The sequence below is a fragment of the Vigna radiata genome, unplaced genomic scaffold (genome assembly GCF_000741045.1).
Source record: "Vigna radiata var. radiata cultivar VC1973A unplaced genomic scaffold, Vradiata_ver6 scaffold_161, whole genome shotgun sequence".
Classification (NCBI taxonomy): domain Eukaryota; kingdom Viridiplantae; phylum Streptophyta; class Magnoliopsida; order Fabales; family Fabaceae; genus Vigna; species Vigna radiata.
The window spans coordinates 758,970-831,058 of record NW_014542362.1 but is presented as its reverse complement, the minus strand read 5'-3'; the positions used below and the strand labels follow the sequence as shown (position 1 = coordinate 831,058).

Sequence of the window (72,089 nt, the reverse complement as noted above, 5' to 3'; positions counted from 1 at the left end):
AAAAGAGAAGAAAAAGTAGAAAAAGGCTAAGAATGTGCATGGTTTACAGTCTACTTGTTTTGAAAGTAAATAAAGAAAGAATAGTCGGTTTTCCTTTATTTTGATCATAAATGAAGCATTACTGCGGAGGAATCCTAAAACAGAAAAACATTAAATATGAAGTGTGAATACTAGCAAAGCAAGCTGCAAAAAGTACAAGGCAAGCATATGGTACTACGGAAAATCAAATCTGTCAATTATTTTCTTTTGGAACGTGGATGGATGGAGCACATGCAAATTTTCTACTCCACACAGTGTTCAAAACCTGTTTCTGAAATTTTCAGCGTCAACATGGTTGGATCTCAGAACAGCTGGCTACTGTAAATCCTTCACTGTCGTATTCGGCCCATAACGTTGTGCTGTGTGATAAACAAAACATGGAGCGTATGAAATGAAACCGGTTGAATCGATGCAAGGTTCAATTTCGATAAAATTAACGTGATAATAAATTCGATTAATACTTAGCTGTGTAATTTATTGCTTTTTAACATTGAATTAGTGATAGAAAACTTATAATCAAATGTGTAAACATGAACTTAAATATCAAAGGGTGTTGTTAAGTCCCGAAAAGTCAAGATAAAAGAATCAGAAGAAATTAGTTAAAGATAATTCAAAAATCGAGTAACATGACGAGTGATGGTTTACCAACCACATTATTCAAGTCTTATGATTATGATAGAGGTTCAATTCTCTAATATTTTTTCTTGTTCTTATCCGAGTATTTGTTCCTTGTAACTAACCTCTATATCAAGCTACATACGTAGCTAGTGGACAGGAAGTAGAAGTTAGGTTCCTAATCTGCAATTTTCTAGTTGCAACCAAGTCCGATATCTGTAGGTTGAAGTTTTGAAAATTCATTTTTTAACGTGTTTAGATGAACCTTTTCGACATCAATAACAAAATCTTTTTTCCCTAGCTAGAGTTAACGTATATATAAACTAATTTATGGAAGATGTCTTAATAACTGTTCAACAAAAAATAATTTGACCTGATTATGTCAAATTTCCCTACCTACTCCATGGTTAATAGCGCGTCTCAGATTACATTAAAAACATTTTCCATGGGGTGGGAAAAGGTACATGCATGCTACTCTAACAGATGATGCCCCTTTCATCAAAGTCCATATATTATACACAATGTAGCAATAATCCTTTAATACGTTTTAAGTTATCCCACCAGTTTTGAGTTTGCACATTTCAGAGACAATATCCAAATTAAAGCAAATCAAGATTGAAAATTTTATACATACATATATATATATATATATATATATATATATATATATATATATATATATGGAATGTTACAAAATTCAGGCAATTTTCAATCACTGAGTTGTACACATGTATTGCAACCTAAAGAGAAAAAGGGAATCCTATCAAACTGGTAAGTTTTGCACTCTCAAGTGCTTATACTTTTGTTCCTTGTTGAATCTTTTTGCACTCTCTGCAAAACCTTTAGATAAAAGGAGCTTCAAGGCATCAACTCCCTCTTGCAAAGCCTCGTCAATCTGTTCAACGAGAAAAGCCAGATACATTGAGATGAAGATTTTTGTAACTAGGCCAGTTTTAATACGGTGCATATACTACGATGTGAAAAATATGCAAAAGCAATTTCCACAAGAAATTTGCTTTAGTATAGAAATGGGGTAATGTCACCCAGGGTAGTGCTCTACTGCCTCCACGTATCACATGGTTTTAACAACTATGGCTCTTATAAAAAATTTGGCCTAAAACTTTCAGGATCAGTACATTCATTTTTATCAAGCCACCCAATGGAAACTATGAGCACATTTTTATGACATTGCACTAATGTGGCAAGCGACTGAACTGCTGTCGTATTTGAAATTTCTCACACCCCGCAGTGCAACAAGGCTATCACCTCTTGGAATCACATTACAATATCAAATCATTATTTACCCGTTCTATTTGAACTGCCATTGACATTTATAATTGGATTCAAGTTACGTACTTCATAGAAAACATGAGAAGCACCATTGCAATTTGAACCATGAGAACCAAGAGTGCATTTAGCAGTTAACGAAGAACTTACTCGTTGTCTAGCTGTCAAATTAAACTTTTGTAGCAAAAATGCTTTAGGATCCATTTGCCCAGGAGGACTTCCAATCCCTATCGACAAAGCAAATTGAAAATAAAAGACAGCCATAAACTGAACTAGGGAAACAATAAAGGATTTACAAGAAAAACACCAACCTATTCTCAGCCTAGGAAATTCTCTATTTCCTCTGAAGTGATAGATCACACTCTTCAGCCTGTCGGTAAGAAGTGAGGAGGAATTACGGTGAGTAGCATCACTTGAGTTTAGAAGCACTCAACAAGAAAAAATCAGAGCTGAAAAGATTTCATGAACTCAATTTCCATCACCACTCATCCTTTAAACAATATTATTGAATTATAAACACATTCTCTAATCCAGCTTTGCTAAAAAAACTATTTTCCATTTTTCCAAAATCCATGAACCGTTACAGATATGACAACATAGAACCCCTTGACAAGTGAAAATGTAATTAACAATGGTGAAGAAAAACTATGTGATTAGGTTTCCATACAAGTACTAATAGACTGTTCGTTTACGGAAAGTTAGTGAGACACTATTTTAGAGCGGACAGAAGTTTCTTCAAGTAACAAAAGTTCTTGATATAAACTAAACAAAGTTGTATGAAAGAATAAATGAAAAGGATGAACCATTAGAACTATAATATGCATGATATAGGCCCATCATGCAAGAATGTGAGGGGTAAGAAAGTGAATGAAAGGAACATGGACCTGAGAATCAAGGCCTGGGGGCATGTGAGAGGAAAAGAAAAAACATGACATGAGAGAGACTGTGAGGAGAAGAGAGAGGAATAACAAATTGGACAGGTGGCATGTAGGACAGAATGCGGGAAGCCAGAAATCAAACATGGAGAGAGAATGATTGTTTAGTTTGACGTGAAAACAGATAAAGGGATGAGGAAATGAGAAAATTTATGAAGCATCGTGTTGGGTTGTTAGTATGAGCAGAGGAACTTGTCATTTCACACTCACTGGGTGTTAACATTTTTATTTTGCTCTAATTCCTATTTAGCATCTTCTAAGGACTTCACTCCATTCATGAAGACAAATTACATATTTTAAATTGAATTTATTTATTTCAAGCTTGGGCCATACAATCTGTATGTTCCAACTTGAGTAGAAGTGTTAGAGATATTATATTTAGTTTATATTTATCTCTTATCTTTAGTTTGTTTGTTTATATTTTTTATTTGTATTTTGAGCTTAGCCTATATTTCTTCTATTATAAATAGAGAACTCTATGAATATATCCAATAGAGGATCCTATGTGTATATTCAACACAAGGGAGTTTTCACTATATTCAACTAAGATATCCAAATTGTTTTATGAAATTTCACAGCCATTCACAGTAATGTTGATGTACCACAATGTTATGTAATTTGGCTTACTCCATCTAATTTTTCATTATAGCAAAACGTAGAACTGACTTCCAAAGTGATGTGAATTTGATTATGTTGACAATAACAGATACATGTTAATTTCAACATAGATAACTATTGGGTTCGGAAATTAGTGAATTAAATAATCTAGTGATGCGTAATAAACACCATAATATCTCTAGGGCAGTAGGTACTTGGATTAGCAACCAATTTCTTATGGTCAATGTCAAAAAGACTTAAGGATGAAGATAGTATTAATTTTACTTCAGAATTATCATTTAGTATTGTACCCTTTGTGGCTTCCATGACCCCCTTTGTCAAAAAGACGAAGCACCCCACACGGCAAGGTCATGTCATCATGGAACTGCAACCAAAAATAGATGATTAAATAAAGAATAGCACACCAGTCACTGATTAGATACTTAAAAGAAAAGGAGTGGGATACGGAATAACTAACCACAAGCACTTGACTAAGAGGTAGCTTATAATAAGCAGCCAGTGGTCCTGTCTGCAGTAAAATGAGGAGTCATGAATAACATAAATTGATAATAAGAACAAGGTTTCATGTGTAACCTAAACATCAACCTGTTAGGATTATGAGAAAGGGATAGTTAATACAGGTAGGATATTACTGTTTAGGGAGTTAATAAGTTAAATAAATGCATGGATTTATATATGTTCATTTGGAGATTAAATTTTGACACTTTACGAAAGGAGAAATCCTTTGTGAAGGGCAAACCTTGGAGGTGAGAGCGTTATGCTATTTCTTGTTCTTTTCATCCTATTCAATAAAAAAATCTTTCTCTTTTCTTGTTGTAATTCTTACAACTTGCCGTATCTTCAAGGGACAGGCAGTGTTGGAGATGAAGTGCATGTTTGGAAAAGAAGATGGAGCTGCCAGCATCTATAGGGGCAGACCTAATTGGTTGATTGCTAGGGCTGAAAATTTCTGAGGTACAAGAAATTTATTCATTCCATAAGCTGCAATATCCATTCATGGGCATGAAGGGTTTGGCCATGCAATGGTTCGAAATTCTTGGTGCCAAATGAACCCAAATTCAAATTGGGAATCCTTTTCTAAAGATTTGATCAAAAGATACTTATGGTAACCGTGTCTTTGAAAGATTGACTACCTTAAAGCAAGAAGAGAAATGAGATGGAAATCTGCATCAAAGAAATGCAGACTTCCACAGTGTTCTTGAAAGCGAGGACCAACAATTATCTAAGTTCAAGCAAATGGTGCAGCAGTGGGTGAAGAAACAAGAAATCAAGCCAAAACTCAATGAAGAAGCGTAGGTGAAGTGTTTGTGGTGAAGGCAACCAACTTAGGTGAAGTGTAGCATCATTCTTGCAAGCAAAAACAATACAAGATAATGAAGAGTTAAGACAATTCTTGAAGAGAAAAATGTGAAAGATGAATCAGAAAGGGTGAGGGAATAAAAGAGATCAAGATGTGGCTGAAACGGTAGATGCAAAAGCAAGACATCACGCTAGAGGACAGGATCACAAATGAGAAAAATACTCAAGAGGTGATTAATCCCCATTCAACCAAGCATGTCAAGAAATTATGCAAGGGAGTGGTCAAAATATTGCATAATACAGAGGTTCATTCTTGAACAAGAATGGTGTAGTCAGCCCAAACAGGGGGAGATTCAAATGAGGAACACCCTATCTGTTGTTACATTAAGAACTTGAAAAGGTACAATGTAATCAAGTGTTGAATCATGTATTTAGAAACCAATTTTGATAGGTCATGATGTTCCATCCATGGAAAGCCTCATAACTTGATTGCTTCGTGTTCCCATCAGCCAAAATCTTTATGATTTTGCTGAATGATTTGCCAAGGTTGCTACTCATGGTAGGGTAGGTTAAGGCCAAAGTGGTTGCAGATGTCCTTAGTGCTCTTATTGTAAGAGATTGGGCTATAATCAAGAAAATTATTTCTTTTTACATGGTATTAAATATAATAAAACTAGGTATAGGATTAATCTCTCTTGTGTCTAAAACACACATAGGTTAGTATATTTACAATGAAGAATGATACAAGTATATATGGCAACCAAACCTAAATATGGTAAATAGAAGATATTGTTAAAAACAATATCAACAATATGTACCAATATCAAACAATAGCAAAAGTCTATGTTTTCCTAATTAACATAAAACACAATATACAACACATGGTTTCCCTGACAAAACAGCCTTAAGTCATATATGTACAAACAAGTTTACCTATTCTAACAATAAGCTCTATTAAGTCATACCTCTAATCAATGAGACCCAACAGCCTAAGAACTACATCCCAGTGGCTGTCCTCTATGATGCTTAACGCAGTATTTCTGGTCAACCCCTCAGTGGGTAACCTTTTCTAGCCCAAGACCGATCACAAGTAAGGCGGCTTTCCAACCATTAACTTCAATTTACAATTCTTAAATTTAAAATTCTTTTTGATTGCCGTATAATACCAGACAATCAAAGTACTCTCTGTTCCATTCAAAATTTACAAGGTCACAAATGTGAATCTGTCATCAAATAATCATGGTTCACTAAGAGGAACTTTGATTTCAAGATTGCCAGCATGACCGCCAACTTGCTACAACTTTCTAGTTTTCAATATGCTAGGCTCTAACAGTCTAGAAATATTATATGTGCATTTCGATAAGCAGAATAAGTTCTTATTGAAGATTAATATAACATAAGAGCCTATATAATAAGCATACTAAAATAAGAAGAGATTATGTTTATATTCACCTTGAAACTAATTGAAATAAGCTAAAGGGACTCATAAGAAATTCATAAGTCACTTTAAAATTAGCTCAGTATAAGCTCTTCTAAACACCCAATATTCAAATGAGAAGAAACTAAGGAACTAAACACCATCCACTCTGTCAGAGCTTAAACTGCCGAAATACTGTTATTCCTTTAGCAGTCATTGTCAATTTCAAGATTTTCCTATCCCTGTTGTCGTAATATTAAACTTAAATACTTTCAATCTTTTAACTGTTTACAACTATTGATAGTACATATAACTTCACAAAAATGCCAACCAATAAGAGTAAATTTCAATGTGCAGATTAGAGAAGCTACTGTTATTCCTTTAGCAGTCATTGTCAATTTCAAGATTTTCCTATCCCTGTTGTCGTAATATTAAACTTAAATACTTTCAATCTTTTAACTGTTTACAACTATTGATAGTACATATAACTTCACAAAAATGCCAACCAATAAGAGTAAATTTCAATGTGCAGATTAGAAAAGCTACCCTTCAAAGTAGACTATAAGCTTAAGCGATTAAAGGAACTCGTGGTCAATAAATTTTTGTGAGTGGCAAGTGACAAGCTATATATAGACAGCACAACTTGCACAATCTAAAGTTAAATATCCACATGGTTGAGAGAAAAAAAAAAATCAGCACATCCAGTTTCCTTACTGATTCACCACTCAGATTCATGTAAGTCTGAGGCTTTGCAAGGAAGACAGGAACTTCACCAACAAAACCTGCAACAAACCAACTTGCGCAAAAATTCATGAATACAATAAACATAGAGAGAAGAACAGAAAATAGAAATATCTAAGCAAGGCAGCGGGCAAACCTTTTCCGAAAATGGCTTTGGAATGGGCAGTGTTCATAGGAATCCCCTGCGACTCAGCAAATGCATCAATCATCTCAAAGCCCACCTAGACAAAAACGTATTTTGGAAATTCATCAAGAAAATGCTAAATCAGATGTTGATTATGCCACCGTAACACTGCAGAACACTTCTAATGCAATTTAAAGACAGAAGACTAAAACTTGTAACCACCAAAACAAACTCCTAACAGTGTTGTAGAAGCAGAAGCAGAAAAAAGAAAAAACATAAATGGAAAGGAAAAAAGGTACATTGTGGCGAGTTCCTGCGTACTTGTTACCAGGATTGCCCAACCCCACAAAAAGCCATGGGCGTGGCACAAGGGTGCATAAACAACGCTTGCTTAACCAATTAAGCATTTCCTCTGCAGAAAAATACAAAAAATAGAGTTTCACTTTCATCTATCCGAAGCTGTTGTCAACAGAAAAAATCAAAGTTGAATATGCATTAGTAAATTAATGAATTAACTGTCTTAGCTATCACCATTCTCTCTCCATCTTGACAATCACTAATCACTGCAGCAACTCACCCTATGTGTGCCCATGATTCAAAGCCATGCAATCAAGCAATGGGTGTCAGGTTTTACCCGTAATTACTAATGGAATTGTTGAACTTGTACTCTAGTCAAGTCTCTCAAACGGGTCAGTGCCACAACCATAAACCACACTGTAGCCTTTTAGAAAACCTATATGGCTATCAAATGATCATAAACCACACTTCTTGCCCAACATCGATTTCTACACTTTACACAAGGACATAAAATCTCATTTCCTTGAGGTCTTCCCCTAGTATATGAAAAATCCAAAAAAGATTCGACACCATTGATGTACTCTGCACTAAACCTTGGAAGTTTAGTCCACTCTTTGTCCATGCCCCTTAATATAATAAATGATAGAATTGTGTTATATAATGTAAGTTATTCAATAATTTATTCCAAAACTAATATTCCAATTATGGCAAGATTTAGAATAAGTTTCTGAAATCTTGTTTTCTAATCAGAATATAAGTTTAATTTCAGATATGAAATTAAACTACATGCCATGTGAGCAACACAATGACAATAAATAACAAATTTCCTTGCTTAATTTTATCCAGTGAAAAAATTCTGTTGATTATTTTCTAAATCTATGGAATTAGATTAATATAGGATACTCTTTGTATTTTTTATTATAACAATATTAAAGAAGAATCTATTTTCAAACTGGAGAGAAATAATATATCAGGTAATTATTGCTATCAAGAAATCAAATTTTAAAGACATTTTGTGGAACTTGATAATTGCTTTATTTTCTAAAAAACATGTAACAAGTATAAACTCAATCATGTTAACATCTTGTTGTAATTAGAGGAAATATCTATAGAATCTTCTCAATTAGAGAAAATATCTATAGAATCTTTCTAAGTAGAGAAAACATGTGTATGATCTTCTAGATTATTTTGTTTCTATATTTCCCTTTCTAGAAGATTAGATTGCTACAAATAGAGATAAGGAGAATGTAATTAGCATGAATGAAAATAGTAAAATCATTCTCTTTTTCAACTCATCTCACAAATAATGCTAAAAAGAAAAAATATATAAAATAAGAATTAATCAAAAACAGATGAAGAACAGTGATCACTAACCTGCTTGTCTGCTCTCTTAGTTCTAAGTTCCTCTACAACCTCTAGAGCTCAAATCTTAGAGATCTGTCTTCTTCCGAGATCTGTAAATTCAAAGTGTCTTAGACAAAAATCACAAACCTCAACAATAAGTAAGTTCAGCTAAATGGATCAAATGACATTACATTGTATATTACCAAAGCAGACAAAAAAAAAAACAGTTTTTCAAAATTTTAGAAATGCTTCATACCAGCTCTCAAACAATTAGAAAATTCCACAAGTGCATACATACAATTTGCAAGCAAGAACAAAATTCTGATTAGAGACGTGAATTCAACCTAAGAAGCTATAACTCTAGGAAGAAAAGTATCATTTAGTTTATACCAATAACAGATCCAAGTACCAAATTATCCCCACTGGCAATCTATACTTTTCTACAATCAAAGACACAAAAATGTCTATCTATTTAAAAGCAAACATGTCCAACCTGTAACAACCAAGTGAAGCCAAATGTTGTTTCAATATACCAGGGACGGTGAAAAAGAAAAACTGAAAAAGAAAATGAAAAATTCTTGGTTTTAAAAATGGAGGGACAAAGACAGTGATGAAGTTTAGTGCAGAAGAGAGAGTGTAAAGAATCTAACAAGAGAGAAGTGATGAGAGTATGTCCGGATGAAAAGATTAATAAACAGGGGTTAAAAAATGCATCAAACAAACCTTCAAATTAAAATGAGAGAGTGGAAAAAACAGATAAAGATAGAACTTTTTTGAAAATAAACCTCTGACAGGACATCATGAAGAACTGCATTAGAGGACAAAAAGGTGGTCACAGAAAGTTAGCAGCAGTAAAGGAAAGTTAGAAAAGGCTAAAACGAAAAACATTAAAATAGTTGCTAAAAACCTTAAAACCTCACCCTTTAGACAAGTATTACAGACAAAGCACAATGGTGAAATCCTATGAAAAAAGTGACAATAATCATACGGAAAAGCCTCCAAGACCCGAGACAACACCTTATCTGATCTTATTCAAAAAAGACAGCTGAATTCTCTTCCCTTTACACCCCACTCACTCCTACAACTCTCACTTTGTTGATCTCTCTCTAACTTTGTGGAGCAACATGTTGTACATATGAAGATACCCACAGACAACAATCCTGTGAGCTTGGTTCAAAGGGGGCATCGAGTCCCCTTCCCACCCATTCACTATCTTGCTTTATTTGAGAGAAAAAACTGGACTATGAGTTAAGTTCTGCAACTGAATAACACCACTTTTTTAAGGCTATAATAAAAACTATCATTGATAGTACACTGTTTTTTAAAATTTCATCATTAAATTTTTTATTATTTTAGTAAACAAACACTTCTCAGTGCATGGCTTAAAGTCAATCAGCACACATGCTTAAAGGCAAGCAAGGAAAATGAATAAATATTTTATTTTATGACAACCAGGGGCATATAACAACCTACAAATCTTATGCTAAAAGACAATGCTTTGATGGAAAAATAGAAGTTAAATTCAAGAGATCATTCTCATCAATTGTGGGACAACCTAATTACACTACACATTTCTCAAATCATGATCCCATAATAATTCCATTTCACAAAACCAAGTCACTCTTCAACTTAACCAGAAGCTTCAGGAGCATTAAATTGCACATTACTTCAAAATAGCATGGGAAAGAAAACAGGGCAACTAAAATCATTACCCATGTCCAAGCTTCAGATTAAATATTGGTTCTAAAATCGATTAGCAGAATCAAAGTTTAAGGGTTTAAAGATTAGTTCTATGATCGGTTCATAGGATCAAAGTTTGTAGAAAAGTCGTGAAACTGAGATGTTATAGTCTCTAAATAGTAATTGGAGTAGTCAAGGTATTTAAAAATGTCAAATTATAATGTATATGTACTATGATCAAATGAAAGTTTAAGAGAAATTATTATAACCTCTATTCACAGTGGAAAACTAGGTCCAAATATACGATTCAATATCAGAACATTTTTCATTCTTCCAGATATAAAGAAACGTAAAAGTAAAAAATTCATGCATAAAGAAGAAAAATTAGCAAACACATGTTTAATATAACTTTTTTTTCATTATGAACACAAATCAATTACATTTCCAACACTGTTGATGGTACATAAACATCAAAGCACAAGCATATAATGGCTATTTCACACTTTATTCCTTACATATGTGTATATAAATAAATACAATCAGGCTCTTCCTCTACTGCATGTTTCTTCAATCCTAAGTAACATTTTAGTGGAACAAGGCAAAGAATGACAAGACTAGGGCACCAACCAAGGATCCGACAACAGTGACTGAGGCACCACTGCCAGGGCCAGGAGCAGGTGAGGAACCTCTGTGGCAGCCAATGCTGCACTCAGGAGGCAGCAACTTAACAAATATTTCAATTATGACCACAAAATCACACAGGAAAATGGGAAAGAAAACAGGGCAAAAAGAAGTTTCAGAATTTTCTTACTCGGATAACAAGATAAAACCCAAACTGGAAAACCCTAAAATCAAATCAGCAAAACTATCTATCATCTACCAGCTGAAGATCGTGAACATACTGTGTTGACTTTATCACAACAAAGAATCTTCATTATTTTGGCATACAAGTATAAACCTAGCCTGTGACCGTCCACACACACCTTTTAATCTAATTTCGTCAAAGCAGAACAACAAATGAGCATGACAAACGGACCAAATATCTACCAGTGAGTTAGATGCAATAAATCTACCACAGTAGAAACCACACACATAGGCAGAGAAGAAACCTACTTGTATAGCAATTAGGGAGAAAAATAAAACACAGATCGTAAATTCAAACCAATTAATCAAAACAGCTGCAAAACCCTAAATTATATTGGAAAATACATTATTGAATCATGTGAACCGAACAGACAACACGCACATGAGGAGAGGGAAACACAATGTGAATGCGAGGTCTGAGATGGAAGGAGATGGAGATGAGTATTTTGAGGGAGATGCGCACGCACGAAAGATGTTAAGATGAAAATGAGCTCAGAGCATAGAGACGCGATGAGGGGAATGTAAAATCATAATTCCAAAATGCGCTTTTCAAAATAAGCCTCAATATTGGCTTCTAAAATTGTTTACTCTCCAAAGTTTTTGAATTTCTCATGAAATCTACGTTTGCTGGAATATGAAAAAAAAAATGCTTGTGGATACAACAGTCCATACTATATTCCTTTTTTCCCACAACATTATGGAATGCAGAACCACATCTTCCGGAAGCAACAATCCAGAAGCCAATGCTTCTTGCCAAAACAAAAATCCAGAATACGTGTTCGAAAGCCTATTTTCCAAACACTGAATTCTGTCAACCAAATTTGCATCATTACTACAAAACTAAACAAAAAGAAACATATTCCTTCGTACCTTCTCTACATAAGTTACATTACTTCAAAACACCGCCAGCACCACCCATTGTCCAACTTCTTTTCCTTCCAAGCCCCAACGAAAAAATCACCAGTGGATGAACGTTCTGGCAAAGGAGAATATCATTCCAAATGTAACTTTGAGAGGGTATAAAATAGTACAATACTACAATGGTTTTAGCTTGAAAGACAAAAAAAAAGTCTTATATTCTTATTATTGGAATTGAAAATTAATATCTAAATTTACTTTAATAACAATATAAAATAATTTTACATTTTTATTTAATCATTTTGTACGACTTTTAAGGTAATTATTGTAAAAATTAATAGATTTAACCTACATTACATACATTTAAAAAAAAAAAAAAACACAAAGAAACTAACCTTTCGAAACGAACGAGAACCACCGCGCCGCACCGCCGGACCACCACCCTCCGCACCGCCGTACACATCGGCTGCAAAGCAGCAAACACCGCCGCACCGCCCAACACACCCGCAAACGAAACCAACGAAAAACCACCGCTCCGCACCGCCGCACACTCACCGCACCGCCACCGCTACAAGGAGGAAACAAAAAAAGCACCACGCCGCTGCAAACACGTCGCTGCAAAACACCACCGAGTTTTTGGAAAATGAAACTTTTTTTGAAAATGAAACTTTCGTGGTGGGAATACGAAGGAGGTGAGAATCTGAGTGTCTGAGCGTTTCACTGAAGCAGAGAGTAAAAAAGGTAGGTTAGGTTTTAGTAAATAGGATTAAAAAGAAACTTATATTTGAGTTATTGTATTATATATTTGAGTTAGCCTTTGAAAAAGAAACTTATATTAGTATAATACATAAGCATGTCAACATTGTAGAAACATTGTTGAGTAAAATAGAATATAGTTTTGTTTATTAAAAAGAAGAGTGTGTGTTGTAATGTAAAAGAAAATGATAATACACTTGTATCCCTCTGATGTAAAAAGGTTTATCAATAATAAGTACTTTTTGCAAAAAAGTGAATGGAACTTTAATAGAAAATGGAATAAAATATCATGCACTTTAATTTCTCGTGGAAAGGAAAAGGTGATGTAATATTAGGAAGAAATAAAAGCCTAATAATGTATTCTGAATTTTATTTAAAAGAAAAATATACGACCCGAAATAAAGGGGGAAAAAATTAGTGACCCAAAACTTCAATTATTACACAAAGCAATAATTGTGATTCGCCATATCTTCCAATAAATTATGTCTATCAAGGTTGCAAAGTGCAAGATGAGACTACAACTATTATGCTTCTCTACATTTTCGTCTTGTTTTTATCTTTTATTGTAATTTCTCTTATAACATTAAAATAATAATCATTGAAGTCGGTAAGGAACAAAATTTACCTGTAGTATTCATTTTAAATAAATGAGTTTACCTTAAGTAATCATATAATTAAAGTTTAAAACTCTTGAATATAGGGAAAATTATATTTGGGATTAATCTTTCTTGTATTATAATAGAAGAAATATGGGCTAAGCGCAAAATACAAATAAGAAATAATTACAAACTAACTAAAGATAAAAGATAAAGATAAAAGATAAATATAAAATAAAGATAATATATTTAAAACTCCTCCTCAAGCTGGTGCATATAAACTTGTTACTAAAATAATTCATAAAGACTTAGTGAAAATATCTGCTTCTGCACTCGAGAGACACCAAATTGTTAATGATTTGTAAGATGACATAGAAGACAAAATACCAACACAAAAGACTCCTCCTCAGCAACAAATTTAGGAGGTTGTTCCATGTAAATCTCTTCTTGCAAATCACCCTTGAGGAATGTCACCAGTGGATAAAGAGGTAATTGTTTGAGAGCCACCACGACTATAAATAAACTAACAACAAACCATCTTTTTCCTAGGAAAAAACATATATGGACGGATCAAACGCAATGGTGATAAAAGAGAGAACAAAAGAAACAACAACGGAAGAAGTCATGGATGAACAGGAGAGAGAAACTATAAAAATAAAAATTCTCCAATCAAGGCACCTGAAAAAGGGAAAAGAGCAAAAAAGAAAAAAGAGCAACCTCAATGCTCTAAATAACTACCAAACATGCCACAATGCATGACGAAAAAGGGAGCAAATCCATAACTTTAAAAGGAACTCCGATGAAGGCGTCGTTATGGCATGGTAGTCATCTGGCCGAGGCAATCAAAACTCTGTGATCGTCAATCGAAACTTAAACTCCAGTAATGGCAGCAATAGACACCAGTGGTAGACGACGGCGTCGCCAACAGCGGTAGATACCATGTTGAATATGGTGAAAATTATATTTGGGATTAATCTCCCTTGTGTTATAATAGAAGAAATATGGGTTAAGCCCAAAATACAAATAAAAAATAATAAAAAATTAACTAAAGATAAAAAGATAAAGATAAAAGATAAATATAAAAAAAAGACAATATATCTAAAAATAAATAAAACATTAAATTATGTCATAATGATAAATAAACATATTTAAATACGTAAAAAGATATAGGTTCACCCATACATGCACCACACATGCACACACAATAAATGTTTATTGTGTTAAGTATTATAATGTTATTTTAAAAGTTTATTTTAATTGTTTCATTTAATGATTTATGGGTGGCTAACCAAATTTAAATGGTCATCATATATTTGTTTTCATGTATTAACTTTTTAAACAAATGGAATGATGAATAGAAGATTCGTTTAAATCAGCATATTTAAGATGATTTGTCGGATAAGTTTTGTAATTTGTAAGAGGGTGTTAATAGGTGAAGAAATGGGAGGGGAAAGCCAACTCATTGTTGTCATTTTATGGAATTGTCCATTTATTTTTTACATTTCCATATCATTTTTTCATTGTTCTAAATATGAGTTAAATTATTTTTATTAAATAAAAATAAAAACCACACTAAAGAAATAATGATACTATCAAATTATTCAACATTAAAAAAACATATTATTTTCTTTACAAAGTTAGATATTAAGAAAAATATTATAGTTATATAAATATCTAATGATATATTTTTTTTATACTATTCAAAATTTACAATATATCAAAACACGTAAATAAAAATATTAAATTAATAATAATTCAAACTTAAATATGGATTCTTCATATTTCAAACTTGAAGTAAATTAAGGGTTTATGCAAATAAACACTTAAAATTGATAGTCAGCCATTATCATAAAATAAAAATAAACCATAAATAAATATATTATAAAAAAGTAAAGATAACAAAACGTGTGACTGATAACGTTAATTTGTATCATTATTTGAGATTTATTTCAGTGGCAAAATCAGTTCCCCTTAATCTTTTTACTTGCTTGAATCCTCACTTTCATCTCGTTTTTATGTATATCTATGTTTTGGGCTACCTTACGTAAATAATACTTTAATCCCTATTTGTGTATCTATTTTGGTGCTAGGAAGACCCTTCGTCATATCGAAGAACCTCGGTGACCTAGAAAAGCAAGAAGATCAACATAAAGGGGAGAGCTAAAAGTTTAGTTGTTAGGCGCATCATCCTCTTGCTAGGCGAGCTAGCGTTGAGCGACCCTTAACCACCTACCTTTCCAGAGAGCTTCCATGAAGGTTGACACTAAGCACTAGAGACCTACCGCTAAGCGGTGGATTTGCGATGTGTCAAAATTGCCTATTTATTCAAGCTTTCTCGAAGCATTTGGGGTCTTTGGTGGTTTGGAAACGCAACTTCACTGCTTGGAGCTCTTGGAGGCTGCGTGGAACATATGTAAACATCCTCTCCTCCCTCCTTGGGTCTCCTTCTTCTTCCATTTTCCATTGTTATAAGCTTTGAAGCTCTCCATAAAAATGGAGAGCCAAACTCATCTTGTTAGTGATATTTTGTAGCTTTTGAACTCTCTTGTACTCTGTAGATGATTTGATTATATAAATGTTTATATAAATGTTTATTCCATTAAATGTTAATTATTGTTTCTACTCTTAATGTTTGCTTGAAATGGGGATGTGGGTAGCTTGATTTGTGTTTTGGTGAGTTTTAGGAAGAATCTAGTAAACCCTGGACTTGAAACAAGAAATATAGTGGGAATTAATGTATAGGAATGAAACTTGACTCATTAGTTGTCTAAAATCCTAGGTCTTCATGCAGGTTGGATTTTCAAGTGATTAAGGGATTGGCACTTAGCTAGAAAACCTAAGCTCTTCCACCTAAGAGATTAGGGCTATAGTGTTTTAGTGGGTTGACAATAGTATTTGGTGGCGAGGAGAGGATTTCGTGTGTGCAAGAGAGTGAATTCAGTGAAATCTACCCCTAGCATTGTCATTCCTTACTATTTTTTACCTTTATCCGCTCTTCCAGATGCCAAATACCACATTTATTTTTTGTTAATTTATTTTGTTGCACATATTCTTATATTCGTTAGTCTAGATGAGTTACTAATCGTGTAATTAACTAGTATTACACGAATCTCTTAAGAAAACAACACCTGGTCTTCCTGTGGTTTTATCACTTAAACGATTTGGTACGCATGTCGAAGTGTTAATAGTGGCCCAAATTTAATTCATTAGAATTGAAAATATTCATTAAGCATAACACAAAGGAAAAATAATATGTAATTAAGATTGTGATAAAAGGGAAAGTCCTTAACGATTGAGGGTTTATGCAATTGAACACTTGAAATTGAGCATCAAACATTCTCATGAAGCAAAAATTTTCAATAAATAGAAACATTACAATGGAGTAAAGATAATCAAATGTGTGACCCAAATATTTTTTAATAAAATAAAATTTAGAACACCTATTTAAGCATAACCACACACAAAATGAAAAAATGTTTAATAAGGTTATATGAAGAAGGAAAAGTACCTTAAGATCTTATTAAACCTTGAAAACAAGCCAAACAAAGACCGTGTATAACCAAAAAAATAAAAAGATGAAATACAAAACTAAGAACCAAAGTAACGATAAATAAATAAATAAGTATATATATATATATATATATATATATATATATAGTTATATATATAGTTATATAGTTATATATATATAGTTATATAGTTATCTAATAATATATAAGTATTAATTTAAACGATGATGGGAATAAGATGGGAATGAGTATTTTGGTGGGTTAGGGATACGATGGATATGTACATACTTATCCTCGTCAGCATATGTAGTTGAAAACATAAAGCACTATCCATACCTGTACCCAGTCAATGCGGGGATTCTTCATCAAAATCAAGATAGGTTTAGATAATATTCACGGGAAGTGGTTTATTTGTCATTCCTACATTTACATCTAACATGTACTCAAAAAACGTAAATTAATGTTTGTCCTTTAAGAATGAAATGTAAAAACCTTATTTTACCTCTGTCCTTTGTGGGTCAAATGTAAATTTGTTTAAAGAAACTATTATTGTCCATTTCCCCCTCACTTTTTCTCCCTAAGCGAATTCTTTCTTGACACTGCCTACACTTTCTTGCGAGTTAGGGCTTTCATTGGTGATCGAAAGTCACATTTTTGCCATTATTATGTGTGATTCATTGGAAAACTCTTTCCTTTTAATCATTTTTTCCACATTGAGGTTAGTTTCCTATACTTCCTGTCAGTCTATGTGCATTACTATTTTTAAGAGAACTTAGTCATACTTATGCACGAATGACTTCCTTATTTATCTTAAAAGTGAATTTTATGAGTTTGGACAATGACAACATTGTTTTGGTCAACAAAGACAATGAAAGATGGTGAAAGGAAGATGTGAAGGTTAAGTTGGGGATATGTGTTTTTGGCACGTGAAATTTGGGAAATGACAATGATTAATGCGACTTTAAAATTATTAGAGAACTTAATGACTATAATGGAATTACTTAAACCTGTCTTGAACGAAAATCATATGTGTGAATTTTGGCATAATTAGTATTAAAAAAGTTCTAATTTGTTGTATCTTTAACATGTATAAATCTACATCTTCTATAACAAACCTAAAAGAAATTAATATATCAAACTTAATTTTGTGTGTTATTATTACTATCAATATTAATTACAACTATTAATTTTCATTTAAAAACTAATTAACCACATTTTATTTTAAATTAACTTTAACTAATTATATTTTATTTCATATTAATTTTAATTATAATAACAAAATTGTAAAATATTTTTATTTGTTAGATCGATCCATTTATTCAAAAACTTTTACAAAATTGTTCTTTGAATATTTTTATTTCACTTCTATACCTCTTAAAAGAAACAACACTAATTTTCGTTCTATATTCTCTTAATTCATTCATTTATTCTTCTTTAAATATTTTTCAAAAACATAACTTTTAAAACTTATGAATTATATTTAGATTTATAATGAATAGTCAAACACTTGTTTTTATGGAAATAGTCTATCAATATTCTAAATTTTTGTCTACTAAAGTTTGCTTGATTCAATTGGAATAATGTTAACACTTTAACCGTGAATTGTGTGTGTGGGTGTGTGTGGGTGGGTGTGTGTGGGTGGGCGTGTGTGCGTGTTTAATTGCTTATTTTGTTCGTAGTTTGGTTAAAATGTGTCAAATTTGTCCCCTTTTTAGAAAAATGTCAATTTCATCCCCATATAGAAAAATTTTGTGTCAATCAAGTCATCTCCGTTAAATAAAAACTAACGGTGTTAACTGCATTATTTTCGCTTAGGCTAAACTTTCTCGCCTGAGCGAGATTTGCAGAAAACCAAAACACAAGTTTTGATGATATTTTCGCTTAAGCTAAACAATTTTCGCTTGAACTAGATATTTTCGCTTGAGCTAAAAATGTCCTACAACTAAAGTTGAGCCACTGAAACTCTTTCGCGTGAGCGAAACTTACTTCGTCTGGGGCTAAAACTTGGGGTGTTCACTGGACATAAGTTTAGTGGCTTCATGGGCCATGGCTGGGGATAAAGTGCAATGGTGATGGAAAGGTTGAAAAGATTATTTTGAATAACTTTAACCTTAGTGGTACTTTATCCAACAAGAGAATCCAATGTTACCTCCATTGCATGGTCTTTAATAATTGAATGATGTATTCGTTACCTCCATCACAGATTATTGTCACTCCACGAATAAACCAAAATCTGAGGGTAACCCAACCCCCCAAGGATAAAAGAGAAAAATAGGAGAGCGACAATCGATGATAGCTAAGAAAATTATAAATGGATGAGGGTTTCGAGTGGAACGAGTACCTTTTCTAAGGGAAATAGGTCATGCCGAATCATTTTCACCAGGAGGCGTGGGAGGAGGTGACGAGGGAGAATAATTTGAAGTAGGAGATTCACCATTGTCTTGGGGAGGTGGATTATTCAATGGGGCCCTATGTGGGATGATCTCAGTATGTGGAAAAACAGGTGCAGGAGGTTGGTGATCAAAACTTGGAATGACAAAGACAGTGGGTCTATTTGACTCGGCCATCATAATAGGAAGGACCTGTTGGATGATAGAAACATCTTGAATAGATGAAGAGAAGTAAGGAGTTTGTTCAAAGAATATGACATTGGTATACATGTAATACTTCTTAGTTTCAGGAGAGTAACACCGATATCCTTTTTTAAGTCGAGAATAACCTATGAAGACACATTTGAGAGCGTGAGCGGAGAGTTTGTCTAGACCTGGAGACATGTCATGAACAAAACATACACAATCAAACACTCGAGGATATGTATGAAAGAGATGATTATTAGGAAACAGAATGGAGAAAGGGACTTTATTATCAAAAGAGGAGGAGGACATCCTATTAATAAGATAAAATGCATTTAAGATGACATCCCCCAATGATGGACATGAATATGGGCACCAAGCAAATGGGTATGAGCAGTTTCAACCAAGTGTCTATTTTTTCGTTATGCTATGCCATTTTGTTGTGGTGTATGAGGACAAGTAGACTGATATAAGATACCATATGAACTCAAGATGGCAGAAAAGGAGGATGAGAAATACTATTTTGCATTATCACTTCTTAATATTTTGATTACTTGAGCAAATTGATTCTTGATTTTATTAAAAAAAGATGTAAAGATATATAACAATTCAGAATGATTTTTCATAAGATAAACCCAAGTACATCTTGAATATTCATCAATAAAGGTAATAAAATATTTAAAACCAAAGAAGGAGATACGACTAGGTCCCTATATATCAGAATGGATGATGGAAAAACTAGAATTACATATTGATTGAGACCTTTTAGGAAAGGAAGATCTAACATGTTTTCCCAATTGACATGATTCACATTCTAAGGTTTGGAGAACACTAAGTCTAAAACACATCTTTTTTAATTTGGACAAATGAGGATGACTAAGTCGATCATGTAGCACTTTAGGATTAAGAGCAGCAACACATGACACCCTTGGACGAATCCATAATGGTATAATCCGCCAACTTCACATCCTTCTCTAATCTGTCTCCCCGAACCACGCTCCTGTATAGCAAAAGATTTATGATCAAAGGTTATTGAACAATTTAATATTTTGGTCAGCTAGCTTAGAGAAATTAAATTAAAAGGACAATTAGGGATAAAGAGGACAGTTAGGGACAAAATGACAGAGTTGAGATTGAGGGAGGGAGACAAGGAAACATGACCGACTCCTTTGGAGGAAGTTTTGGATCCATTTGCAAGGGTTATGAAATGAGGTTTTTCTCGAAAAGAAATATATGAGAACAAAGAGGTATTATAAAAAATGTGATCAAAAGCACCTGAGTCAATTACCCCATGAATTTTGACCTTCCATGGATTGAGAAAATGCAAGTTGTTGATGTATTGAGAGATTGAGATGGTTGTGCGAAACTATTGGACTTTAACCTTAAATACTCTTGATATTCATCCTTGGTGAACTTAGAAGTCGAAGTTTCAGTCTTTGGAGTGGAAGTTTCAATCTTCAAAATATTGGCGGTTTTGGAAGGGAAACCATGTAAGGAATAACAATTCTCTTGAGTGTGACCCATCCTTTTACAGTATGTGCATTGAGGACGTCCTTGACCTCCTCGTCCTCCTCCTCTAGTGTCATGTCCTCCTCTTCCTCGAATGGCAACCATGATAGATGGTTCCACTAATTCATGCGCTTCTTGAGTTTGAGGTACCGAGACACGCAAAAGGCGAGTGGTCAATGTTTCCATGGAGGGGCCTCATGATTGGTCAGAAGTTGATATCTGAGATGATCAAAATCAGGATGTAGGGCACGAAGGATCAACACTATGTAAAATTTGTCTAGTTTCTTTTTGATATCCTCTAATGGGTCCGCTTCCAAAAACATGTCGAGTTCTTCGACGACAGATTAGGCTTCAACCATGAAGGACATCATATCATGGTCTGCCATTTTAAGAATGCAAGCTTGTTCGCAGTGTCATAAAGACGTTGAATATCGTTGGCATAAATGCTTTGAGCTTTCTTCCAAAAGGAGTGACAAGTTTTGAAAGCCCTCAAAGATATAAGAAGTATGGGTTCCACTGATTGCCATAACAAGGCACACAACTGGAAATCTGCTTGTTTCCATTGATCAACTTTTTCAGTAGACACATGGCTTCCATCTCGCTCAAGGTGGTCATCATAAAGCCCTTGGCCAAGGAACCACATTTCAACGACAGCAGACCATGATAGATAATTTTTTTCATTTAGCTTCTCAAAGGTAATTGATGGACTTCCGAAGAAGGAAAGAGTACTATTAAACGCCATCTCTGAAGAAGACAAATCGTACCAGTGAGAAAAATATAACCCTAAGGGTTTAGACGGACGAAACTGTGACGATGGATGGCGGCAAACGACGGTCGGTAACGACAAAAGGTGGCCGGTGGCGGGCAGTGGTGGGTGATGATAGACTATGACACCATACAGATGCTACGAGACAAAAACAAGAGCGGGATCGACCCGCTCTGATACCAACTTGAGAATTAAACGGTAAAATAATTCTAGAGGGCTCGAGTGATCCCTCTCATAATTTTTTATTTATAAGAATAAATTGATACAAGAGTATATGATAATTAAGATAACTCTAAATACAATATAATCATGATAATTAGAATAATCTGATGTATAATATAATTATGATAATTAGAGAGTAATATTAAACACAATACAATCATAATAAATAAAATAAATATCCTAACAACATTAATCAAGTTAAAAGGACCAATCATTATTAAGCCATTTTAAACATAGATATATGTAATAAATTAAATTTAAAAATAGAAGAGCACGTGCTAACGATGATTCATGACCTTGAGAATAATATTATTATAAGTAGTAATAATAATATTAACATCACTAATGTCTTTTGAGAATTGAATTTATGTATATTGTAAAAAATGTGTGATGTTTTTTTTTTCAAAATAATAATCAATATTTATGTATGATATATAAATGGTAGAGTTAACGTCTAACTTTTAAAAAACAAACGCGTAAAATGGCTAGAGTTAGACATTTGGCAAGAGGGAGGGGGTGGGGGTTGGTTTTGATTATCTCATCCCATTCCCTTAAACTTAATTGTATACAATTTTTTTTGTCTCATCTTCATTTTTATTGGATAATAGTTATTCATACCCATACCTATTTTTCAACGATTCTAAATATGAGTTAAAATTATTTTTTAAAATAAAAATAGAATATTTTTCAACAAATTACCTTAAATTAAATATAAATATGATGGAGAAAGTAAAACAAAAATATAAGAGTTAGTTTAACCTTTTTTTTTCTCCATGCGAATCAAGAACATGTATGAAGAAAAGAAAAACCGACTTAATATGCACAAATGTAAATGAGTCTTAAGTTTTTAATTTTTTTTAATTAATATGCACTATAATATTTTTTCGTGTACTAATTTTTTTTATTTACCTAAACTGCTTATTATTTATAATTTTGTTAATGTTTTAATCACAAATCTATCGAATGATATTATTAACTCAATCATTCTTTATTTAAAGTATTATCTGATTTGAATTCTGTTTTATTATAATTTTATTTTTAACATGTGTTTTAAAGAGTAGAGGAAAAAATAAATATTTAAATAAATTGTGTTAAATCTCGAATCCTAAGGCACCTGAAACTATTAAATATAATAAAATTTATGCAACTCAAGCATTTGACAGAATGAAGAAAAAATTAAACTTTTTTAATAATAAATTCTACTAGAAATTTGTCATGTCAATTGATTTTTCTACAGCTCTTTTCTTTTTTTTCTTTGTTGCACCTATTAAAATTTATAACCATCAAGTTATCATAATTTAAATTATAGAAAAAGTTTTTTTAACAATTTTTAAACAACGTATATGTGATAGTATGTGATTGATCCGTTTTAAATAATTTTTTAAATATAAATTTAAATAGATTAATAAAATGATAATACGTGTTCTATTAAGTTATCAAAATATTATCATCCTAAATTATAATAAAAAGAAAAACCTTATTCCATCACCTTACTTTTTTTTTTTTATAACAGATGTTTGTATTTTTTCCTTCCTCCTCCATCGTACACTCTTTCTTTTCTTTTCTCCTCACGGTGGATCTGGCTATAGCAATGGGGATGGAGGTTGTACAAATGGGAAGAAAACGAGATAAAACAATAATTTACTGTATTTATCGGATGCGAAAATAAAAAAAAGTAGGTGCAAAAAGAAATAACTCATAAATAATTATTCAAGTAAAAACCTTCTTCTAACTATTTATTTTAGGGAAGTCTCGATTAATTTTCTCATTCTTTTATATTTATAAAATTGGGAAAAACTAATAAAACTTAAACAAGAATTAAATATTTATTTATATTTTAATTTACTCAATATTTTATCAGTGTTATGGTTGTATTCCTATATTCACGTGGTTAATGTTACTTTCGTTACTTTCCCATTTAAAAATTAATAGCATAAATACTACTAATATTATTTTTAGGGCAAATTCACAAATATTTTGAGGCTTAATTTTCCATGGATTTGTCATTTTTTTTTATATTTAAATTTACAATCTTTAACACTCACCCTCAAATTAATTATTACAAAATAGTTTAGATGTCTCACTTATACCTACAAAATAATAAAATATCATCAATAAAAAAGAATGTACTTATTTTTATAGAGTGGAATATATATCTACAAATACTTCTAAATATACTTTAAATATTTCTAACCTTCAATTTATGAGATACTACTCATTCTTTTTAAGATGAATAGAAGTTGCATACAGAAAACTTTAATGTCTACATTAGTCTAATGTGTTAAAAAATCATAAATATAACTTAGAATTTTTAATTATATATCTCATAAGATACTGTTTGAGTTTTTATGTAGATTAGTTAGGTCTATTGACCAAAATACCTATTAAATTTTGCTTAAATTATGGACCAATACTCAATACTCTTATATAATGCTTTGCGGATGGAATAGAAATAAACTCATTAGGTATCAACTTAAGTAATTCAATATATATTTAACTAAAAATGAATTTTATTATTATTATTATTATATATATATATATAAATATGACAATAAAGATAATTTGAGTTTTTTAACAAATAACAAGTCATTACAAAGAGATTTGTCAGCTCCCTAAAACAAAGGAAAACTATAAAGTTGAATTCATTGTAAAAAAAATCTTAATTTTAAAAGTAAAACCCCAAAATAAAATTAATGGAAACAACTTATTATATTTAAATACAACATACATGTTTATAGTTAATTAACTACTAACTAACAACACAATTATTTCATTTGAAAATTATTTTATTGTTTGATTGAATAATTTATAATATATTAATTATTTATTAAAAATGCAAGTACATACCTCAATGAGTATGCATTTTTATTTTTTATGATAGTAAAAATTAAAATTTAATTAGAAATATAATTAGTATAAAAGATTATTTAGAAAAGTAATTGATATACATAAAATATAATGAAATAGTAAAAAACTGTCAACCAAAAAACACCATAAAATATTACATTAATTAAGTTAAAAAGACCAATCATGGAGCATGTAATAAATTAAATTTAAGCATGAAAAAAAAAAGAAGAAAAAAAAAAGCACAGGCTAATGATGATTCATAAGCTCGAAAACAAAACACAGCTAATAAAAATATGTGGTTGCCCTAATTAGTCCCACTCCTGTGCAGGGTAACCTAACCCTTTCCACACTTATATTATTACCCATAAATAAAACATAACACAATACAGCAAAGTCACCACACCCGCAGCAGTAGTATATATAAAACGACACACAAACTCACACACCCCGAGGGAGAAGAGAGTGGCGACGCAAGTCTCTCATCATCAATCAAAAACCCTAACCGCGCGTGCTTGTCGCCGCTTATCATCTTCATTTTTTTCTCCTCGCCGCCATGGATCCCGGGGTGCAGCAATCGCAGGTGGCCGCCATCCTCGGTGCCGATCCAACGGCTTTCGAGACGTTGATCTCGCACCTGATGTCTTCCTCCAACGAGCAGCGTTCCCACGCGGAGGCGCTCTTCAACCTTTGCAAACAAACTGATCCCGATAACCTCTCCTTGAAGCTCGCGCACCTCCTCCACTCATCGCCTCACCACGAGGGGCGTGCCATGTCCGCAATCCTCCTCCGGAAGCAGCTCACTCGCGATGACTCCTACCTCTGGCCGCGCCTCTCTCCACAGACGCAGTCCTCTCTCAAATCTCTCCTCCTCTCCTCGATTCAAACTGAGAACTCCAAATCAATCTCCAAGAAACTTTGCGACACCATCTCCGAACTCGCCTCTGGAATTCTACCGGATAACGATTGGCCCGAACTTCTTCCTTTCATGTTCCAGTGCGTGTCTTCCGATTCCCCTAAGCTTCAGGAATCTGCGTTCTTAATCTTCGCGCAGCTCTCGCAGTACATCGGCGATTCCCTCACTCCTCACATCAAACACCTCCATGATATCTTTCTACAGTGCCTCACCAATCCCTCCGTTAATCCTGATGTCCGAATTGCTGCTCTTAACGCTGTTATTAATTTCATTCAGTGCCTCTCCGGTTCCGCCGATCGTGACCGGTTCCAGGACCTGCTGCCCGCGATGATGCGCACTTTGACCGAGGCACTTAATTCTGGCCAAGAGGCCACCGCTCAAGAGGCGCTCGAGCTTCTCATCGAGCTCGCGGGCACTGAGCCAAGGTTTTTGCGGCGGCAGCTTGTGGATGTCGTTGGCGCCATGTTGCAGATTGCCGAGGCCGAGTCCTTAGAGGAGGGAACTCGGCATTTGGCGATTGAGTTTGTGATCACTCTCGCCGAGGCAAGGGAGCGTGCCCCTGGGATGATGAGGAAGTTGCCGCAGTTTATTAGTAGGTTGTTTGCAATACTCATGAAGATGCTTCTTGATATCGAGGACGATCCTGCGTGGCACAGTGCCGAGACAGAGGATGAGGATGCTGGTGAAACCAGTAATTACAGTGTGGGGCAAGAGTGCTTGGATAGGCTCTCTATATCTTTGGGTGGAAATACCATTGTTCCGGTTGCATCGGAACAGTTGCCCGCCTACTTAGCCGCTCCGGAATGGCAAAAACGTCATGCTGCACTTATAGCACTTGCTCAGATAGCTGAAGGCTGCTCGAAGGTATGCATTGGAGATGTCTGCTCTGTTGCAATAATTACATCTGTGTTAGTTGTAGTTGATTGTGATGAATTATTTATTATTGTTTAAAAATATTTGTGTTCGGGTGAGTTTGTGCTACTGTGTTTTAATTTTCTTCTTTTGATTGCTACAGGTCATGATAAAAAATTTGGAGCAAGTGGTGGCCATGGTATTAAACTCCTTTCCTGACCAACACCCCCGTGTAAGGTGGGCGGCCATTAATGCCATTGGGCAACTATCTACTGATTTGGGTCCGGATTTGCAAGTTAAATATCATCAAGGAGTGTTGCCAGCATTGGCTGGAGCAATGGATGATTTTCAGAATCCTCGTGTACAGGTACGCTGACCTTATATCTACTTTATTTTCTTTATTATTGCCTATAATTTTTTGCTCAATGTTTTAGAAATGAAAATTTTCTGATTCTTCCAGTGGATATTATTAAGCACTGATTGTTTACAATATACATTGTAAACAACAATTGCAATTTTACTTTATACGAGTTAAGTTTATACGAATATACTGCAATTGTATGAAATGTGTATCATTTGTTTCTCTTGTTCTTTAGTCATTGAATGATTTGTAAGTGGAGTTAATCAAATAAGCTTCCTAGTATTCTCAAAAATATTGTTTACACAGGCACATGCTGCTTCTGCAGTTCTCAACTTCAGTGAGAACTGCACACCTGATATCTTAACGCCATATTTAGATGGAATTGTCAGCAAACTGCTTGTACTTCTTCAGGTATGTTAATGTTATTATGGTCATTTTACTGAATTGTATAATTGGATTTTTCCTTAATTTTGGATATTCTCTATAAACATTTCAGAACGGTAAGCAGATGGTGCAAGAAGGTGCCTTAACTGCTTTGGCATCAGTTGCTGATTCTTCTCAGGTTCTTTGGGATCTTCTTTATTCAATCGACATTTATAATTATTACTTTTCTTTGGATTACTCATTTAATACCATGGTCTTTCTTAGGAACACTTCCAAAAATATTACGATGCTGTAATGCCTTATCTGAAGGCTATATTGATTAATGCAACCGACAAATCTAATCGGATGCTTCGTGCTAAATCCATGGAGTGTATCAGTTTGGTTGGAATGGCTGTTGGGAAGGAGAAGTTTAGGGCAGATGCTAAGCAGGTAGGTGTTTCTTTGTACTTTATTTTTATGCTCAGAAATTATATAAAATTTTGATTTGCAAGAATGTATGGTTGGTTTTGTATATTCACATTTTATACTGCTTATCATTATTTGGAAAAATAGTTGGTCTTGAATTGGAGGGGGGGATAGGAAGTTAGGTGCTTCTGAAACTTTTTTAAACACTTCCTTCTCTACATGTTCAGCTAGATCTCATGATTTTAATATTTATATGCGCTAAAAGGTTATGGAAGTTCTCATGTCCCTTCAAGTATCTCAACTGGAGACCGATGATCCAACAACAAGTTACATGCTACAGGTATGTTTTTTGTTATTATTTATATAGCATATGCATGAATGCCTATTGGTCTATGTTTAGTCTAATGACTTTAATTTGTTACAGGCATGGGCTAGACTCTGCAAATGTCTAGGACAAGATTTTCTTCCTTACATGGAGTTTGTTATGCCCCCATTGCTTAAATCTGCTTCACTTAAGCCCGATGTAACCATTACATCAGCTGATTCAGACAATGATATTGAGGATTCCGACGATGAAAGGTCTCGATTTTAGTCCTTCTCAATTATGAATTTTTGTCTTTCTTTAATAATGTTCGCATCTATTGCACTTCTTGTCATTTTGGTTTTGTGCACCAATAGTTTAAGCCTTAAACGTGAAGGCACATTTATTGCTTTACTCTAGTCTTTTTGATTATGATCACCGTCACCACCAGGACCACAGAAAACTAATATCTACAAAATCCTAATGCACATTCTCTTTTTCCAATAACAATTTTATTCTACTGGAGAATCAGAACTGCAGATCAATACATTTTTTGTATAGGCTGAATGATTCAAACCAACTTTTGTTTATCCATTGTAGTATGGAAACTATTACGCTTGGGGACAAGCGAATTGGGATCAAGACTAGTGTTTTAGAGGAGAAAGCTACAGCGTGTAACATGCTTTGTTGCTATGCTGATGAGCTGAAGGAAGGATTCTTTCCATGGATTGATCAGGTTAGAATGTTACTTTGAATCCCTTTAGGCATTGAGATTTCTTACTGTGTCTTTTTACATATTTTCCCATGTTAATAATTTGAATGATATGCAGGTCGCTGGAATTTTAGTTCCACTCCTTAAATTTTATTTCCATGAGGAGGTCAGGAAGGCAGCTGTTTCAGGTATAAAATAATGATTGTTCCTGTGTATGATTTTTACTCAGTAATTTTTCCTTACACAGTTAAAGGGATTTATAATCATTACCATAACTGTTTAATTATTATAATTTTCATCAACACTACAGCAATGCCGGAGCTACTGCGATCTGCAAAGTTAGCTATAGAGAAGGGTCAATCTCAAGGGCGAGATTTATCCTATTTGAAATTTTTGACTGATAGTGTAATCCCTGCCCTGGTGGAAGCATTGCACAAGGTAAATTGTTATCCGAGTTTTATCCATTCTTAGTTGTGTTATTTTGGAATTTATGTGTGCTTTTTAGAAGTGAATATTTTTTTTTTATTTGATTTGAAATTAAAAAAATGTTCACAGTTTTAAATATTCATGAAAACGTTTTTGAGTAGTTTAAGTGACTCAGTTGTGGCTTGAGTTTGAGGACCAAGGTTTGTGTAGATTATATCTGTGGTGAGCTTTGCCTGACTTATCTATCCCTTGTCGTTTCCTTGCTAAGATTTTCCCATCCCTTTGTTTTGCAGGAACCTGACACAGAGATTTGTGCAAGCATGTTGGATTCATTAAATGAATGCTTACAGGTTTGGATAATGCAACAACATTGTCATATATGTGTGTATAATATATGCGTGTATATATGTGTGTGTGTGTGTGTGTGTAAATATAGTGCTTTTGCCTTTTTTTTTAATGAATTTGTACAAGGCCATGACTATTGAATATATCTTAGCGAAGTTGATGTTATTACATATAATTAAAATTTGATGTTTATCATTATTATTATTTAAAAATAGAAGTCTATGAAGAGCCTCAATGGGTTCGCCTAACCAATGCAATCCCTTCTAGGTTTTGTTGTCAATTGGCAAATAAAAACTAAATTTTATAGTTTGGTTACTTCCTTGTTTATGTTTGGTTTGTAGGGGGGTTTAAATTGGTAGTTGACTTCGTTACAATCTTTTTATTTTGCACTTACAAGTGCCTTATCTCATAAATGTTTCATGATAGGTGCACTTCACATTTTACTCAATATAGTTCTAGATTTGTAATATTTGTTTTATAAAGTGGGATATGCCATATGAAAATTGGCTTCTTTGTGAAGCAAAATTATAATATATGAGTAGGATGAAAACCTCACTTCATAAGCTTGTGAGGTTGAGTTAGGTTTGAAGTCCACTTTCTAATGTAATCTTTTTCAACCACTGCATTTTTGGCTTTTGTTCAATCTTACTAGGAGGCCCTATTAAGGAGAGCTGGTCTAGGTTAGCATTCTGACTAGAGGTTGAGTGAGACTGAACATTTTATGGTTGAAACTATTAAACAATATTGAGGTCTGTGGTTTTTCTATAAACACTAATCACAGTATTAGAATATTTTGGTGTCATTAGATGCAAGTAAACCATGCGTTGTGAGAGAAGGCTAGATTGTTGTTTATTTTCTTCCATTTCATGTGGATTACTTGCCTTTGTTAAGTAGTGGGCATGAATATTACGAGTTGTTTTGTCAGATGCTTGGGTAATTATTGATCCGTTTCTTGTGTCTTTTTTGTTTTTTGCCATTCCTTTCCTATAGTGCATTATAAATCTGCTTTGTATGTGTTCCAATGTTGTTTCTGTTTCCTCCTTTAGATCTCTGGGATGCTTTTGGACGAAAGCCAGGTCAAATCTGTTGTTGACGAGATTAAGCAGGTGATCACAGCTAGTTCAAGCAGAAAACGGGAGAGGGCTGAGAGGACCCAAGCTGAAGATTTTGATGCTGAAGAGGGAGAACTTATTAAAGAGGAAAATGAACAAGAGGAAGAAGTTTTTGACCAAGTTAGTTTTTTTAATCTAATCTAAAATTGTTGCCATCTTTGTGTTTTTAAGTTTTTACAGATCAGTTTGTGGTCTTCTAATTTACGTATACATTACATTGTTGCAGGTGGGTGAGATATTGGGAACTTTGATCAAAACCTTCAAAGCCTCCTTCTTACCTTTCTTTGATGAACTGTCGTCATATTTGACACCTATGTGGGTATGTTCTTTGAGGAAGCTAGTAATTCTATTTTATAGATTTTCTATTTCCATTCATTCATACTGGCCTTCTGGCCTTATCTTCTGTATTTTGTTTTGGTATGAATTATGGAATTGATTTTTGAAGATGTACATGCTACTAATTTTTGAACTTGGCCATTTGAACAGATTGACATTTTGTTTGTCAATATGCTACTGTACTTGATAATCTTGTAAAAAGCATTCCTTATGCCATATTCAAGCATTTATAATATCAATAAATCTTTACTTTATAAAGGAAAGAGTGAGGTGATTACCCTAGTTTTGTTTACAAACAAATGATCGATTTTTCTGAGATTGTGAATTGAGTGGTGATTGGGTGCAACTCCAGGTATAGATCTAGAGATAAACTTGTGGAGCACATAATTCAATCCTATACGTTTATAATCTGAGATCTCTTTGTCTTTGTTCTCTTTTATTACACTTAACCTTATAAAGCTCATGGTTATTTTCCTCCAGTGCAAGCTAGCTTGCATAACACTTTTTTTTTTTTTCCTTTCATGAAATGATAGTCTACCATGATTAAGATCTAAGGTTTAGCCACATTCTTTTATTTGAATGGTCTATTCTTTCATCTCAAGTAGATTTCTTAAAGGCGTTGTGCTATCTTATTAATTTGAAGCCTGATTTTCAAGAAATAAAACATGTATGTCATGGTTTTTGATTTTTTGTTTAATATTTCGGAAACAGGGAAGGGACAAGACTCCTGAAGAGAGAAGGATTGCAATTTGTATTTTTGATGATGTTGCAGAGCAGTGTCGTGAAGCTGCTATCAAGTAGAATCCATTTGTTGTACTAGGTTTCCTTTTTAGCGTGCAGTGATAATTATGAAGACATGTGTTATTAACCTTTTTTATATGCCAATTGAGCAGGTATTATGATACATATCTCCCATTCCTGTTGGAAGCCTGCAATGATGAGACTCCTGATGTCAGACAGGTCAGGATTGGGCCCTCTCTGTTGTTTAGCATTTTAAAACCAATTTATTGTTTAAGCTGTTTGATTGTTGATATGGTATTTCCTTGCATTTTCCCAGGCTGCTGTCTATGGCCTTGGTGTTTGTGCAGAGTTTGGTGGATCTGTGTTCAAACCACTGGTTGGAGGTACGGTTGATATACATTAATAAACTTGTAAAATGCTCTATTTCATACAGTAACGAGTAAGTGTTTTATTGCAGAGGCTCTTTCAAGGTTAAATGCCGTGATCCAGCATCCTAATGCTCTTCATGCAGATAATGTAATGGCATATGACAATGCTGTATCTGCTCTGGGAAAAATTTGCCAATTTCATCGGGACAGTATTGATTCTGCCCAGGTCATTAATTGTTCTTGTGCTTTATAACCCATTTCTAGGGTTTTGGTTCCTGATTATGTCTATCCTTATTACAACCAATTCTGAGCCTGACTTTATTTTTTTTTGGTTGAGATTGTAGTTTTGCTAATTTTCTGTTATGTTTGCAGGTAGTCCCCGCATGGCTAAACTGTTTGCCAATAAAAGGTGATTTGATTGAAGCCAAAGTTGTTCACGATCAACTTTGTTTAATGGCTGAGAGGTTGGGCCATGACTCCTCTTTTCAATTTTCTGGTTTGCTCATGCTTATTTTTCTGGTGTTCTAATTGTTGTGTTTATTTGCAGGTCGGACAGGGAGCTGCTGGGCCCAAACAATCAATACCTTCCAAAAATAGTTGGAGTGTTCGCGGAGGTTAATTTTCTCTTGCCACTCCAATTTTCATTTGCTTTCCTGAACTTGAGGGTTTTTAACCTTTTTTTTTTATTGGTTGCAATAACAAAAGCAGAAACATGAGTAGACCTTTTGTTTTTTGTGAAAGGACTTGTATATAAAACAAGTCATAAGGAGAATGTGATAACTTCTGTAGCTTGTCAACTAAGAACGTAGCATACTTTATAAGACATTCATTATTTTAGTTGATGTCATGAAATCATTTCAGTAGTGTTCTCTCATTTGAGGAGCCAGTGCCCTTTTCATACTTACAATGCCATGTATGCATAGCTTCTGACATTTTCGCCTCATGCATTAATCCCACCAATACCGTAGTGTTTATGCAATGATCACCCTTACGTTCCAGTTCAAGGGGCACATGCAGCGAATGTCTTTTTTTTTGGATAATGTGTATGCTTTATATTATATTTATTTGATATTGCCTTTTGTATTTAATGGCCTTTGTGACAGGTTTTATGTGCTGGTAAGGACCTTGCGACAGAACAAACAGCTGGCCGAATGATTAATTTACTGAGACAGCTCCAGCAAACTTTACCACCATCTACTTTTGCTTCTACATGGTCATCTTTGCAGCCACAGCAACAGATTGCATTACAATCCATCCTTTCTTCATAGTTTTCACTGCCTTTACAATCTCCATCATTTCTTCATAGCATCCTGGCTTGGCATTTGGTGTATTGCTCTTCTTGGGAACAAGCGTTTTCCAGTTTGGTGGTCTCTATTTGTTACTCATTCTTTTTGCCATAAGATGGTTTCCATCATTCATTCTTGCATGGTGTTTTATAGCAGCAACATGGTGGCTTCAGTTTTGAGAATGCAGAGTCAATTGTGATTGGAAAGGGAACTTCCTGTAGAATGTGTATATTATGAGTGTTAATAGTCCGATTGAGTCCAAAAGAGCATGTTAGGCAACTGTGGTGTGGGAGCTTCTCGTTCTATTCCTCTTATTGTTTTTTCTTACCATATCGCGTGAGAATATAGGGTTGTCTTTGGGGCAATTCTTGCAGTTTTGGCCTATTATTGTATTTGTTTTATTTCAATATCAGACAGTATTAAGTGTACCATATGAAATTTTAATGCTATTTATTCATTAAGGTTGCAAAACTTGTTTTTCAAATCCATCATTTGTTAAACAATTAAGCTGAGGCTGAAGAATATGATTTGAACGGGTAATGCAATTAAGCTGAGGCTTTCAAAGGTGTAGCTGCTTTTATAAAATTATTGGACTGACCGCGTTTTATCTGTTTGTTTATTAAATTTTAACTAATTGAATGGGTGATCATTAACCCTTAAAATTAGATTTTAACTGGTCAAACTGTGATAAAAAAAAAATATCGATGCTAAAATTTGGCGCGATTTGGTACTGCAGTTATTTTAGAAGTAGTTTACATCTTTAAAGAAAAATATAAATAGGTGGAAACTATGCTATCCATGGTCATTAATTTATCTAAGAAACATAATCTATTTGCTTATATTAATCTACAAATTATTTTAATATTCGTTTTTTTTAACTTTATACTATATTAATGTTATTTTCATTTCTATTTTTTTATTTTAAATTATATTGTTAATAGACATAACTGTATTTCATTTAAATTTAAGTTTGATGACATTTTTGTTTTGAACTTTTGTACGTATTTTTTTTAAGATTTATAAAATAATTTTCTTACTTTTTAAGTTAAAAAGCTATATTATATATTTTTAATATTATGTTATAAATATATTATTCTTTTATTAATACTAATTTAATTATTAAGTTATTAAATTTTATTCTAATGTCTTTAAAGGTACAGTTATAAAGCAGTAAAAGCAGCCAAACCCGTGATGTAGCCATTGATAATATGCAATCATTGAGGGGAAAAGTTCATGCCTCGATAATCGTAAGGCATAAGCATCACTATTGGAGATGGCCATTTAAAAGGGAGCTGAATCGCTCGCAAGTTTTAAGTTTGGTTGCTGAATTATAGGAAGCATCGATCCTAGAATTTCTGAAGTACGAATAAGATTCTTTTAGGTCAAAGATACATCGATTTATTGCAATTCTTATATAGTGTAAAATTGATAAGATGTTTTCCACTTTTAAAAAATTACCTTTTTACTCATTTATGAAAATAAAATAAAATAGTGTAGGTACGGCTGTGTATATTATAATTTCATACCTTCCTTAATAGAATAAAGGTTTGATACATATTTTGATTCCGGGTTTTTGTTCAAAATGATTCCACTTTAGAAAAAAACCACTTTAGTTCTTTATTTCATTAAATGTTCAAAATGGTTCCTATGGCAGACGACGTTAAATTTTTAACGGTGAAATTGTTAGCGTAACAAATGTCTATCCACCTGTACCCAATTTATATGACGTGACTTTTTGAAAACATTTAAGGATAATTAAAAAACCCCAAATTAAAAACAAATTAGAAAATTAGGGTAATTAAAATACCCCAACCCTAATTGTTTTTCAATTCTCACGATTGGAGAGAAGGGTCCGGGTTCATCTCCTTTAACTTCTTCTCCATTGCTTCCAGATCTTCACACTAACAAAACAAGTAACCTCATATTCATAAAAGATCAAAGTTATAGTTTTTCTAACAGAGCGAGCACTTAATCTATATCTGAAAAGATATATGGTTGTCCTGGGGATCTAAGTGTTGAGCATCGGAAGGCAATCTCTGATCTTCTTCCTTGGACTGCACCAAGTGGATACCGACTCCATAGTTGAACAACCATGCACCCTCAAAGTCCAAAGCTTGAGGCCTCTCAGTCTGAACAAATCCCAGCAAGTTTGTGTAGAAATCTATAGATTCCTTCACATTTCTACACAACCTTGAAACGTGGTTCACAGTCATCAATGGAGGTCGGTGAACTTTTGCCTAATGAACAGCAGATGAACTCAGAGTCTTCTCTCTAATCGTGACAATTGAAAAACAATTAGGGTTGGGGTATTTTAATTACCTAATTTTCTAATTTGTTTTTAATTAGGGGTTTTTTAATTACCCTTAAATGTTTTCAAAAAGCCACGTCATATAAATTGGACACAAGTGGATAGACGTTTGCCACGCTAGCAACTTTAAAAATTTAATGTCGTCTGCCATAGAGACTATTTTGAACAACATTTAATAAAATAAGGGACTAAAGTGATTTTTTTCCAAAAATGGGATCATTTTGAACAAAAACCCCAAAAGATGAAACCAAAAGATATATTAAACCTAAAATAAACTTTTACAAAAACTTGATTTTGTTCACAACGTCTTACTGAAAATGATGTTTTATTTTGTTAGTTCATAACTTAAATACGAAAATTAAAAATATTTAAGTAAACAATAAATAAACAAATTCCTCACTGCCATGGATATTCTGAACAACCATCTTACATCATCTGTCTGTACTTGACACCATCAACACCAAAAATTCATGACATAAAGCAGCAACAGCAGCACGGAGCTACCTCATTGCCTCTGCGATAGATTACTCGTGCTACTGCCATACATCCATAATCTCCATATAGAAGCCAAATTTCTGTTCTTTCTCTCGTCCTTTATTCCTACATCACACTCGTCATCTTAGGTAATTTATCTATGATATGTGATTTATTAGTATTTGGTCAGTGGAAAATCATCTATGAATTAATTTCTAGTTTTAATTCGTAAATAAGATCTGTAAATAATTTATTCGTAGATAAAATTTATACATAATATATTCGTAAGTAAAAAATATATTTTTGATTTTTTTTTTGTCGAAAAAGAGTGTAAGTAATTGAAAATGATATGCAGAAATTGGCTTATCGATTTATAAATAAAACTGAAGGTTAATCCACTTATAGATGATTCGTCAAAACTTAATTTAGTCAAAATATAAAAAAAATATGAGTATAAAAGAGTATATGAGATTAAAAGTGTTTATTTTTATGAGAATGTCATATTTATTGATAGGTTTGAATTTTTAAGACAATTAATTGATAATATAATGAGTAATGGTATCCTAATATGTATTTACATTTATTTTTAACATATGTTATAAGAGTAAACAGTTATAAAAAGTGAATTTTTATATTTTCAAAAGATAAAAAATAAAAAATAAGAAAAGATAATGTTAAGTTAATGTATAAAATTTATCAAATAACATTTTTCCTAAAATTACTAATTGATAAATTTTATCTTAGTAATGTCATTATTGATAGATTATGCCTTAGTAATATCATTTATTGAGATATTATATTCTATTTAATTTATTATTTATATATCAATTATTAAATTTAATGAGATTCATGATATATTGTGCTCATAATTGTATTTATTATGGCATAATATTTTGATATACTATAATTGTATTTATTATGAGAATAATATGTACATATTACAAAATATTATAAGAATATTATGCTTATTTAATATTATTTTTCAGTTCCAAGAGAGGGGAAGTACATCTTTTAGATTTTGTTTGCTTTTAGGGATAAATTTGAGTAAATGGAAAAGGATGAATTTGAAAAGAAAGAGGTGAGAATGTTTTGCACAAGAACGAGTGATTAGTTAAAATTATAATTGAATAAGTGATCAATTAAAATAATAATTGAATGAGTGGTTTGTAATGTTTACTATACAGACTAGTATAATGTTGATGTTCCAATGCAATCAACTTTTCAATAAGTATACTAGATAGTTATAGTACAATAAGTGTTCTATCCACATGAATTTGAAAGAATACATAAATGTTTAGAATGTGTTTGATTGGAATAAAACAATGTTTGAGTTGCACAAAACAAAGTAAAATAAATTTCAAATAAAAAGGTTGGTTTCAATATGATAAAAATATGTTGAAGTTAGATTTCACCACTTATCCCTCTCTTGTACTAGTCCCATTTTAATTCATCTAAATGCAATTATTCATGAGTGCTCTTTGAATGTAACTTTAGATCCATTTCTAACATTTATAGCCTAAGATCATTAAACTCCAATATGATTTCTCAGTGACTATTTGAGTGAATTGTTTGCTTTAAGTTTAGGACTTTATAACAAGTTAGAGCCTTAAATCTATTCCTAACATCTAAAAGAAGTAAGAGACTTAGTTAGACCACAACTTGGAACCAATTGCCACTTAATCTCAAGTTAGTGAAATAAAATGAGTGATCAATTCATCCAACAACAAACGCAAACTAATCCACAAACATGTAAATAAGGACATACTCAGATTAAAGGGCTACACTCAACATAAGAGGCTCCTTAAAATAGAGGTGTAACTATATTTTCATATACTACCTAGGATGGTGCTCAACTGCACTCTTGTGGTTCAATAGTAGAGGTTTTCCTTCCAAGTAGGTTTGCTTTGTAGCCCCACCTCATACTCTAATGCTTAACTCCTGAGTTAACTTCACTAGGAAGGAGTCTCCAAAGCTCAACTACAAGTCTAGTGCTTGAAGTTTCCTCTTCATAAGGGTTTGTTTTATGTGGCTCAACACAATTTCTACAACTCAGCCGCATCAACTTATTTAAGTTCAATTTTGCAATATTTTGTGTCACATTTTAATTTCCCCATTATTCTCTCTTTTGGTGCTTAATTATGAAAAATAAACTGAATTGAGGTGAATTAACATAAGATTATAAACAATTAAAGCTAAAAAAGTGTAATCAATCATCTTAATTTTCACTTAAATCGGACATTTATCATTCACAACCATCCTGCATGGGTTCCAAGGGTGCAACATGTGGTGCATTTTAATATCCAATTACTAGGCACAAGAATTTCGTCGTATATTGAAAGTTCTAATATTGGTTCATAAGGTCTTGCATTCTCTAATTAGTCTTGCCAACTTTTATTGTGTGATACACCCAAGATTCTTATCAATGCACGCTTAAATAATGCTAAAGTCCACTTTTAACAAAAGAGAATTGATTCTCGTGACCAACAAAGTTGATTCTCTACAATCCAAAAAGTTGCCAAAATCAATTTTTGACATACAAAATTGATTCTCTCTTATGAAAATTGATTATTTAGCTAATTTATCCATATAGAGTAAATTTTCCTTTCTCCGAAATCAATTCTCCTCCTTCCCTAACTCCTTTCTCCTTCGTCAAAATTTTCATTTTACACAGCATAATGGATTCTCTTCCTCCCCAAAATCACTACCCATTCTTATCTCAGAAACACGTAAGCCACTTCGACAACATGAATGCGGGCAAAGAGAGTTGACTATAAGGAGTTGTTTTCTCCTTTGTCTAAAAGGGATTATCTTTAAGTAATTATAGCATTAATAGTTTAGTTTAATTTTGAGTTACATAAAAGTGATGGGAAAATAAAGTTGCTTAATGGTAGCAAAAAAAGTTTACATGAAACAACCTAAATGATTATTTTCTAGTCATAGTAAGCATTTATTGTGCAAGCTTAATAAGTTCACAAATGGATTAAAACAACACTCCCAACAATATAAAATTTCATGAGATTATCTTCTCATTTGGTTTTGAAGAGAACTTTGTGAATCATTGTATATATTAGAAGGTTAGTGAAAATAAAATTTGTTTTCTTATTTCATACATGAATTATATGTTATCAAGGTACGTTATGTAAGGTGAAACAATCTCTCTTAAAGAACTTTCATACAAAGGATATTACGTCATATGAATTAATATTAATAGAGAAAAAAACATGATGTATTTTTTTTCTTGTTTTATACATGTATGATATTTTATTAAGGTATGCTATATAAGGTGAAATAGTTCCCTTTAAAGAAATTTGAAAATGAAGGATATGGGAGCAACATCTTATGTCATAGACATTAAGATTAATAGAGAAAAAAAACAGCATATTTTAAGTTTATCTTAAGACACATGTATGTATCAATAAAATTTTAAAAAGGTTTAACATGAAAGATTGTTCACCCGACTCCTATTATGAAAGATAATAAACTTGACATAAGTCAATGCTAAAAAAATTATCTTCAGCGAAAACACAGGAATATTGTAAAAATGATAATGAAATACCATTAAGAAATAAATAATTTCATGTTCATATATAAACAAACTAATAGTTTGAAGGTCATAAGCTACTCTAATTTAAATTTAGTTGGCTATAATGATAAAAGAAATCTACAATATGATTATGTTTTTATCCTAGCATGTGAAGTTGTATCTTAGAGTAGTGGAAAACATACCTTGAGTGATACCTTGAGTGTTCAAGAGAGGGTGTTGAATTGACTTTTTTTTAATAAAATATGTTCTTTTCGAATTTTGTAAAAATCTTTTTATAAAATCATATTTATCACATATTTAATAATGTATCACTTTTGGATAAAAAAAAATTAATTGACTAAATTATGAAATCAACATGTTAAGATTCTCACAAAAATTCTACAGCAATATCACTCCACAATCATATTTTAAGTATGATTCTTTTGGTAACAAAAATCAATTGCAATGATGAAATACCCTGATTTATCAATTTATTTTGCGATCAAAGCAAAATTATTATTAAAGATAAACCAAAAGATAACTAAAACAATAGATGATGACATATTTATTAAAAAAAATGTAAGTGTAAAACATGAAAAGATAACTAAAACAATGAAATCAAAAGAAAACAAAATTGCAAAAACTTTTAAAGAAACAATTTAAAATATGGAAGAAAAAAAATTATGACTTCTAAAATGTTTTTGAAAAATAAAACGTGATTTTTTTTCTCCCTCAAATACAAATGTGGAGCTTGGGAATGCGTTTTGCAAGTTACTAAGCAATAAAGATCTCTAAGAATTAAGGAAAATAACATAAACCAAAGACAAACATGTTATGAAAAAGTTTCTTTTTATGAGAGGAGAAGAAAGAAACAAATGAAATTAGAAATGTATGTTTTTATCTTATCTACAGTGAGAACATCATCCTGATTTTTCTATCGGATAATGATATTTAGACAACATTTTTTTGACAACATTTGAACATTGATTATGTGTCAATATGTGATTGGTAAAAAATTACTCCACAATCAATAATAATAATCATAAGCACTATTGTGGAGTAATTTTTTACCAATCACATATTGGCACATAATCAATGTTCAAATATTGTCAAAAAAATGTTGTCTAAATATCATTATCCTTTTCTATATATAGCAGTTTAAATTGCACGTTAAATACATGGCTTACTATAAATTTAGTAAAAAGAGTGGAAAAAACTAACAACAATACAAAAGTAATAAATATGATCTGTTACAACTTGTTTAACCAGTAATCTATTTACCTATGTATCACTACTAAAAAAGAATGGATTGTCTTATTGAAGGAGTACAGATTGTTGTGAATTACAAGATGCTACAGGTTAGACAAATCTTAAATGTCTAATTTATATTTTTAAATATGATTATTTATTTAAATACAGGAATTGGCTCATTGACTTTGTATGATGTTTTTCTAAATTTTTCCATTCAACTTGGTTAATGGCTTGTGGGTTTGATCAGCATTAGCAACGAAAGTGGTAATTCCTATCCATTAATAACCAGAATCAAAATTCTGATGAAAACAAGTTTCAACACACATTTCCATAGATAAGTCAACCAACAATGAGACAATGAATATATGTCGCATTTATGTGATGGGCAATTGGCTGGAAAAAGACAACATCATATACTCAAAACCCCATTGTTCAAGACTGAGACATAGTGTCATGGATTTTCCACTTCAAATGTTCTTTAGTGGAACTGTTTTTATCACCAAATATACTGTGCTTGAACAAATGAAACACATGGTTAAGGTGAGGAGAATGCATTTTAACAAGTTAGGTGAGAAACGACATACATACACACACACATGCTAGGAGACAAAAACTAAAGTTAAGACATTGTGGTTGGCTCTGAAATAGGTCATATGTCACATTCTACGACCATGAAATGTAAGTGGTGTGATTTCAAGGTGGAAAAACGTACAACTATTATTTTTTTCGTTGTTGTTTCCATAAAATAAAGCCACATGGCCCCGTGCATATTTTACAGAAATGCATAGGAACAACATTAAAATTTACAACATTTTATGTAAGTGCTCATCACGAATTAGGCTTTGTCTCAATTCGGTTGACCAATCCAAGCCAGGGTGATGATAAGTGAGGACAACCACTACTACAACTACAAGCCAAATACAATCCCCACAACAAACAAAATACGAGCTTTCCACTACTCAAAGCAACTCAATGACATTTTTCAAGCTTCACATGTATGTACCTATGTATATGTATATATATATATATATATATATATATATATACTTGTTTTTGTTATGTCTAACATGATTGCACTTGCATTGATGGGTATGGAAGATCAAAAGCAAAGAACGAAGGAGGAGCGATTGTGTGAGAAAGTGAAGATGAAGAACAAGAACAAGTTTGTTGGAGTGAGACAAAGGGCTTCTGGGAAATGGGCTGCAGAGATCAAAGACACGTCAAAGAAGATCAGGATGTGGCTTGGTACTTACCAAACTGCTGAGGAAGCTGCTCGAGCTTATGATGAAGCTGCATGTCTCCTTAGAGGATCAAACACTCGCACCAATTTCTCTACTCAACCTTGTACCAGCATTGCTACAAATTCTCCTATTTCTCTAAAACTCAGAAATCTTCTTCATCGTAAAGCCATGTCAAATCAAAGTCAAGTTCAAAACCAGCCCTCTGGTGTAAGTCCATCTTTGCAAGGTGCAGCTACTCCAAATGGTAGTACCATGAATAACATCATGGTCATGGAAGAAACCTCTGGTTTTAGCGGTGAAGGTGATAAGTCTTTGTTTGTGATTCAGAACCAGGTCTCTGATAACATGTATGGACTTGATATGAATATGATCAATTGCGTGATGGGTATCACACCAGATGCATCTCAGCTTGATTTCTCTTCTTGGTCTTTTGCCCAACAAAGGATTAACGAATTACCATTACCAAAAGATGGATTCGGTGTAGAAAGGCAATTATCAGAGTCGGTATATGCAACGAATGAGTGCCAGCATTTCCAAGATACATATGAATATGATGTCAATTATCCTCTCTCTCACTTTTTCTGCTTCACTTGATATCTATCTTTCAGTCTCTTCTCAACACATTTGATGAGGAAGAGAGTTCTGAAATGGCATTTAGTGGTTTAACTAGTATATATATAATACTTAGTTTGTGTAATATCACCTTGTATTCATGTCATTTTCTCTAGAGGATGAATCAAGAGCACAGAACTTTCAAGTTTCACCTCTGCTTCATCAAGCAAGTTTTACTCTGCCCAGAATGTAGCAGTTCTTTTCAGCTACTCAAAGTTAACCCATTAAATATTTGCGAGTTCGTGATGACTTATTGCCAAGACATGAACTAGGTAACGATCAAAACCACGTATTTTACGTCTTTGAACTTGTATCGGTAACAAATCATATCGAAGGTTGGACATCAATTCGCAACGATTACGGAATCGTATCTCTTAGACCTTTTATCAAACACAAGGTTGAACCCGAGTTTCATAGCTATTAAAATCATGGCGCTTACACCTTTGGAAACAAGTTGATAAAAACTAAATGAAAGCCTCTTAAATCAATAAGGTTGGATTCTGGTTTGATGATGAACAGATGAAAAATCAAACACGATCCTCATAAACTAAGATTGGACATCCACAAGCATGAACTTAGAAAAAAAAATTATAAAAAAGGAAATTTGTTGGAGAGACTAAAATTTATAAAAAATGAAAATTGATTAGATAATGATATTTTAATAATTCTTTTTTAACTTTTTTTATAATAGTGTTACTATTTTATTGATTTGTTTGAACTTATTCTAAAAAAATATTTGAAAAAGATCAATCACAAACTGTCAAAAAATTGTCAGAAAAGAATTGTTGAAAGAGATTTTTTCCAATTTATAGAATCTGGCTTTTTATTACATGAGAATCTAATTTAGTTATAAATAATTTTTTTTAATGAAAAGTGTTAATTAGAAATAGGTCAAAGTGAGAAAATTCTGAAGTTTGTGTGATTTGGTGGGACGTAATTAATATTATTTCCTCCTACTGAAGTCGAACTTTTTATTTTCTTAAATAACAGTATATATAGATATCTGAACTAGGTAGGGTAAATGGATGAAAAAAATATATGATAAATAAGAATATATATGTATGTAAAAAATATATGATAAATGTTTATGTATCTTTTAAACATGCTTTTAAAAATAAGTAAGAATCAAAAAGTAAATAAACTATGATATTATACAAAATTCAATGTAGAAAAAACATTTTCTTGTCTCAGATGAATTTAGAGAATAATCATAAATTCAAATGAGCTCACTTTAAAATAATAGTTGATAACATCCTAATTCGTAAAACCCTCGTTTAAAGTAGACAATTTTTTTTTTTACAAACATGTAAAGAAAATTCAGATTAGACTCGATATTTATTAATGTGTTGATATGTTAACACTTTTATAAAGAGGGATTTTACGAATTTCTTACGAAAATTACCAAAATATATAAATTCGAAAAAATTTATAAGCCATGAATAAATATGACCGTTACCAAACATGATTTCAATTTCAACTTAAACATAACAAAGAATTTGTGTAGGTAAAACACAAATTTAAATGAAGTTACAAGAAAAGAAGACCACTTGCAAGAATTTTTTACACAAATTTAAATACAATGAAAGTCATATTTATTTAACACATTTAATTAACAAAATCAAGTATGATTATAAACATGACTTTCATTGTATGAATTCATTATTGATAATCGATAACTTATAAATTTTTTTCAAATCTTTAAAACAAAATTACAAATATTAAAAAGTAGTTCTTAAAAATATAATGATATTTTACATCATTTTAACATCATTTATATATAGTTTATAATAATGTTTATAATTATTATTATTAATTACCAAATAATTTTAAACGAATCAAATAATAAAATATTATAAAAAGTATTATAAAAATATATTATCAAAAATATTATCAAAATATTATTATCCTTCTCATAAAATCTAAAATTATATGATATTAAAAATGGTAGAAAAAAATTAAAAAATAAATAAATGATTGGTAGGTTGAGAGGCGTGAGATTGTGGAGTTAATCCCGTATTTCTGATAAATGAAATCCAACTACTGCTGTTATTGATGAGGTGAGTGAGAGAATAACAGGTTTGAAATTGATGGTTGGGTGGGACCCACCACTTCCAGTCACCATTAAATAATTATGCTTCTTTCACTGTTCATTCACTCTGTTTTCGAACCCATTTCTAATTTTTTTTACTATCGTTTTCGTCAATTTTGAATTTTAAAAATCATTTATTAAATAAATAAAATTTTATGCTCATCATAAAAAAATGTCTTCATGCTCAAAAATTTAAAATAACTATTTTGTTTTTCATTTTTAACCTTCGGTTTATAAATATCATCTAGTATAAGAATTGAAAATAATAATAGTAACATGTCTGAATACAATACTGTTGCACATATAATTATTAAGTAATATGTAATAGTACGATTAAAAATAATAATTTAGCTTAAAATGAAAATCAACAATATGTATTTTATGGAAACTTAATTACTAACCGAAAAGGTAAAATTCAATTGTTTTACAGAAATTAAAAAGCACAGTTAAACTGAAAAAAATTAAATAAAAATGTTAAAGTACAACTCATGAAAAGAAGGCTCCAAATCTGACTTAGAAAATGATAAAGAAAACTCAATAACTTGATGTAATTTTTGTATCTTACTTTTAAAAGTGGACGATAAGCATGAAAAAATTACTATATTATCACATCCCGTCATCATTTATCAATCGATAAAAAAAAAAACTGTAACATATATATGTATGTATTACGTATTATCAATTCTAGAGTCAGGTTCATTTTTTAAAGCGTAGTTCTGTATTAGGTCAAACCAACCAAAACTTCGTCAATCCCAATTCTGGTGTTTCAAATTCGTTCAGAAAAGACTGATTCCCTCAATACCACAATCGGAACTCGCGATCTGAAATGTCCAAATTCATACTTCCTAAATTTTGGAAATGTACTTTTTCCATATGCCATGATCTCAGTAGTTTTATTATTTCGAACAACCGCCCAGAAACCTGCAATTTAGTCACATGATTTCCAAAAGGAAGCGGGTTGGTAAAAACATTTGAGGATATGTTCGGCCTGATTTTGATTATGTTATCAATACGGAAATCAGATAAAATTAGCGAGCAAAAACATAAGAAATCAAATTTTGACATGGCAGATCAGAATACACGATTGATGTCTCAAACAACATAATCCTAAATCACCAAATAGAAGCGTAATGACGATCGACCACTTCACAGTTTTGAATGAACTATATCACACAGGAATAAAAACAAAAAAGAAAGAACAGTACGGGTGCAGGGCAATGTAACGAAGCATATACCCTTTTACTCGAAACAATTACAGTCGTAAAGTAACACCTTAAATTATCAATAATCCTCCGGTTCCTCCTCATCTTCCGCTCCTTCAGCCCCGACCTCTTCATAGTCCTTCTCAAGAGCAGCCAGATCCTCACGAGCCTCAGAGAACTCACCTTCTTCCATACCCTCGCCAACATACCAGTGCACAAAGGCCCTCTTGGCGTACATCAGATCAAACTTATGATCAATGCGAGAGAACACCTCGGCAACCGCAGTGTTGTTGCTGATCATGCATACGGCGCGCTGCACCTTAGCAAGGTCACCACCAGGAACAACAGAAGGAGGTTGGTAGTTGATACCACACTTGAATCCAGTAGGACACCTATCACAACAACAACAACAAACATCAACTTCATATACCAACTTACTGTGTATTTAGATGGACATTTTCCAAATTGATCAGACAAACATGTGAAGTAAAATGATACATGCTTAAGTAACTTATTAAAAACATGCAAATTAAATAATAAATCCCATGACAGAAAACTACCGATCCAAAGTAAAAACCCACAAAAAGTTGCTTCAGATTAATTTCAATTTTGTATCCAGAATCACTACAAAACTTTAAAACAAAATCAAATAAAACATGTGAACATTTACCCACAATTATGTTAACTGGTATCTTAACATGATTTCAGATCACTCAATGCGAAGGCATACATAAACATACGGTGTCTGGTTTCACACGAAAATGCGGTTTTTCTCAGATCAAGAATAAAAACTTGACTTATAAAACCTCAGTTTTTTCAAAAACGTATCCAGTGAACATTGGTGAGCAAATAAATATAACCAGATTGAAAGAAATTATACCAATCAACAAACTGCACAGTCCTCTTAGTCTTGATGGTAGCAACAGCAGCATTGACGTCCTTGGGAACAACATCACCACGGTACATCAAGCAGCAAGCCATGTACTTCCCGTGTCTGGGATCACACTTGGCCATCATGCTGGCAGGCTCGAACACGGCATTGGTGATCTCGGGCACGGACAATTGCTCATGGTAGGCCTTGGCAGCAGAGATAACCGGAGCATAGGACGAGAGCATGAAATGGATGCGAGGGTAAGGCACAAGGTTGGTCTGGAACTCGGTGATGTCGACATTGATTGCGCCATCGAACCTGAGGGAGGTGGTCAAGGAAGAAATGATCTGAGAGATGAGGCGGTTCAGGTTGGTGTAAGTGGGTCTCTCGATGTCGAGGGATCTCCTACAGATGTCGTAGATGGCTTCATTGTCCAACAGGACAGCCACGTCGGTGTGCTCCAGGAGGGAGTGGGTGGAGAGGACGCTGTTGTAGGGTTCAACAACGGCGGTTGAAACCTGAGGGGAAGGATAAATGGTGAACCCTAGTTTAGACTTTTTGCCGTAATCCACGGAGAGACGCTCCAAAAGGAGGGATCCAAGACCGGAGCCGGTTCCTCCGCCGACGGCATTGAAGACGAGGAAGCCCTGGAGACCGGTACAGTTGTCAGCGAGCTTGCGGACACGGTCGAGGCACAGATCTACGATCTCTTTGCCAACTAAAAGGGGCAAAATCGAAATTAGGTTGAATTAAGTGAGTGAGAGTGTGACAGAGAGTGAGAGATGGATACCAGTGTAGTGGCCTCTGGCGAAGTTGTTGGCGGCATCTTCCTTGCCGGAGATGAGTTGTTCAGGGTGGAAGAGTTGGCGATAGGCGCCGCATCGGACTTCGTCGATGACAGTTGGTTCAAGATCGACAAAGACAGCGCGAGGGACATGCTTGCCGGATCCGGTTTCGCTAAAGAAGGTGTTGAAGGCGTCGTGTGCGACTCCGAAGGATGTGTCACTGTGATGGAATAAAGGGATAAATGGTTAGAATGCAGGAAATGGAGAGAATGAGAAGAAAAAGAAAAGAGAAAGAAAAGAGAAAAACCTGGGCATCATGCCATCGGGCTGAATGCCATGTTCGAGACAGTAAAGTTCCCAGCAAGAGTTTCCGACCTGGATCCCGGCCTGACCGATGTGAATGCTGATGATTTCTCTCATTTTGGGATTTGGATTCGGCTGCTGAGAAGAAGAAGAAAAAGAAGAAGAAGAAAGAAGAGAGGGAGGAGGGTTAGGGATTTGAGATTTGAGAAGGTGTGTGTGAGTGAGTATGTGTTTACAAATATGACCCTTAAAAATGGGATTTGATAAACGTTTAGAATCCGGCACTCTCCGTTTGCCGCCAGCCTATCCGACCCCACTAACCTCGCATCCCATCCTTTCCGCATCTCATACATCACTGTACATGCCCTGTCCTAACCATTTTTTTTCTTTTTTTATATTTTACTTTTCCTATTCAAATATTTTTACATAATAAATAATATTAAATATTTTTCTTTATTTTTAATTCTAGATAACTAATTACTTAAAGTATAATTTTCAAATTCACTGTCATTTTGAAAGTTTCTAGTACGATATTATTATGACTAATTTACTTAATCGAAAGTAATAGTGTATAAATCTAATAATGTGAGTAAATAAAAGGAGAATAGGAGGAATCATAGGGTAAACGAGGACAGTTTATTATGATCAATCAGGGAAAAGAGTGTGAATAACTAATATTATTTTTATTATAGTTAACCACTGAAGTAATTTTAAAATTTATAATAATGTCTAAAATGAATTAATTTACAAACAATTTTAAAGTATTATATATATAATTATATAAGTATTAAGTTATTTGAATTTATATTAACTAATTTATAGGTCGTTTTATTGTAGTGGTTAAATGTAGGGATCACGTCAAAAAATAGGTGTGCTAATTTTGGTCATATATATATATATATATATATATATATATATATATATATATATATATATATATATATATATATATTTGTTTCTAAAAGTAAAAAAAAAAATCTTATAAAATCGTTTTTAAAAAAAAAAACTATTATTGTCAATGTTAAATCACAATAAAAATATAATGGCTAAAATTTCAAAATAAAATATTAAATACTCCTTAAGAAATTTAAGTATCACTCGTTTTAATGCTTATATTGTAAAGATATATTTATTTATTAATTAATATTTATTTAAGCGTGGATTAGAAAGAGTGACTAAAAACTATTTTACATGGTAAAAACAATTGTTATGTACAATTTAAGAATATTTAAAAGTAAACAAAATAATTTAATGAACGAAGTTATTGTGATGGTTGAAATTTTTACACGATTTCACATTATATATACACATGTAAACATAATCCAATGAATTTGATAAGATTAAATTAAACTTAAACTTCAATATCAAATTCATTCAAAGTTTATTCTAATGATGTATATTGTGTATTGAGTTTATTATTCCACTGTTTAATAAATGATTATTTTACCATCATTTATCAAAGAGTTATTTGATCACCATCAATTTTTAGTCTCATATTTAATATATAAATATTTTTATCCTAATGAAAATGTTCTACTTGAATTTGAATAGATGTAAATCTTATATTAAAATTTAATTTTTTTTATGAAATGAATTAAACTTAAAGTCACCTTATTCAAAATAATCATTATCATTTTTTTAAAAGTGATTTTGTATATAGAATAAATTAATATAATATTTCATATTTTCTTCTTCACTAGCCTCACAAAATTATCTTTCAATATACTTTTATTGTTTACATAATCTAAAATATTTAACTAATTTTATTTTTTATTTATAGTAAATTGATTCAAGATAATTTAATGCTTTTTTATAAATTTATGCAATTTTTTTTCTTTACTTTAGGTTAATCTAAATATTCGAAAGTTCCTATAGTATCAAAGTTACATACTAACCCAAATTAAAATTGTTTTCATATGCATTCTTTCGTGTTAACTTTTAATGTTTTAGTCAACACGGACTAAATCTACCATGGATCACAAAACATTAGTGAATACTAATGATAAGTAATCAAGTGATAAAAAAAAGCATGAAACGGCACTTAGATTTTCACTAGAGTTTCAATTTTCATCATTTCCATGTAAAAACAAGTTTAATAATATATTTTGTATACCATGTCATTGCTAAATAGTATCAACAAAGACTTTGTTTATGGATATTTTTCATTAAAGAATGACCATACTATTAATGACTCTATAAAAAAAAAAAAAGTGTTGTATAGGATAAACTAAAGGGCAATATAAAGTGTTACTAAGGAGTTAAAAAAGTTACAACGAGTATCATGATATTTTTTTAATATGATATAGTTGATAACAATAACACCAAAAAGGACACTTGTATAAGATCTATTCCAAATAAATAAATAAATTATTTAAGTCAAACTATACATAAAAATGGTTTAAATAAAATCCGAAATGTCTATAATTTCTTCTTAAAAAAAAAAATCATTGACATCCCACTAGGTTATAATTTCAACGAGATTTACTTTCTACGATTTTCTTTTAAAGAAAAAAAGAGAAATGCAACATTATTTTCTGTTAATGCCGATTGACTGTAATAAAAATGCACAAAAGTCAAAATTTGTTGTTATAGAAAATTTGAAAATGCGTCAAAGACTAATAGAAAAAAAGTTTGAATTGAAAATCATCTTAAATGATATTTTGAAAAGATAGAAAATAATTGCAAGATCATATAAGACGTAGTATAAGTTAATTAGACAAAGGTACACGAAACTATGTAAAAAAATAGCCATACTTAAATTGATTATTACTCGAACGGGTCATTGATCAAATTATTTATTATTTAAATATATTGTTAGTTATTATAAATGTAGAATAACTTGTTGGGCTCCTTCAGAAAAAAAAATTAAGTCATCAAGACAGATTGAGAAGTTAATTAAATTATATAAAGTAAAAGCAAATAATGAGATAATGAATTTCACTTAATATAAATATGCGTACCATATATGTGTTTATTCCACACACACACACATATATATATATATATATATATATATATATATATATATATAAATATATATAAAGTGGAAAAAAACAAGGAATAAATATATATTTTTGTTCCTTAACCTTAAGTGGAAATTGAAATTAATCTCTCTTCAAAACTTTGGTCTAATTTAGTCTTTTAACTTTAAAAATATATGAATTTAGTCCATTTAATTAAAACTTGTTAGGTTTATTTGATGTTTCAAGCATGTTTCATGATAACATTTGGGTTCTTTTTACACTATTTAACACATTTTTACTTCAATCTTAACTGAGAAACGCGTTTGAAATATCAAATAATGTTAACAAATTTTGGTTAAAAAGATTAAATTTATACATTTTAAAGTTAGAAGACTAAATTAGGCTAAAGTTTTGAAGATGGACTAATTTTAATTTTCATTTAAAGTTAAGAGATCAAAAACTTATTTAATCCAAAAAATAAAATAAAAGTATATAAAAAATGTAAAGGTAATAAAACGGGACAATCCAACCGCTTTAAATCCGACTGAATTTTGGTATGCCAAAAACAGGTTGGTTTGGGTTGGTTTGTAACTTAATAGTTGATTAATTTTATAATTTGGTCTCTTAGAACTATTAATTTGTCGAGTTGGTGAACTAATCGAGTTGTCATACTGAAATGGAGTCATGTTGAGTTGTTGAATTGATGACGGGTTGTTGTCGAACTGATATTGAATTGTATTTAAATAATTTATCATTTATATAAATAGAACATCATTGTTATCTCCATTAAAATTTTTTAAAATATATCAAAATATATTTATATATTAAATAATTTTAGTTTTTTTTTTTAATAATATTGGGTTGTCGGATTAACTAAGTGTTGTTTTTATTTACATTTAGATTTTTTAATAATATTAAGTTATGAACTATCTACTATACTATTGAGTTAAGCAAGATAAGTTGTGAATGAAAAATTATTTTAGCTTAAGAAAATGAATTTTCTAGGTATAAAATTAATTAATGTATATATTATTTTATTTAAATAACATACTTACACTCATAATTTATTTTTAGTTTTAAATATATTACCAATAGCGGTTATTATTATTTTTATGAATTTTTTAATTTAATAGTATTATATTTAAAAATAATATAGTTTCTTATGTAATTTTGATACTACAATTACAAGTTGGACTGATTGGAATGTAACTTTGTTTATTATATAACAAACAATAATTTTATTTTCAAAGACAAAAATAACAAAATCGTGAATGTGTTTTGCATAAAATTAATTATTATAATATTTAATTAATTAAAATCGTGAATGCGTTTTGCATAATTAAATAATGTGATAATTAAGTTTATTGATAAGAGAAAGAAGAAATAAAATATCAGGAATTTGTCTGTATATTAGATGGATGGATTGGTGGAGCAGGACGGCCATGTGCAGCCACCCACTTCCCACAATTATTAGCAGACAACCAAACAAAATAACAACACACCACATTCTTCACTTCTCTTCTAATACTAATATCTTTTATCTTTTCATATTATCATTACATTATTTAACTAATTAAAAAACTAAACAAATCAAAATATTCAAAAATTTAATCAAGTGCAAATTTATAAAATCCAAAAAAAATTAAATTGCATCAAAATTACAAATTACACTAACAAAAGAGTCATTTGTATGATTTTATATGTAAAAAATTGATGCCTGAATATTCACGTCAAAATCACTTAAATGTGTAACCAATAACAACAAACGGCCCGTTAATTATGTTGTGTTTGTAACCCCAGCATACATACCAAAAAATAAATGCTTTCTCTCTTACTAGAAAAACTTTTTTTTTTTCTTTTTCTTTAACATTTCATCTCTCTTATAATCTAATATCTTATTTTCATCTTTTTAGAATCTCACATTCACAATAATTAGAAGTTAGAGAGAAGTTATGTTGGATTAAAATTTTAAATAGAGTAAATTTTTATTTATTTATAAATTTATTATTTTTTTATTTTTATATGATTTTATATCGATATTTAGTAAACCAGTTGAGAAAATTTATTTTATAATTTATTTGACTAGTACTAAAATTTTGTTATGTTTAGATATATGGTTTTAAATTCCTAAATAGTGTATAATTTTATGTTTTAATCTTGAAAACTTGGTTGAAGGATCAATATTTCAGTAAGAAAAATGATTTATGTTTTCAGAAAATTTTAGGGATTCATGTAGTATCTAACATGTTAGAGATATCTTTGTAGTTAGTTTTATGATAAGTAGTTTGTTTGTTTTGCACGTGGTAAAACTAATAGGCTTTCCTCACCTTTAGAAAATCATTTTTTGAATTAAATTGTTTCTTAAAGCTCTATCCTCTATAAAATATCTAATTATACAAACAAAACTTAATTAAAAATCTAAACATATCCTTATGATTACATAAATATAGATATTCACTTTGAACTGTTTTGAATCATATTAAATTATAAACCATGTACAACTCACAAACATTCATTGACCTCAAAAGGCAAAAAGTTTCTTAACTCTTTGGATGATAGTAGAACTCTTCACTAAGATTATTTATATGGTATTTAATCTTAAATAATGAAAGAGTTAGAATTAAAAAAAAAGTGAATGAGGATTTTATAAATAAATTTTAGAAAAATAATGAATTCTATAAAATTAAACTCGATTAATATAAATTTTATTTATAACCTTGACATTTTATCAATAAAATAATTGAAACTCGATCTTTTAAAAATTAACATAAAATATTTTCTACATCTTTACAATATACATGTTTTTTTAAGTAAATATAACTTTTCATATTTCTCATTTTTAAATAATACATTTTATTTAAAAAAATAAAACACGAGTCAGCTTATGAAAAAAATCTTAAGGTAAAGACTTCTTTTTCTTTTACCTTACATATGCAGATCGAAAAACAATACTTTAACACCCTTACTTTAACACCCTTTAGAAAGCACACTCACTTAATAACTCCCTTTAATAATATAATAATATATATTAAAATTTTAAATTAGAAAATATAATAAATATTATCATTTTAGTTTGTAACTCAAAGTGTTTTTTATATCTCTGTGTCAATATATCTTATATGTATGTCACTTTTATAAATTACGACTCGATTAACTTATTAGTGTAGAATCGGTTTACAATATTACCCATTAGACGTTAGTTAGAGGGGGAAGCGATGTAAATTATTGATTGGTGACAATTATGTAAATAAGTGAAGCCTGTAGAAGTCTGTTAGGAGGGAGGTCGACGTCTATAATACTATAAACGTCGGTGCCCCTAAACACTGACGTTTATATGTCTGATAGGTAAGTGAAAAGTCATTTCTTTCAATCATATAGACGTTGGTGCCCCGTTTACCCGACGTCTATAGTCTGACAACAAGGTGGAAATTTAAAATTTTGTGCCAACTAGATGTCTGATCCCGCCACCTGACGTCTATATTCAATTATAGACGTCGGTGCCCTGCATATCTGACATTTATAGTCTGACAGGTAGGTGAAAATTTAATTTTTTCCACCATCTAGACGTTAGGGACCCCATACTCGATGTCTATACTCTGACCAGGTACGTGAAAAGTCATTTGTTTCCGCCCACTAAACGTCTTGTCCCGCCAAGCCGATGTCTATATATAACAAAAATATTAATTTTTAAATGGAATGAACGTCACATTAATGAGGCGCCCGACGTATATGCGATTATAGACGTCGGCTTTGTGGGCAACTAATGTCTAATTTCTTGTTAAATGGTGCGAACCAGTAGTTTGCGAACCAACAGTTTGATCGTCTTCCTTCGCCTTTTCTCTTCGTTGCACTGCATTTTCAGGTGTGTTTGATGTCCTCTTAACCATTTAAAGTTGTTTTTACTCTGTTTAAAGTAATCTTTGATGTATTATCTTTCATTTCAACCTATTAAAATGAGTTTTCGTTGTGTTTTGGTGTGGTTTTTCTTGTGTCTTTGGGTAGCGTAGTGCACCTTCTCCCTTTGCTAGTTTCCTCCTAAGAAAAACTTACGATTTTTGGATCTCTTATGACATTCCAACCCGAAGTTGAACCTGGGTCCTTGCATAGTGTCATCCTCACTGCCAATGAAAAAGAAAACGGTGAGAATACAGTGTCACCGTATTCTTTTTCATTGGGAGTCGGAGTGGACCTAAGTAACGACCTAGGTTCGTCTTTGGGTTGAAATGCCATAAGAGATGCAAAAGATGCAATTTTTTCTTATGAGGAAACTAACAAGGGAAAGAGGTGCTACTACGCTACCAAAGACATGAGAAAAACTACACCAAAACACAACGAACACTTCATAAATGTCGGTTAATGTACTGACCAACGTCTATATAGACGTCGATTAATGCAATGTCTGACAGCTTTATAACGTCTTACATGTCAGTGAACCGACGTCTATAGTGCCCTTAAACGTCGGTTAGTGCAATGCCTGATGCCTTTATAGATGTCGCCCTTGTCACTGAACCGACGTCTATATCGACGTCGCACCTGCAGAAATCCGACGTTCCATTAATGTCACCCATAAAGACATCGGTTCGGGAGGTGACGTTAAAAGCCCAAAATAATTGATGTCTAAAACCCTTTCTCCACTAGTGACTATTTTATAATTTAATTTATGAACAAAGCATAATTTTTTATAATTGTTCGAAACGAAATATATATTTACTTTTTTAACTTTTCATTCTTCACACATGTAATGACACATTAATAACAAGGTTTGGGCAGGTATATTATAAATTAACAGGATTAATTAGGGATTTTATTTAAAGATTTTGAGGATCCCTATCTGGAGGGCTTGAATTCTTTGATGATGTTTTTAAAAAAATTTCTTAATTATTTTTGTTTTATTTGACACTGTTCTTATGATACATTTGCAGCAATTAAAATATGTCTATTTCTTTCTTTTGTTGTTGACGGGAAAATTCCTTGGATGTGATGTTTGTTGCATGCATGAATTGATAGTTGAGTCTTGCTTCAAAATAGGTCAAATTGTAATATTTGGGGCCATATGCTGTGTGAATACTGTTATGATAATTCTAAAAACCTTAATCCATGTTAAAATAAATAAAAACCATGCATGATAAAATTGTTGAAACAAACACTGGAGGGTTTATGTATGATTTCTGTTTGCGACATGGATTAAATAGATAAATATGAAAATGTTTATTTTTATTATCCATTTTTCTCTTATTCGTTGTTTATGAAAATATATGTTAAATGTGATTTATATTACTAACAATAGAAACAAATTTAAAATAAATAAATAAATAACATATATGTTTTGTAGACGAGAGACAAAAAAAAGGACATCTCTTTTAGCGATTAATAGTGAATATTTTTGCATCTCCATAAATTTAAAACATATTATTTAACCATAATATTGAAATGGTATTTGCATTGTCTTAAATTTTAATTATTTGAGATGAAAATTTATTTTGTATTCTTTAAAGAGTTTTGTTTTCATTCAGTTATCATTTTAAAAAATTTAAGACAATATTAATTACTTTTCTGTCATTAATTTTCTTATTAATTTAAATTTTAATTAGCTTACATATACACATATTAGACTCGAAGGATAAAATATAGTATTTTATAAATATTTCATTGAAGTTAACTAAATAAAGATATTTAACACATATACACATATTATTAGATAGGGAAGAAGGACATATGTTGAAGCAAACTAAATAAAGATTAATTGGATGTAACTCCTCTTCTTTGAGTATTTAATATTGGTGGTAATGTGTATCCATCAATCTCATTTTAGCTTGTTCTCTTTGCTATTTGGTATGTAAAAAATAACTCGGTAGGTTAAACTAAGTAAAATTGGTAACTAATTATGTATGGTCTTCTTTAAATAGGTGTATGCTTACATGTCAGCTTACACATTGAAAAATATGGACAAAGTTGTTGGGAAGTTTTCTATCAAAAATTTAAGTATTTCATAAAAAAATACTATAAATATGACTATTAAAATAAAAATTTAAAGATAAGAAAACACATTATGACAAAAATATATTAAAGTAGAACATGAAAAGAAAATGTATATTTATATTTGTAAACATATAAAATTGATGAATAATAAATTAAAATATTTAATCATATTTAATATTTAACACAAACAATTGTTTATAATAATACAATGTTAAAAAAACATTAATATAGATTATGAACAGATTGAACATTTTGACTTACATAAATTGTAAATTATGAAAGAAAACTACTAAAGTTATCTTATTGAAATATTTAACTCATCCTAGATTATTTTTATTGGATGATTTGTTAAGTGACTCACATATTTGTTTGTTTTACTCTCTCTAGTTTAAATATTATATTTTGAGTGACTTAAGCTTATAGTTGTTACTCCGATCCATTATATAAGATTTGATACTAATTCATATTAATCGAGACTAAAACAAAACTCACATGGTTAAAAAAGTTTTTTATTGAAAAAAACTCATAAAGTCAAAATACTCACAAAATTATTGTGAATTAGCACTAAACTTTATTTTAAATATGAAAAAAAATATTAATTTTATTAAATATATTGTTGAACATATAAGTAGCACTCAATATAAAAATATAATCTTAGTTCAAACTAACCTTATGTTTGGTTCGCTCTTAATCTTTATATTGAGTCAATCTGTCTTGACCTTTTGCTCGGGTCGACATGACCCAAATTAGCTTGTCTCGACCTTCGACAGAGGATAACTTGTCACGATTCTCAGTCCAAGCGGACTCATCACAACCTTTTCCCATAATGGCAAATCTCAACCTTCAACTTAGGATAATCAATCTCAACCTTCGGCCTGAGACGATCAGTCGTGAGCTTCAGCTTAGGACGATCAATCTCGACTTGCAACTTAGTGATAAGTGTGAAAATGAGTTATTTTTACACTTATAAATGATCTCAATTTTATAATTATTCATGTTATTACTCAGTGAAAAGTTGTAATATGAAGTAGATTGTTTTGTAAATTATTGTTCAGGAAAAGTTGTATAAATTGTAAGTTGTCAACCAATTCTCGCAGAGCGGAAGCAAAAATTCGCAGAGCCAGGAAAATTAATTCGCACAGCACACCAATACTTGTGCGCTGAGCGAATTATACCAGTTAAAAGAAGGTTTCAATTTTTAAATTCGCATAGCGCACCACTGTGGGCTTAGCGAATTAGAGCAGTTGAGTGCATGAATTAAAATTAATTTGCACAACGAATATAGTCTTGTGCGCTGAGCGAATTAAAATAATTAACTGCTCTTAAAAGATGTGACAGACAAGAAGAAACCATCTCCTGATACGAAAAATAGAAAAACGCTTTGGAGAACTGGAGAAGACCATCAGGAGACCCTTCAAGACATCAAGACTTCACTTTCTGCAAGGAATTGCTGTAAAGAGTACGTTTTAGATGTTTAAGAGAGGCTAGTTTTTCTGTTCATTGGAATTGGTTGTATGATGATACATTAATGTAAATTTCCTGTGCAATATATGTCTCTGTTCTTGTTCTTTTCTTGACTTGCTTTAGATTATACGGAAGTATAATTCTTTTTAAAGGTTCTTTTGTACTGGGAAGTATTTTTAGAACCATAAACGTAAGAAAAGAAACTAAAAGTGACTACGCTAGGAATAACTTCTGTACTTTTGGTCATTCTAAACATCTGATTTTAATGCAAAATTATCTGTTGAATTAATTAAGGAATTAATACTTTAATAGATAATTTTAGAACTTGCTTTAAGGGATTAAATCAAGATACGCTTATGTGAATGCTTGAATAGAGAACGTATTTTATTAAGGATTTTACTGTAATGTTAGTCAAAGACCAATTCCATAGTTTCTTGTATTGTTTTGTGTATTTTGATGTCTAATTGAATTATAAAAGGAAGAATTGTCATGTGTTGCACAAGTCCCTTGGGAGAACGATACTTTACTTATCCACTGTATTACTTGTAACGATTTTGTATACTTGCCAAAAAGTTATCACTTAGGATGATCAATCTCGACTTGCAGCTTATGATGACTCATTTCAACCCTCGACCCAAGATGACCCATCTCAACCTTCGGCTTGAGATGACCCATATTGACCATTGGCATGAGACGACCCATCTCAACCTTCGGTTGTGATGATATGTCTCAACCTTCTGCCCGAGATGAACACTGTTGACCTTATGCTTGGGCCGTATTGAATTTTAGCTTGGGCTAGCCCCTCTTGGCCTTCTATCTATGTTAGCTCGTTTCGTCCTTAAACATACGCCTACATGTCTTGAGCTTTGGCCTAGCACAACCTATCTTGACCTTAGTTGAACTTCTCAAGTTTGTCAAATGAATCCTGCCTCCAGTAGCTTCTCAACCTCGATTTTAGTTGCCACTCAACATTTTTCTCCTATAAGTCTTTTCTTTTGGGCTATTGATTGGGCTTCCTTGCATACTGATAGCTTAAGCGATACGACACTCGAGTGTATCTGAAACATGGCAGTTGTCGTCCAAGAAAAAAAGTATTTGTTTTTCTTCAATACCTCTTTTAAAGCTTCCAAATTATCCTTTGATAATGTGCTTCCCAACTTTGTACTTTAACCAGGTTTCCCAACCTACCACTTGATAATTTCTTCTTTCGATTCAATTTGATCCTCTAAGCTTGTTTGTGGATCCAAGCAATTATGGCCACTATCTCTTGCCTTATCCGTATGTTCAGAGGATAATACAAAGACATTTTGAGCCTTGTGACATAACATTCATGTGCAGTTTTCTGGTCTACTGTACCATTACGAAATCCCCTTTATTAAATGGGAACTTCATCGCCAAGTATGGTGTCAAGACGAACGGTCTTAAGGTATTCAAACATGGTCTCCAAAATAAGACATCTTCACTTTTACCAACTGATATTTGACCTTTATATCTTTGTTTTTTCTTCCTTCATCGTACTGAGTACGTAAATGCATATGCCCTGCACACCTACTCTTTCACCGAAAAAGCCTACTATTTGGTTAGAGTAAGGCCATAATAAGTCTTTTGGTATTTCCAACTTAAGTAATGTCTTCCAATAAAGAATACTGACCGAACTTCCTTAGTCAATAAGGGTTTTCTGGTTGGCAAAATCGAATAGTTCTACTAATATGACAATTGAGTCATCTTGATTGGGATCTGATGTTTGGAAATCCTTATCGGTGAAAGTGATTTGTGGCAAGAGTCAGATCGTTTGTTATGCCATGTTAACCATTCTTATTTATAGTAGCACTTATTGATCCTCCTCTTGTGAAACATCCTAGGATTGTGTTTATCACTCCTCGAAGAGGGCGTCCGCTATTTCCTCTTCTGCTTCTATTACGTCTCGATGCAGGATGCTCATCTTCTCTATTCCCTTTTGAATGACAACGTAAAAGATTCTTTTTGCTTCTTACAAACATTTTAACATGCTCGTGTGAGCGTAAAACCAATAACATGATAAGTGCACCGGTCGCACATAACAAGTGATAAATATTGTTCTCTCCCAAGGATTTGTGCAATACAATTTTCAACTCATAACTCAATTCGACAACAAAGTTAAAAAACACAAATTTTTGTATTTTTATCCAACAGTTGGCGTGCAAAAGAAAATTAACATAGAGTATTTACAATTGTCATGATTATATATTTCATCCACTTCATTCTCATGCATTCAAAAATATTTCAATTCCAATTTCAAGTCAAAATCAACTCACAATAGTACTCAAATCTTATATTTAGTGACTTTGAGCCTATGACAAGTCATAACTAATTCATTAAATCTTCAACAAACAACCTTGCATTAAATTCAAGAGTCTTAAGATTAATAATGAATTATGTTGTATCCCTAAGTACAAACAAATTACATAATATATATATATATATATATATATATATATATATATATATATATATATATATATATATATATCAACAAACAAATTACATAACCATTTAGTTTATTACATTTAATTTCAATACATATGGTTAGTTTTCCATGGTATATAGAATCTAGGGTTTACAAAATGAAGAGATACGAAGGAAACTAAAATCATATATTTGGAACCATCTTGATCAAATTTGGCTAAATTTTGATCAGGGATGACTTGATCAAATTCAACCAAATTTTTATTAAAGCCAACTTTGTCAAATTGGACCAAATTTTGGTCGTGGCTAAATTCGAGCAAATTTCAAATATGGTTGAATTCAGGAAAATTTTGGTAGTGGTCAAATTTAGAAAATTTTATATTGTAGCCTAACTTGGTCCGTCATAGCCTTATGTCCAGCCTAGTTCGTCTTAACCTCCGACACGAAGCCATCTGTCATGACCTTCGACCAAGATTAATCCATCTCGAATTTTAATCCGGATTGTCTTATCTCGACTTTTAGCCTCGACTACTCTATCTCAATCTTTAACCTATTTGTCTGTGTACTATACGTTTCATTAATGAAATGAAAGATAGTTTTAAGTTAATTAAAAGTTAATTTAACTACAACTTTTAAATATTTAATTTTTTAAAACAAATTATAAAATGGTTCGTTAAATTTTTATTATAAATAATTTAGTTTTTTTAGTCTAATATTATAAAATTATTTTACAATTCAATTCTATTTGGATATTTTTTTTCACATTGTTAAAAACCCAAAGCTGGCAGCATTATTGAGATTCAGACACATATTTATGAGTGAGTGATGACAAAACAATATTAAATCGCATAATTCTTAGTTGGCACCCACGAGCCATATTCTTATATCCATGTGCACAATGAGTTCCCTTCCTTATTGATGACTACTGTCAAGTGCATAGTACACTCTTACATATATTAAATGCTTGCAAATATTTTAATTAAAATACTAAATTTAAGATTTTTGTGTTATAGTTTTTTATTCAAATACGCTGATATCATATGTAATTGTACTAAAATTCAGAATTTGATCTTGTATAAGAGTAGGAGAACATAAACGAGTTAAATAATTGTTGAACTTTTCATATTCAAGTTGTTAACTCTAATGTCCGCAAAATTTACAATTAACTGTACCAACACTATATATAAACTTAAAATTAATATTAGAAAAAAAAAATATTTTGTGTTATTTTCTCTTTCTGCTACTATTTATGAATTACATGTAATTTTTTTATGTAAACTTCCTTTTTTTTTCTTTTATGTTCATTTTAATCTTATTTTTCTAAATTTTAATTACTCTCATATTTTTTCATGCACTAATTCATAAAGTCAGGTAATCTTACTCGATATCCTAATTCAAATAAGAGGGTTTTCTTTGTTTGTAAATTTTTTACCTCTCCCTTTTGCTATTTGAACTCAATCTTGACTTAGATAATTGAAAAATAATTATTACCTCAACTAGTTATGTTTGGCGTTTAGTTGTTTTAGATCTTTAGAATTATAGAGTTCTTAAACTATTTTCTTTTTAAATGATACGAGGATTAAGTGTCTAAACTTAAATTGAACTATCATTTGAGATAGTGGAACTCTCATAAAGTTGAATTATAATTTATTTATTCGAAAACTTTGAACTCATAATGAATGACTGGGTTGGAAAAAATTTTAATGAGATTTTTAAATTATTTGAACAAGTATTTATGTAAGAAAATTACTTATGTTGTGGGTGACAATTGTGAATTGTTATGTTGAGGTGTGGATTAAAAGTAGTGATAGGTTGACTTAGATAAAAAATTGAGACGTATTATCTTGGATCAAAGGTTGAAATGGGTCAACTTGGATCAAAGGTCGAGACAGATCAATTTGGATCAAAGGTCGATATGACTTATCATGGGATGAAGGTCATGATGATTTGTTCTAGTTTGAAGGTTGAGACAAATTGCCTAGATTGAAAGTCGTGACAAGTTGGCCCGAATCAAAGATCAATATATATTGGATGGTCCGTGCTACAAGTTTAGATGAGCTAGGTCGGGTCAAAGATTGAGAGTAGTTGATATAACCTAAGCTTGTGATAGACTAATCCGAGTTGAATGTCGAGACATGTCTGCCTAAACAAAAGGTGGAGACGGATATGGATCGAAGATCCAATAAGATATTTGAAAAATTAATATTTTTCATATTTTAAAAAGACTCACGGGTTAACCTTGATCTATAGGATTTTGTGAGCAATTTGGTCCTATGGACTTTTTCAATGCAGGGCTTTTTGGTCATAACACACATGGGTCATAGTCATGCCGGGATGAACCAAATTAACAAGTCTAGTGATTGAAAACCATACAATTGCTCTAAAAAATTAATTTCAATGAAAACTTGATAGTTTTGTTAATGAGCAAATCAATCAATTATTGATTGAGAAAAAATTGTGGCTGAGTGAAAATAATGTTTTTTTATACTTTAAATAACTTGTTTTTAAATGATAGAATTATTTATATTCTCCTTAATTCTTATATTTTATTAATACTTTTATATTTAAATATTATTATAGAGTCATGAATGTTAAATTTAAACTTATATGTATTTACTTTTGTCTTGAAAATGGCTTGAAGGATACATAATGAGGATTGTATGACTTGTTATGTGAACATGTTTGAGATAAAATTAGTTGAGTTCACAAATTTGAGTATGTGAACACTTATAGTATTGTAAGGTATTAAGTATATGAACCTATGATATAAAGATCATTCACTTTATTAGTCCAGGACTGTGATGGACCAAACTATTTTACATACATGTTTAATGTTTTTGTAAGAGTAACGAAGTTGAAAGTTTAAACTTGGATAAACCTATACAGTTTTACACATGTTAAGAAATTTAAAAAGTATTATATATAATCATTTTATACAAACTACTTTTTAATAAAATAATTATTTATTGTGAATTTTAATACATTTGGATAAACTTGTTTAGAAAAAAACGTAGTTTTATGTTTTTTTCATATAACATGTACTTTTTATAAATGTCAGTGTTAGATGAGAGAGAAAATATTTTTTTAATTAAAATAGTAGTTTTTGTTTAAATTAATTTTCTTGCAAGATTAAATAAATCCTATAACCACAATATATTATTGTTATATTCATATACTTGATTATCAGTCTTTAGCTTCCTTTCTTCACTTAGTTTTGGATTCTTAATCTTCAGGATATTTGCAGACGCATTCCAACTTTCAAATAAATATTAGTTCGTTTTCAAAAGGTAATAGAGTTCTTAGAAAATCTAACATTTTCACTTGGATGTTACTTATATTATTTTTTATTGGACCTTTACTGTTAATATAATTAAGGAGGAGTCAATCATGCCTTAATCATGATTAGAACCTTAATTTTATGATTAATATGTGCGATTAATTTGAGGTGTTACCTTAATTATCTTATTGTCTTGTATGTACTAATTCCAAAACTTTGGACCAAAAAAACTATATTCTTTATTTAACATTGTATGAAAGTTGTGTAGTATACTAAGCAAATACGTATCAAACTACATAAGAATATTTAAAGAGATAAATCACTATATTTTTTTTAATATAAGGATCTCTGCTTTTTTTTAATTTTTTTACTTATATTTTTATTAGTAGGATGATATTAAAATAAATTTTAGATGCTATATTAATAAAATTGAAAAATAATATTAAAAAATATACATAAAAATAATATTAATTAAGTCATTGATGAATTAAGCAAACCATGCTCAAACTTAATATGCTTTACAAATTAAATCCAAACTTTAAGAATTTGACTTAGTTTGACTCATTTAACTCTCAACCATGAATTTTAAGAATATCAAAAATATTTTTTAGGTTAAAACCACTTAGGCGTCCCTGTTTTCGTAAGGTCTTTCCACTTTGGTCCCTTTCTTATAAAACATCCCAATTGGGTCCTTAAAAGTAGAGCTGTCAAAACGAGTAATCCGGCTCAACTCGGCCCGGCCCACTACGGGTTGATCACTTAGTGAGCCAACCCAACCCGGCTCATTTATTAGCGAGCCAGAAAAACTTGAACCCGGCTCGACCCACCACGGGTTGGTGGGTAAACGGGTTGGCTCACTAGCCCATTTAATTACATTTTTTTAAAATAAAAAAAATACAAACTTTCTATAATTTAAATTTAAACAATTTTCACTCCCAAAAAATTATGTTAAAGACAATTCAAAATAATAATAAAAAGTACAATATAATCCAAATGTCATTAAAAAAGAAACACAAAAAACATACAAATAAGTTTCTTATATTCATCATTTTTTGTTCTTGTTGTAACCCTTGACCCTTGTTCTTGTTGTATCCAAATTCACTAATAAAGATTTTCCTAATATCAGAACAATTCCGACAATCAATAAAAAAATATTAGTAAAAAAAAAGAGAACCAGTACTCAACAACATCAATAAAAAATTAGTATTTTAATCTGTAACATAATTTTCCAAATTCAAAGATATCAAAAAGAGCTTGTTCAAATAATGTATACTCAAATTATTTAAATAAAATGAACAAAATCTGATACAAGCATATCAGAACATGAAAAAATCATTTCATGTCTTCAAATCCCCCAGAACAAAAAACAAATTCACAAATCCATATTTTTGTCATTATAGGGTTTTTGAAAATACAAAGAAAGAGAAGTGAGAAAACAAAAATGTGGAGAAAAGAGAAGAAAAAAGGAAGGGCGTTTTACCTGCTCCTTGAAGAATTTCAGTGAAGTGAGGGTGAGAGCACCGTCAAATGAGAGCAAGTACCGTGAGAATGATTTGTGAGAGTAGAGATTACTGTTTTGGTATACACAGTGAGTGAAGAAAATATTTTATATTTTGGGATTTCATGAATAAAATAATAAATTAAAAAAATAAAATTAGGTAGGTGGGTTGGTGGGCCAACCCGGCTCACCATGGGTTCAACCCGCATGAGCCGGGTCTAAATGCGCCGGGTTGAAATCTGACCCGCATATAAGTGGGTTGTATTTTTCAAACCCAACCCGGCCCGAACCCGTGACGGGCCGGGTTGGCTCACGGGCTGTGACCCATTTTGACGGCTCTACTTAAAAGTGCCAATTTGGTTGAAATTAACCCTTCCTGTTAAAATTCAGTAACGATGTTAAATGTTGGCAGATTTGGATGGAGGACGTGGCAACATTTTTAAACCTGGCGGATAACTGAGTGGCACGTGGCTATTATTAACTGATAAAATGAAATTAAAAGGGGATCAGGGTTAGTAAATTAAAATAGGGGATTAGGGTTAGTTAATTAAAAAAGGGAATTAGGGTTGAGTGAATTAAAAAAGGGGATCTGAGAGGTATCATCTGAAAGTTCATTAGCAATAGTAAGTGGAGACGATCCAGAATTGTAGCTCAATCGCGGTTTGGAGCTTGGTCATTCCCTATTTGGACTTCAATCGCGACTCGGTGGTAGGTGTCCGTCAAGAGGTTAATGAAGATGCTTTTAAACATTTAATGTCCATTCCTCCAAGGTTTGTCATTCTTACGATTGGTAATGAAGGTTTGTAATTCTTTAGATAAAGAAGAGAATCATCGACTACAGGTTTCAGCAGCAAAACAAAAATTATCAAAATTTGCAACCAAGGTTAGGAGCCTGTGCCACAGAAATACGATCNATCACCGTGATCATAGATTAACACAAACCACATGACATAATCCAATAAAAAAAAAGAGAAAAGAAAAAAAAAAACTAGTCACGTAATGATCAGGTAACCAACACAATCCCATAAAACAAAAAGGAAAACCCAAAAGTAGATTAAAACAAAGTCGAAAACTTTATCCCTTAAACCTGTCCAAAATCTGCTAACTTGAGCACCCCGTCATCGGAAACTAAAAAATTTGCGGGTTTTAAGTCTCTATGAACGATCATATTCCGGTGGCACTCATCCACAGCAGTCAGAGCCTGCACCATCCACCTCTTAACCTCACCGACTCCGACACCACCTTTTTCGATCACGGTGGCGAGGTCGGTTCCGAGAAACTCGAGCACGAGAACCGTGTCCTCGTCCTCGCGCCAGAAGAACTCGTGCAGAACGACCACGTTTTGGGACCCTCTCAGGATCCGCAGGGCTTCGATTTCGCGAGACGCCGATTGGGAATCGTGATACCTCTCAGATCCCTTTTTGATTTACCAGAACCCAAATTCCCCTTTTTTAATTCACTCAACCCTAATTCCCTTTTTTAATTAACTAACCCTAATCCCCTATTTTAATTTACTAACCCTAATCCCCTTTTAATTTCATTTTATCAGTTAACAATAGCCACGTGCCCCTCAGTTATCCACCACGTTTAAAAATGTTGCCACGTCCTCCATCCAAATCTGCCAACATTTAACACTGTGGAAAGGTTAATTTCAACCAAATTGACACTTTTAAGAACCCAAGTGGGATGTTTTATAAGAAAGGGACCAAAGTGGGAATACCTTACAAAAACAGGGACGCCTAAGTGGTTTTAACCTATTTTTTATAATATCATCATGTCCTCACAATCACATAACTGAATCAATATTTAATTATATTAATTATATAAAAAATTAAATATTATATGAGGTCATAGTCAAAACAAAACTTTTAAGAATTATAAGTAAAATAAGACGACGTGAAAATAAAAGACAGCAAATGAAACAAATAGCTTATCTGAGTAGGTATATGTCTGGACATTTTCTTAAAAAAAATTGTAGATCTATTAAGATAACATTTTTCATTAACTTATCGAAAAAAAGTGTAAATCGAATTTTACTTTTCTAGAATTATATTAACTGACCTCTCTCTCTCTATATATATATGTGTTAAATAATCCAATTTTGCTTATTTGATTTTCTTTCCATGTTTGATTTTCTCATTCTATGATAATATAAAATAAAATTCTGATCAAATAATTATATTTATGATAAACATCATTTAATATTTCGGTTCATTTATATGAGAACTTACTCGAACTATTTTTTTATTTTATTTTATGTTTTTATGAAAGTTATAAAAATATTGTTGCCAATGAGAGATAATTTCATCAACTTCTTCACTAATTTTAAATAATCTCATAAGTAGAGGATCGAATTTTAAAATAAAATCTTTGTATTGACCCATTCAATGAATTAATTGAAAAACCTTGATACTTTACATAAAGTGAACTAAAATTAAGAAGAATGTGACTTTGAACAACTATAATATATAAATTTTCTCAAGAAATCTATAAAATACAAAACTATATATGTCATTTATACTCTATTTGAATATTAAACAGATTCATTACTCTATTTATAACAACTTTATTAATAAAAATATCTATTTATAACAACTTTATCAATAAATCAATAGTCATCTTTTACTACTATTCTTTATTATTTATAGATCTTTTACTATTTCAATGACACATCTTTTATAATATATAATTCTTTTTAACAAAAGGAGATCTATAAAATACAAAACTATATATAATCTATACTCTATTCAAATATTAAACAGATTTATTACTTTTCAACTTTCCTATATATTAGTGAATAAACTATATATAATCTATATTGTATTCAAATATTAAAAAGGTTTAGATTATTTTTTTAAATTATGATTCTTATTTATAACAACTTTATTAATGAATCAATCGTCATCTTTTAAAAGATCACTGTTATTCTTTATTATTTCTAGATTTTTACAATAAAATAAATAGTAATTAATAACTAAACCCAATTAGACAAAATAACGAACCAACAATTCTACATAACAGTCAATATTATATTAAATAAAAAAAAAAGATTGAATTATGTCCTTCAAGAATCAAAATCACATACCTAAAGAATGCACTGTCATAGCCTTAACAAACAAAAAAATCTCTATAAAAAGCTTGAAGACTAAATCAAATCTTTAAATATCTCAATAGTAGAATTCCGGTAACCAATCTAACTCAATATTATTATTTTTTATATGAAATTCACATAATATAAATAAATATTATATTTATCAAAATCATTTTTTGAATGTGGATAAGCAATTAATATCCAAACTGTTTGTGAAATAATATATTTTGATTTTGAAGATTGAGTGAGAAGTTGAAGATATTTTAAAAAGAAGAAAAAAGGAGGAATGTATGGAGAGAAATAGGTGTACGTAGCAGTGTGGGGCAAAAGAGACCGTAGAAGCGAACTCACGCAGTTAGGGTTCCTTTGGGGAGCGAGCATTGAATAGGTTTTGGTTGCACTTGCAGTTGTAGACGTAGGATTGGTACCCTACCAAATACTTTCCTTACATTTTCAACAGATTTGTTGAAAGGAAACTTGCCAAGTTGTTTGCGCCTGAATCGAAATTAATACCAAACGGCTGAACCAAATTTGTGAATCTTAACGTTGGCGTGGAAAAGAAAAAGAAAAAGCAAGACCGTTTTTTAATTTAGTATTTTAGTTCCGAAAGGCCAAACACACATACTTACGTTGTCGTATTTTGCATTCTCTCTTGCGGGAAAAGCAAAGCTAAACAAAACCAATGCCGTGTGGGTTGGGGTCGTCGTCGTGACTCATGTGAGTAGTAGGATATGCTAAAATGCTTATGCTCTCTTTCACTTTCTTTTCTCCCGTCTAAATTCAATCAGACCCTCTTTTTATATAATATTTTATTGTCTGCCTTTATGTTTAGGTAAGTATTAATATTATTATATCATATGGATACGTTATATTTATTTCTTTTTTAATATCATGATGACTACGGCTATGGCTATGGCTATGGCCTCTTTTTCTTCTTCTCTAGCTTCATCTCGATGAAATTGAGATATTTATTTATTGTTTATTTGATGAGATTTTAAATGAGATGAGACCAATCCACTATATTAGATTGTGGCTTCAACTGTGATATTTTGTTGGTACAGAACGTTTTCTTGAAGCTGCATCAATTGAGGGATTCTTCGTCTTTGGATTCGCTTTTGGGGCATCCGAGTCAGAGCTGCAAGAAAGGGGAGATGCTGGGATGAAAGCTGAATTTTGTGGTATGAACGCTTTTCTCACTCTTTTTGGAATCAAGATTTGGTTATTTTGCTATTGGGGTGGGTGGGTAAAGATCAGGGGAAGAGGAAAGATAAAATTGAATCTTTGGTATTTTTTTAACAAAAAAGATGTCCAAAAAGATAGTCTTGGAGAGAATAGGTTCTACAAAGAGACAGGGTGACATCAAAAGATCAAAACCCAGATGTAGAAATTACAAGTAAGAATTGATTCGAACCTTCTCTAACATGGCATAAAAAAGTATCCAATGATTCACCTTTATCCTGCAACAATACCTCTGGATATATAATGCATTGTCTTTCTGATATTTGTTTGATGCCAGCTTTAACAGACTGTTGATTGCTTGTCACAGTTAGTAATGCATGATCAGTGGCTATAATAATGAATTTACTGTTATAGTTGTGAGCTTATTACTACAGTCTCCTCTGTGTTTACTTGTTGAAAATATATTGTGGTGGTGTTAATTTGCAGGAAATGGCAACTCTAGTTGAACCACCAAACAGAATTAAGCCAAAGGGAAAGCATTATTATACAATATGGCAAACGTTGTTTGAGATTGATACGAAGTACGTTCCAATCAAGCCTATTGGCCGCGGAGCATATGGCGTGGTGTGCTCTTCCATCAATCGGGAGACCAATGAGAGAGTTGCAATTAAGAAGATTGGTAATATATTTGAGAATTCTATTGATGCTTTGAGAACTTTAAGGGAACTGAAGCTGCTTAGACACATTCGGCACGAGAATGTCATTGCTTTGAAAGATGTCATGATGCCAATCCACAGGACAAGTTTTAAGGATGTCTACTTGGTCTACGAACTCATGGATACCGATCTTCACCAAATTATTAAGTCCTCGCAGCCACTTTCCAATGATCATTGCAAATATTTCTTGTTTCAGGTACCAACCACTTTCTTATGGTATTTTTTTTTTTTTCCATTCCTTCATCTCTTCTTTCTAATTTCTAGAACTGTGGCTGTGAATTCTTTTTGGATTTGCACAAAGGCATGACATATTCATTTTGAAAGAGATTTTGTTGAGGTTTGAAGTGTAATTGCAAATGCATTCTTTCAGTGTTTAACTGGCATTGTCATGTTTCGAAGTGAATTCCCCGTTTTCTGTTATTAACATACAACATCAGTGAATCAACTGTTAAACATCCTCTTTCGTACATTCTTATACAGTATCATCATGTTGTTTTAGACAAGTTGGGGCAATTTCGTGCTCTCTACCTTTTTTGTGTCTTCAATTTCGATCGTGTCCTATCACGGAAGTCATGGGCCCCAATTGGTGGACTGATGTGACCTTAACATTGTTTGATTAAATGATTAAGCTTCTTAAGAGAATAACCTATTATTGATTATGCTTGTAATCCATCTTCTCCACATTTTGTTAAAGAATTCTGCTGTAGAATGTTTATCAGCATTGACAATTAGAAACAGTTAACGGATTCTCTATGAATTTCAAATCTTTGCACATTTTAACTATTCTTGTGATTGATACTAACCATGAACTCTTACTTTAGCTCCTTCGAGGTCTTAAATACCTTCATTCAGCAAATATTCTTCACCGGGATTTGAAGCCTGGGAATCTGCTCATAAATGCCAATTGTGATTTGAAGATATGTGACTTTGGGCTTGCTCGAACTAATGGAGTTGATGGCCAGTTTATGACAGAATATGTTGTCACTCGTTGGTATCGTGCACCGGAGCTCTTGCTATGCTGTGACAACTACGGGACCTCCATTGATGTCTGGTCAGTAGGGTGCATCTTTGCTGAGATTCTTGGTAGAAAGCCAATTTTCCCTGGCACTGAGTGTCTCAACCAGCTGAAACTAATTATAAGTGTTCTTGGAAGCCAGCATGAATCTCATATTGAGTTTATTGATAATGCAAAAGCCAGGAGGTTTATCAAATCACTACCCTATACTAGGGGGAGACACTTCTCTCAGCTGTATCCACAAGCAGATCCATTAGCCATAGATTTGTTGCAAAAGATGCTTGTATTTGATCCAACCAAGAGAATTACTGTCTTAGAAGCTCTCCAACATCCATATATGTCTGGCCTGTATGATCCAAGGTGTA

At 31.8% G+C, this 72,089-nt stretch overlaps 5 protein-coding genes across 10 annotated transcripts in view; 3 read left to right on the top strand and 2 right to left on the bottom strand.

The window, feature by feature from the left end:
* Nucleotides 1-1,316: 1,316 nt before the first annotated feature.
* On the bottom strand, nt 1,317-12,892 carry LOC106779756 (peptidyl-tRNA hydrolase, mitochondrial). Of its 3 annotated transcripts, XM_014667949.2 has the most exons (11): nt 12,514-12,892; nt 12,131-12,236; nt 8,747-8,826; nt 7,375-7,487; nt 7,088-7,172; nt 6,925-6,992; nt 3,952-4,002; nt 3,785-3,858; nt 2,253-2,311; nt 2,092-2,168; nt 1,318-1,549 (listed from the first exon to the last, which is right to left on the bottom strand). In XM_014667949.2, the coding sequence occupies exons 4-11, from the start codon at nt 7,480-7,482 to the stop codon at nt 1,418-1,420; spliced, it is 654 nt and encodes a 217-aa protein (XP_014523435.1). In that variant the 5' UTR covers nt 7,483-7,487; nt 8,747-8,826; nt 12,131-12,236; nt 12,514-12,892; the 3' UTR covers nt 1,318-1,417. The 3 variants fall into 3 exon arrangements, with proteins under 3 accessions (XP_022632421.1, XP_014523435.1, XP_022632420.1); XM_022776699.1 differs by lacking the exons at nt 12,131-12,236; nt 12,514-12,892 and adding an exon at nt 9,210-9,489; XM_022776700.1 differs by lacking the exons at nt 8,747-8,826; nt 12,131-12,236; nt 12,514-12,892 and having other exon boundaries at nt 1,317-1,549; nt 7,397-7,487.
* Nucleotides 12,893-25,304: 12,412 nt separating this feature from the next.
* LOC106779807 (importin-5) lies at nt 25,305-33,909 on the top strand. The gene is made up of 20 exons (XM_014668004.2): nt 25,305-26,673; nt 26,825-27,028; nt 27,329-27,433; nt 27,519-27,584; nt 27,671-27,835; nt 28,077-28,151; nt 28,236-28,390; nt 28,713-28,848; nt 28,943-29,012; nt 29,135-29,262; nt 29,544-29,600; nt 30,642-30,827; nt 30,934-31,026; nt 31,755-31,840; nt 31,937-32,003; nt 32,101-32,167; nt 32,242-32,378; nt 32,525-32,616; nt 32,700-32,766; nt 33,256-33,909. Exons 1-20 carry the CDS (start codon nt 25,450-25,452, stop codon nt 33,418-33,420), a joined length of 3,345 nt encoding a protein of 1,114 aa, XP_014523490.1. The 5' UTR covers nt 25,305-25,449; the 3' UTR covers nt 33,421-33,909.
* Nucleotides 33,910-41,683: 7,774 nt separating this feature from the next.
* On the top strand, nt 41,684-42,906 carry LOC106779776 (ethylene-responsive transcription factor RAP2-11). 2 transcript variants are annotated; one of them, XM_022776714.1, is made up of 2 exons: nt 41,684-41,989; nt 42,093-42,906. In XM_022776714.1, the coding sequence occupies exon 2, from the start codon at nt 42,140-42,142 to the stop codon at nt 42,827-42,829; it is 690 nt and encodes a 229-aa protein (XP_022632435.1). In that variant the 5' UTR covers nt 41,684-41,989; nt 42,093-42,139; the 3' UTR covers nt 42,830-42,906. The 2 variants fall into 2 exon arrangements, with proteins under 2 accessions (XP_022632435.1, XP_014523453.1); XM_014667967.2 differs by lacking the exon at nt 41,684-41,989 and having other exon boundaries at nt 42,086-42,906.
* A 3,058-nt stretch (nt 42,907-45,964) lies between these two features.
* Nucleotides 45,965-48,332, bottom strand: LOC106779813 (tubulin alpha-3 chain). The gene is made up of 4 exons (XM_014668015.2): nt 48,102-48,332; nt 47,800-48,014; nt 47,019-47,727; nt 45,965-46,530 (listed from the first exon to the last, which is right to left on the bottom strand). The coding sequence occupies exons 1-4, from the start codon at nt 48,212-48,214 to the stop codon at nt 46,218-46,220; spliced, it is 1,350 nt and encodes a 449-aa protein (XP_014523501.1). The 5' UTR covers nt 48,215-48,332; the 3' UTR covers nt 45,965-46,217.
* Nucleotides 48,333-69,122: 20,790 nt separating this feature from the next.
* The window catches only part of LOC106779821 (mitogen-activated protein kinase 7), a 3,404-nt gene continuing 437 nt past the window's right edge, over nt 69,123-72,089 (top strand). The window contains exons 1-4 of one of the 3 annotated variants that reach the window (XM_014668025.2): nt 69,123-69,531; nt 69,876-69,992; nt 70,480-70,905; nt 71,531-72,089. The exon at nt 71,531-72,089 is cut by the window's right edge and continues 437 nt beyond it. In XM_014668025.2, coding sequence (XP_014523511.1) covers nt 70,483-70,905; nt 71,531-72,089 — 982 coding nt within the window. In that variant the 5' untranslated portion in view covers nt 69,123-69,531; nt 69,876-69,992; nt 70,480-70,482. The other 2 variants (XM_014668027.2, XM_022776701.1) reach the window with 2 other exon arrangements.

Excerpts from the sequence above, each read along its gene's own strand:
- LOC106779807 (XM_014668004.2), top strand. The coding sequence starts at position 25,450 with ATGGATCCCGGGGTGCAGCAATCGCAGGTGGCCGCCATCCTCGGTGCC. Across the intron at positions 27,585-27,670 it reads CAGTTGCTGATTCTTCTCAG|GAACACTTCCAAAAATATTA; the intron begins GTTCTTTGGGAT and ends GGTCTTTCTTAG. Across the intron at positions 29,263-29,543 it reads TGGTGGAAGCATTGCACAAG|GAACCTGACACAGAGATTTG; the intron begins GTAAATTGTTAT and ends TTTGTTTTGCAG.
- LOC106779813 (XM_014668015.2), bottom strand. The coding sequence starts at position 48,214 with ATGAGAGAAATCATCAGCATTCACATCGGTCAGGCCGGGATCCAGGTC. Across the intron at positions 47,728-47,799 it reads CGCCAGAGGCCACTACACTG|TTGGCAAAGAGATCGTAGAT; the intron begins GTATCCATCTCT and ends TGCCCCTTTTAG. Across the intron at positions 46,531-47,018 it reads ACTGTGCAGTTTGTTGATTG|GTGTCCTACTGGATTCAAGT; the intron begins GTATAATTTCTT and ends TTGTTGTGATAG.
- LOC106779756 (XM_014667949.2), bottom strand. The coding sequence starts at position 7,482 with ATGCTTAATTGGTTAAGCAAGCGTTGTTTATGCACCCTTGTGCCACGC. Across the intron at positions 6,993-7,087 it reads CAAAGCCATTTTCGGAAAAG|GTTTTGTTGGTGAAGTTCCT; the intron begins GTTTGCCCGCTG and ends GGTTTGTTGCAG. Across the intron at positions 4,003-6,924 it reads TGAATCTGAGTGGTGAATCA|ACAGGACCACTGGCTGCTTA; the intron begins GTAAGGAAACTG and ends ATTTTACTGCAG.
- LOC106779776 (XM_014667967.2), top strand. The coding sequence starts at position 42,086 with ATGGAAGATCAAAAGCAAAGAACGAAGGAGGAGCGATTGTGTGAGAAA.